The 72,089-nt window shown below is 35.3% G+C and overlaps 2 protein-coding genes across 4 annotated transcripts; one reads left to right on the top strand and one right to left on the bottom strand.

Annotated features, from left to right (window-relative positions):
- Positions 1–9,400: 9,400 nt before the first annotated feature.
- On the bottom strand, positions 9,401–17,049 carry LOC149848909 (ABC transporter F family member 3-like). The gene is made up of 5 exons (XM_090005736.1): positions 16,558–17,049; positions 14,794–15,009; positions 14,123–14,315; positions 9,925–10,133; positions 9,401–9,782 (listed from the first exon to the last, which is right to left on the bottom strand). Exons 1-5 carry the CDS (start codon positions 17,047–17,049, stop codon positions 9,519–9,521), a joined length of 1,374 nt encoding a protein of 457 aa, XP_089861862.1. The 3' UTR covers positions 9,401–9,518.
- Positions 17,050–33,450: 16,401 nt separating this feature from the next.
- LOC149848908 (phytochrome-associated serine/threonine-protein phosphatase-like) lies at positions 33,451–64,295 on the top strand. Of its 3 annotated transcripts, none has more exons than XM_089998056.1 (10): positions 33,451–33,616; positions 35,837–35,983; positions 36,109–36,176; positions 56,277–56,334; positions 61,579–61,689; positions 61,791–61,841; positions 62,212–62,355; positions 62,446–62,535; positions 62,601–62,672; positions 63,821–64,295. In XM_089998056.1, the coding sequence occupies exons 1-10, from the start codon at positions 33,533–33,535 to the stop codon at positions 63,902–63,904; spliced, it is 909 nt and encodes a 302-aa protein (XP_089854182.1). In that variant the 5' UTR covers positions 33,451–33,532; the 3' UTR covers positions 63,905–64,295. The 3 variants fall into 3 exon arrangements, with proteins under 3 accessions (XP_089854182.1, XP_089854175.1, XP_089854190.1); XM_089998049.1 differs by having other exon boundaries at positions 33,452–33,616; positions 62,446–62,541; XM_089998064.1 differs by lacking the exons at positions 61,579–61,689; positions 61,791–61,841 and having other exon boundaries at positions 33,453–33,616; positions 62,446–62,541.
- The last annotated feature ends 7,794 nt before the right edge of the window (positions 64,296–72,089 follow it).

Raw genomic sequence — 72,089 nt, 5'->3', positions numbered from 1 at the left:
CTTTTCAAAATAAAAATCCTATCCACCATTATTTTCTTGCTAAAACCAAATTCATTTGATGATTCAAATAGTTTGCTAAGTCTTTACATTAGGGTATTATCGATTTTCGTGGATGATCCATGTCATGGATCATTAGATGCATATAAGCTTGGGCTAGAACATTTAATACTCATGTGTTTTGCATTAAAAGACTGTGAATCAGTGGCCTATTGATCCATGACACTATGAAAATTTGATTAGTCATGTAGTTTTGGTTTTTAATAAATATTAATATGTCTCCAGTAGGTGGGCTGCACGTGCCTGCAACATCTAACATAGTCATGTCACTTGAAGGGTGAAGATCGTTTGTGCTTGCAGTTTATATATGTGGCATGCTTAAATCAAATTTAAATAAAGGGTATCTATGCACTTAAGAGAAAAGAAAAAAAGAAAGAGCGCTCCTTATGGTGTTGGGCCCCAGTCGACTGGGTCGGTTGGGTCATGTGTTCTCAAAAATATATATATGTGGTGTTCTCTAAATACTCAGATTTCATTAACTGTGTGCACTTCAATGCATGGTAAGAATGGGGTTTTCATGTGCTTTAATTAGGAATCATGTGTCGGCTGGTACTGATTGGGGTTTCGGTGGTCCTTGTGCATTGAAGAGCATAAAGTCCTAAGTTCACGTTTATTGGCTACACGAATCCACTGTGTATATATACTAATGTTTATCTCCTACACATCAAAGAATTTTTATCGATGCCTGGGTACTATGCTGAAACACTTCAAAAAAAATAATATAACATACACATGTAAATCGTTGAGGGTTCGCAGTCTGGCCACATGCTGGCAGCCATGGCAAGCCCAGCTGAACCGAGTTCAGCTGGCCTGGGCTGCCAGGTCTACCAAATGGGCCAGACGTACCTGAGTGGGTTCAGCTGGCAGTTTCTGTTGGACAAAAAAAGAAATTTTCTGTATCACTTGGGCCCCAGCTGACTCACTGTCAGCTAGGCAATTGGCTCAGATTGGGCTCAACCAGCTGGTTGGCTAGGCAGAGTTTGAGCCCAGTTGACTAGGCCTGGCTGGGCTGGGGTTGAACCCTAGCCGACTAGGTCGGCTGGGCTCAGTTTAGACAGATTTAAAAAAAAAATGAGTATTAAGATGTGAATGCTCTGATTACTTGGGCTTGTACATGCGATTCAATTTGTGTATGAGTAAAAGGGTCATTTAAGCATATTTTATTTTCAGCTATGCTTGTAAAATTTCATATTTTTGCCATTCATATTATAATTAGCCCTGGGCATGCAAAATAATGATTTTCCTGCACATGTTTAGATTGGTTGTGCCATGCAGGTTCAAAGTAATATTGTGTAGTGCTTTCATGTGCATATGCATACGTGGGATAGACACGTTTTGCACTTACATAATGGCATGCATGTTCATATGTTTTAAGTGAGGTGATTCATGATCGAAAGCATACATTTGACCTAAGTATATGTATTAAATGAAATCATGCATTGGACATAAATATGTGTATTGAGTGGAATCATGCATTTAACTTGGATACGGGTGCACTCATACATATGCTTATAAATTTATTGTTTCATGTACATCTCAAGAGTTTGCATATATGAATGTGTATTGAAAAGCATGTGAAAGTAATGCATAGTGGCAGGCGATTGATGATTTTTGCATATGAATGCATTGATGATCAAAAGAATCATCATGGGTTGTGTAAGCCTCGGGCATGTGTTGTTCTCTATTTAGTTGTTCGTGCATTGCAAAAATCAAATATGATGTTATTGTCTTATTGCACTGTTCCATGATGCCAAGGGTTGTGGTCCCGTGAAGAGCTTGGCATGTTGATTTGCAAGCTTATGTTATTAATTTTGCATGTTGATTTGCAAATGTGAAAGAGAAGAATTAATAACAAGATAAAAGAAAGTAAAGAACAATGTAACTTATGTTTTCTTAGTGTTCCTTTTTTAGTGTGGGAATTTTGGATATTTCGATTTTGAGAAAACCGTGAGGATATTAAAACTTTGTGTGCATTATTGTTGCCCATGAACCCCATATTGAGATTCTTCTTTTGGTCACGGTTTTAGGGAGAATCTGTCACTTTGCCTAGGGGCGGTATGTAGACACAGCTGTTGTTTTGGTATACCAAGAAAAGTGGCACTTGTGAATGCTGATATCCCTGGTGTTCCGACATTAGATGATGATTTCTAATATTCTGATAGATGGTGATGTTTCATGATATCGGTTGAGGGATAAGTTTGAAACCTAGTAATAAAATACTTGTGTGTTAAATTACCCTGTAGACCCTACTTGACCTTGAGAATTCTTACCTATTTTGAGTATCCACGGACAATGATAATTAAAAAGAGGAACCTAAATTATGTGTATTTAATAGGGACATGCATATGAAAAGAAAACTTCAGTAAAAAATAATGATTTATTCATGCATTGCATTTAAATCATGCATATTTTTTCGATGCATTAGATCATGCATATTTACTTGTTCCCTTAACTATGATATATTGGTGAATGCATAATGTTGTTTCCTTAAATCATGTTAAATGTCTTTAATGCTTAAATTGTGATCTTTGTTGTTATTAAATGTTCTCTCGTGCTTAATAAATATTTCCTATTGCATGAATGATTAGTCAAATTATGAATATATTATATTTATGTCCCTCTAAAATATTACATGAATCTTATTTATATTTTTTTTACTTGTTTGATTCATTAGAGAAATTCGTACGCTAGATTCTTTGGATTCTGACACCCTACTTTTTATGTTTTTTGCAGCCTAAGATGCCTAGTGGGGTGACTTGCTTCTGAAAAGAGTCATGAGGAGACTACACGACTGCATGGCAGATTCTTGAGACTGTGTGACTCTTTCTTTTTAGCTTTCTTTTTGCTTTCTTTACTTTTAATTAATTATGTCTTAGACTCTTTACATTTGAATAAATAAAGTTTGGTTTGATTTTAGTTTGGTATGAAAGATGAATATAAGATCCCTTGTGGTTGGTTGGTTATCCAATGGTGAGTAGAACTATAAAGGCCCCCGGTCTCTGGGATTCTTTCCGCATTTGTTTTTAAAAAAAAAATGCATTTTCACGGGGTATGAGTTGGGGTTGTTACAGGAGGGTTGATGAAAATTTTGCACAAGGATAAAGTGGTAAAGGGAGTGCTCAAATCCACGTAGTTGAGGAACTCCACTGTTGGGGTTTTTAGGGTCAGGGAGGGCACTTGCCCACCCTAGCCCCTACTTGGCTCCACCCTGATCCCAACTTTTAAAATTGTTTGGAACCTAGGAAATATGAGAAAGTAAGAACTCACTTCAGACCATCTAGACTCTAGAAGGTATAACCTATAATTTCCTATGGGAAATTTCATCAGGTAAACACCACAATCATCTAATGAGCAAAGATAAAATTTATAAACTTCAAGAAGGGGAAAAGCTGGGAATGAGCAACATAAAGAAAATGAATGTAGCCTATTTATCTAAGTTGGTTTGGAAGTTGGTGAATCAACAAGAAGTTCCTTGGGCTCACCTCGTTAGAAGCAATCATCTAAGGCGGGAATCGATTTGGGTTCCTTACCACAACAAGAGCGCTTCTTACAGCTGAAAAGGAGTCAAACATGGTGCTGCAACTATTTTGGACCAGGTAAGATGGGAGATCGGAGGGGGTACCCAGACCGAATTTTGGTATGATCTATGGTGCCCCCAGGGCCCTTTGATAATTCTCCCCTTCCCCCAAACGCTAAATCAGTTATGTACCACAACTCAAGGCATACCAAGGTCTGTGATCAACTCGACAACAGCCAAGTGCCGAATTGCCAATACTTGGAATCCACATTCAGAATTTTGAACCTGTTAAGATGATAGTAAATGATCAAGTATGGAATCCCGACACTCTTGATCGAATTATATGGCTGCTTAATTAGGACTTCTCAGTGAAATCCGGAGAGTCAGGAACTCACTGTTCAAATGTGTGTGGGTGAAAAAAGGCATACTCGAGGGCAACACTAACTCTCAGGTGGGTTTTAGAAGATCACCTACTCACCCAAGAACATCTCTAAAGCAAAGATTTAATTCTCGAGTCAATGCCAATTGTGCGAGATGAAATCTTAAGATTCATGTCATTTGTTTTTCCTCTGTCTGATAGTTGTAGGTCTATGGAAGATGTCTTGTTGTAATGACCCCAACTCAAACCCCTTAAAAAGTGTAGAAATATATATATATATATATATATATATATTAAAACCTTTGCAGAAATATTCTCAAAGACCTGGGGCCTTTACAGTTTCACTCACAGTTGGATAACCAAACAAATTATAAGGGATCTTACATTTATCATTCACACCATAGCGAGCCAAAATTTTATTAATTAAGAAATAATGGGCATGAGACAATTGCATGAGAAAAATTAGAGTACATAGACAATTAAATGTAAAGAAAAAGTAAAGAAAAACAGAGTCACGTTGTCCATCTGTGAAGCAGTTTAGAAAATGTGTAACACTCGTAGCTCTCCCAGAAGTGAGTCACTTCACTGATCTCCTATAACTGCAAAAACCATAAAAGTAGGGTATCAGAAATCCGAAGAATTCTATGTATGAATCCTTCTAATGAATCAAGTAAGCATAAAGAATACAAATATGATTCATGTAATATTTTAGAATAATGTAATTATAACAAATTCATAATTCAATTAAGCATTCATGCAATAAAGAACAATTATTAAGGATGATAAAATATTTAATAAATAATAAGGATCACAAATGTAGCAATACAACCATTTAACATATATTAGGGAATAACATCATGCATTCACCAACATGTAACAATTAAGGAAACAAGTAAATATGCATCATCTAATGTATAGCAGGAATATGCATGACTTCAGTGCAATGCATCAGTAAATTATTATCTTTTATTAGTCTTTTTTTTCATATACATGTCCCTATTAAATACACACAATTTAAGTTTCTCTTTTTATTTACCGTTGTCCACGGATACACCAAATGGGTAAAATTTTCCAAGGTCAAGTATAGTTCCCAGGGTAACTTAGCACACAAGTTGTATTTTATTACTGGTTTTCAAACTTAGCCCCCAATCAAATCACCTTCGAAATATTAGACATTCACATCTAATGTTGGGCTACTAAGGACCTCTACATCCAATAGTATCACTTTCTTGGTATACCAAAACAACAGTTGTGTCTACACACCACCCTCAAGTAAAGTGTCAGACCTTCCCTAAAACCGTGGTCAGGAGAAAGAACCTCAATATCGGGTTCAGGGGTAATCAATAATGCACACCGAGTTTTTGTATCATTGTGGTCCCCCAAAACTGAAACTCTAAGATTCTTATTCTAACAATGAGATATCTCATAACGTATATTACATTATTTTTTATCTTTATTTATTTATTAATAATCAATTCTTTAATTTATAATTCATCATGCAAACAAAGGCACAAACTCGCATATTCACCTGCGAGAACCATCACGGGACCATCATCTGCGGAAAAGCATAGAACATTGCAATATAGTGCAACAATATTAATATGATTTTTGTGATGTATGTAAAATAAATAAAGAAGAGCAAACCAATATTGAGGCTCTCCAGGCCTGTGATGATGCATTCGATCATCAATGCATCATATGTAGAAATTATAACAATGTGCAATATATGCAATAGTGTCAACAAGCCTCTAAATGCCCATTCATGTATACCAATTTAACCAATTAACAATGTGCATGAAATATAACATTCACATGCATGTGTTCACCATGTAAGTACATGTGCTTTTATGAAACCATTCTATAAACATGTTTTCATTCACGAACTACCTCAATTTGGATAAGACACTCATGCATTTGGATATAATGCACAATACATCAATTTTATGTATGCATATGCACTTGAAAAAAACTTTATAAAGCATAATAATTAAGCTTGTCACATCAGTTTAAGCATATGAAACTTTTTATTCATAACATGCATTAACATCAACATATGTGTACATAACCCAAATCTGGAAATTTGATTACATGGCTACACACATTCATATCATGTAAATTTTCACTATGCGCATACAACAAGGATATTCACAAGCATGTTTTTATTCAATTCATATGCTAATGACAAGTACATGCTTTCATTTAATGCACATATTCAAGTCAATTGCATGCTTTTCTTGGAGCATTCATATTCATGTTAAAGCTCGTTATCTTATTAATCACATATGAGAACACCCACGCAGCTCCATACATGTGTGCTCCTGTAAATCTCATGTATACTCATGCACTATGCACGAACTTTGTACTTAGCATAATACATAGGCATGTCACATCCCACCAGGGCACATGAGAGATTATGCTCATCATGTAGATAAAAATCAAAGTGCATGCTTTCATAACCAGATCAAGGAAAAATTTGTTTACATGTTTGATTCAACTTTCGGGATTAAAACACACCCATTGTGTTTGATTCTTATATACATATGTGTATATATATATATATATATATATATATATATATATATATATATATATATATAAAGTCTCCATTTTTTTCATGTCACATGCATTCTTTCATTCATGAATCATTATCATTAAACATGTGAGTCTGCATGTCATTATGTATAGGCAAAACATATCTATCACTGTGAACACCCCAAATTTTTCAAAAAAAATCAAAAATTCCCTTTTTACCCCTAACATCCATCTTCTGAATAATTGGGTCAACTTTTGATCCACTTCTAATCATTTCTCGGATTCATTTTGAGATTCGAAATCCAATTTTATCTTCGATGCTTGATTCAATCTAAGATCCAAATCAAATATCCAGTTCTGAGGCCGATTATCCAATTTTCAATACAAATTCTAAAAATACAAAAATAATTTTCTGAATGGCTCAAACATTTCATTTGATATCCATTTGGATCCACTCCTCTTTGTTCCTTAATTCGATATCCAAACTCGAGTTTTTTCTAAAGACCTCGGATTCAGATCCATTTTTAAAGCTCATTCTTTAAAATTAAATTCTGTTGTTCCAAAAACCCTCTTTTTTGTAAAATCCTCAAAGATTTCAAAATTATTGTTTTTGTGAGCCTTATATGGGTCCCACCCGTAAAACCCCTCTTAAATTCCTCGTATTTTAGGTTTTCTCTCAAAAATATATATAAAAAAAAGATTTCAGAAAAAGTATTTGTTACACTATTTTGAAAAGTCTTGTAAAAAGGGCCCTCTTTCTGAAATTTCTTGAAAGTAGAGGGATCTCTTTTGTAAAAACCCCTAACGGCCTTCTGTTATAAAAAGAGCCGAAGGGGGTCGGTCATGGCATCGCTTCTTCACCTCTCCACCCTCTGATCGCTCTTCACCCTCCCATTGCCTTCTTCTTCCTCTCGATCCCTCACATCTCTCTTCTCCCTCTTCTTCCTTCTTCCCCTTTTTCCCTTTCTCTCTTCTTCTTCTTTCTTCCTTTGTTCTCTTCTCAATCAGCTGAAGGAAGTCAACCCTCCCTTCTCGACTAACATACTTTGAGTACCATTCTCTTCCCCCCTTTGTCTTTTTCACTTTATTTCATGTTTCTTCTTTCTTTCTAATTCTTTTTATATATATAGCCTCGACTTCATGTCCTTGCTCCATTAATGCATAATATGCAAATGTCGATTTGCCTAATGGCAGTATCGACCTGCATTTTACAACAAAGTGTCAACCCCTTTTCTCTGGTTATTGTTTTATTCCTTTTCTTTTTCTTCTGTGATTCATTATTTCATTGTCGATTGTTTATTTTTTTTTACAATTACTAAAGTTGATTCATTAACTTGTTATTTTGTTTCTCTAGTGGAATGTTTTTTACTAAATTTATGTTTTCATTGGTTCCTCATCCTCTGATTCATCTTATTTCACTAGCACAACATTACACCCATATCTAGTTTCATTTTGATTTCCTCTTTGTATCTTTGATTTTTTGTTTGCATCCAATCTCCTATTTTATGGCATTTGATCATCCTCCCGATTACGTTTTGACCATATGGCTCATGGCACTTTGTTTATTTCGATTGCATTTTGTTTCATTGAATTCATACCATTTGATATACCCACTCCATGTGATCGACTGACAAATTGATGAGAGTTCCATTGCTGCCTTCTGTTCATGTTTTTCATTATAATTTCTATTTCCATCTTTTGTTTTACATAACCTTATAGTTTGATTTTGTTATAACAGCATCATGTTTTGTTTGCATACCATATCACGTTGGATTGCATCGACTTCACCGTGAATCAATTCAGATTCACAGTGAAGTCTGCTGTAAAGACTTGTTACAAAGAAATCTCTGGAACATTGTGTGTCAACGTCTCTTGAGCATAGACCTGATAGATTCACTGTGAACAGAGTTTTGTTCACAGTGAGTTTCAATTGAGGAATCACATTAAAGATATGGTGAACAATCCAGAAGCTAATGGCAATCAGGTTCCAAAAATCCCCTATTCCAGCCAAATTTTCAAATAACATTGAAAGACTTCAGTATGTCGATGTCATTAGAAATCCCATAGCTAGTGCATAGATCGAGCATGTTATAGACTTCTTCTTTTTTTAGACAAGGCAAGCTCTCACGTCAGAATAAATATGTCAGGCTTACTATGTTGATATCAATGCAAACAGGACTATCTTTGACAGTTTAAGGAAGAATATCAAAGGGGAGGTGCTTTTCTTACATGGCAAAACATGACATAAAAAACAAACAAGAACTTTTGGTTCTTACAAAGTGAAATCCAGAGGGAATTACGGTCATTGATCTCAAGGATGCATACCCATCTATCATAGAAGATTTGTAGGTTCTTAAAACAGATAACAAGGTTTGGATGCTCCCAAACTTGGACTCTCAAGAGGATGTTGCGTATCCAAATGATCCTCGGGTCAGTATTCAAGGTAAATGATGATCTCAAGCAACTTTCTCAAGGGAATTGAATTGCCTAAGGACATGATTGATATGGAGGAGAACCTGCAGAAGAGTGGGATGAAACCAGTAACCAACATTGTCAAAAGAAAAGAAGTGGCACAGGCGCTAGGAAGACATGGATGGAGATGATAGGAAAGGATATGAATGCTTTGAACCTCACCGAGGACATGGCATTGGTTAGAAATGATTGGAGGAGAAGGATTCATGTGGAAGACCCAGAATGATTTTCTTTTTTGGTTCATATCGCCGACCCCAATTGTTTTGGGATGAAGGCATAGTTGTTGTTGTTGTTGTTGTTGTTGCATTCACTTATAATGGTGTTTGTTGGCACGATGAGACCTTTTTGCCAATATTTGGATTGCAAATTAAGGATTCAAGCAGGAACATTGCTTCAATATTTATTTTAGATTATAGTTTGAATATCCGTTGTACAGCTACAATAACAGGACCAAACCAATTTGATGGCACAATGTTTCTTCCTTAATCTAAAGCCTATATGGATAGGCCTGATTTGACCTGACACTTGGTCTCCACAGACTTACATGACCAAGCTACTGCATCAAGATGAATCACAAACGAACAGAACTTCTATATCTGTTCTGAATCTCCAAGGATCCCTTTTATCTATAGCTCCAGATATTATGATGGCCCCTGAAATACTAACCGCAAGAATGGATGCAGCCCGTGCATCAGCAGAATACGCATCAATAAAGTCTAGCCTTTTGTAGATTTCTGCAAGCCTCACAGATGCAGCATCCCCATGATTTCCCCCATTAAGCTTTACATTGCCTTTTCCAGCTGCAATATCTGCTTCAGGATCTCTCTTTGAAAAAATAAAAGAGCAATTCAATAGTATAAAAGATGGACACAAAAAATTGTAATAACTACCAAAAAAGTGCCATTTTTCTCTGAATAAATATGGAAAAAGTAATTTACAATCAAGCTAATTTACATAATGACCAAACCTGTTGTGATAGTAGGCGAGCTTCTTCCTCCAAAAGCTGTGTTCTTTCAATGTCAGCATTAAGAACACACTGCAAGGCTGTAGTATCATCCCCCACAACTTCTTGCTCCACATGCAAAATTTGACAGTTCTTTGGAATACCATCAATTGCATGCATAGCCATGTGCCTGAGAAATGTCGTTTTTCCTGTACCATTTCTCCCAACCAGGCCTACACATACAACACAATCATTATAATGGAATGAAAACTATTGCAAAATTAGTCATTGAGATGAAAAAATACAAAAATGCAACAAGAACACACTGCTCCACTCATACCAATCATGGAGGCAGTAGAAGATCATGAAGAAGGACAAAACCCTTTTACATGTACACACCAGACATAGCATCTCTCATCATTATTATTGTGCAAATTAAGGATGTTTTAAATTCAAAAAAACAAAATATATAGCAAAGATAAATGTACCCCAGGGTTGAATAGGTCTGGACCCAACCAAGTACAATTTGGTTTTTCAGCATGACCTAGCAGCTCATGTTCTGGATCCTTCCAGAGTGCGGTCAAGTCCAGGTCTCATAGGTCTGACATAAACAGACCTATTTCTGATCTGGATGTATTACCTCATTTCACATTCCACTTACCAGTCCTAAGGTAATGTTCAAATTAAATTAAAACCAACATGCTAATGGACATGCATGTTCAGCAGCATATCACATGACATAAGAGAGTAATAGATTGTACCAAGAATCCTGCTTCTGTTATTTCACAGCCAAAATGTTCCTGGTATGAGCTGAATCCCAAGGACCTAACTTATTTAGTCTTAACTATCCTTTCCTTTACTGGGAGGATATATACTTTTAGCATTGATAGAATCAGGTTGGAAGGCCTTCTCACAAGAGAAGGGTTCAAGCAGTCGATGGCTCTAGAAAAACTACTCATAGGAGAGAACATACATGCAGATGTTATGAATATATAAGAAAATATACACCTTGTTCAGCATCAAGAATGAATGCTACAACCATAGCTTGTATCATGTTCTTTATGTAGGAGTTGAGAGAAAACTACACACTGCCCATCCCCTAGGGTTCACTTCCGTGGATATTCAAGAGTTTTATATCATGTCCTTGCTTGCATAATCCAGGCAACCAAAATTAGGTCATTGTCAATTGGGCATAGCAGAATTGGAAGAGAGCCAGAAGAACTTTGCAGATTGAAAGGTATCTTTCTGTTTGTGTACAATACAGTGCAAGAAAAGATGAAGGTTGTATTGACCATTCAACTGTCAGACCTCAACCTGGAAACATTTTACAGATTCAAAGAGATCCCATATAGATGTTTGGAAACTGCCGCTATGACTTTGATACTGTACAAGATTAACACCTGAATGACTTGCACCCATTCTTCCTTTTCTCTTTATGCTACCTCATGTTGAATTTTGATTTGGTAGTTTCTCTAGAATCTGTACTTCTGCCAGTCATTCAGTAAAACCTTTTCATATTTAGCTTAAACAATGTAATTGCATATTCAACTAATGTCAAATGTGCATTTTAACAAAGTAGCTGTTGCTGGTCATATAATATAATCAACAGTTACACCACCAAATGCAGCAAACTACCCTGATGTATTAGCATCATAACCAACTACAATATCTTCATCTAACACTTCCTCATCAGATTATCGGATATCTATAGCCAATTCCTCGAGGTTCCAAGACAAACCGATACCACCACTTCATATAGTTCTTCTCTTCCTGACTATGCACTAAAAAAGAGGAAGATCAATGAAAACTTGGACGGAGACTGCAAGGAGGGATATGAAAGATTGTGGGACAACATAGGCTTCAGCTCTTGGTAGGAATAAGTGCAGAAACATGATTAGTAAAGTCAACAGCCATGTAGCTGTGACAAGGTTTGATGATGATTATGACCATGAAAATGATTATACATGACAGACTAAGGCATCTTCCTTGACGATTTTGATTCTTGAAATATGCTAGTCTCATGTCATCTAGTAAGAAAGAAATAAGAAATCTTAAGAATGTGAATGTAATAAAACATTTTCCATAAGATATTGAATATTCCTAGCATTTCCATAAAGCCAAAAATCTTCATACTTCACACTGCCAACTCACTGCAACAAATAAAGCTCCTGAAGCCATAAATCCTTTACACAATTAATAATCAATACAACCAGTATTACAGAAACAAGACAAACACAATAGTAAAACCAATGTTGTCTGTATTGTAGCGTATTGTATGATACGTATCGTTACTTTTTAGAAAAATGATAGATACACACTTGTATTGCGATATGAGTGTGTATCATATCTGTATCGTACGTACCTACAGTGTGGACGCACTTTAAATAAGGCAGAAAATAATTTTGCATTTTTGGGTTTTAAACACCTTTTGAGGGCCGACTCCCTCATTGGTGTAAAGGTCATTAGAGAAGTATTCACGCACCCAGGAAGCCGTGAGAGCGATTTGGGGGCCAATCCATGCACAATGGAGAGGGCTTTTACGATTGTATCAAGTAAGAGTGCATTTCTACCATTGTTTCATTCAAGGAAGTGGGTTAAGGTAAAAAAACTTATTATTTGCTTCTTATTGAGTTTGTTTGGGGGAAGATGGCATCAAATGATCACACATGGCAATGGATCACTCGAGTAATGAGTGAAAACCGATTAAAAATCGAATGCAACTATCGTCATACTATTTTTTCGGGTGGTATCTCTCGATTGAAGCATCATTTAGTCGAGACATATCATAATGTTGCCCCCTGCATGTCAAGGAATTTGCCATATGCGGTGAAATGGCAATGCCAACAATTACTAGCTGAAACACACATATTTGAGATGATTTGAATGTCGAAGGAGGAGAAGAAGAACAAGAAGAAGAAGATAATGATGATGATGATTGATGTTATACTTATAAAAAACTTGGTTATATAATTGTTAAGTATTCATAAACTTGGTTATTTTGTTTTTTGTTTATTTAATATGAAAGCATGAATCTTGTGGCATGTTCTTAATTGCAAGATATTAATATCTTGCATTGTTCTTGTGAGATAGTTGATGATTGATGAAATCTTATGTAGTTCATAGAAACATAAATGCTTCATGTGTGATTTTTTGGTTGCATTTTGTGCATTTCATCATTGTTTGGTGTTATGATTTTTAGAATTTTTGCCAGTTTTTTATTTTTTTAAAATTGTTTTAATTTTTTTTTCAAAATTTTGATTTCTTACAATACGATGCGTATCTTATTTTGGGCCCGATCGATATGAATTACGATACGATACTTACAACCTTGAGTAAAACAATCTTCATAAAAGGCACAAAGATGTTAGACTATATAACATGGACTCTTCTAACAGGGCACTGCACCCTCGTCACACCCAGGCGGGTGCGACACTTGGACACAACTTCCTTTGTGTTAGGTGAAGTTAACCACATTGAGGTCCATTTCTATCCAAAAGTAGATTCAGTTAACCCTAATGAAGTCCATTTTTATCTAATATCACATATATAAATACACAAATGCACACACATACAAGTAGTGTTAACTTAAAACTATTAAAATTTATACATATATATACCCTCCCCACACCCAAGTGTTTTTAAAGTGCCGCATCGCCGCATCCCCACCCGTACCCGCACCCGCAACGGCACCCGCAACTATGTGACATAGATGTTAGATGAAAGGCTTCCCAAAAGAACAAGCAATGATCAATATTAAATGCCTTAAGAAGGCCAAGCCTGGACAAAATGAACAGATTGCAAATGAACCAAAGGCAAAAGCAGTATGAAGCACCAATAAATTTCACAGTGCCAATAAACCATCCATAATATTTAAAATCATGAACTATTCAATGCAGCAATTCGAAGTATCAACAAGTTATCAGGTAAGACAACTGAAAGTAAAATTGAAGGAACCAACACAAGTAGCCCTAAATGAAGAAACAAAAACCAGTCAATCGATTGAGGTACTGCACAAAAATTGAACTCCAAAAGAAGGATGGATATTCAAAATAATGACAAGCCTAAAGTAAGGCTTAGCTATTATTACTTCAAAGTATATGCCAACGGTGATAGATGTATAATAAATAGAACATAAATAAATGATTGTTATTAAAAAAAATTTGTTTGCATCATTTGCTCAAGAGGGAGAACCATAGTGTATAATCTAATTAAAACAACTGACCATAGTGCCGTCCAAAAGCTAGAGTAACTGATCCTTCCTTTATGAGATCACGTCCACCAATAGAAACACTGAAGTTCTCCATGTGAATATCTTTAGCACCTGCACCATCTTCACCATTTACATGGTTTACGCAAACGGTAGGCATGCCTGCTTTAGCTGCTTCCATCTCAGCCAAGTGCATCTGGTACTGCGCCTGAAAGGTGATTTTCAGCATTGAGTACATATACCAGAGCATATTGCGTATTAATTCATACTACAGATACAAGAGTTCTAGTCTTTCTTATAAAGCAACATGTTCTACTATTCTCTTATTTCACAGTTGAGTCTGGGTACATAAAGCTATATTAAATGTAACTGCATGTTCTAGACAACCATGTCATGTGAATACCTTTTTTTTAATTCCCCTGTCATACTACAATAAATACACTATGCTTAAAAGAAAACTCGATGGAAGTAATTGGATCCTGTGACCCTACAGGGCATTCATTTGAAGCATAACCAGCCAAAATCATGACCTAACAAATCATGAATTTCCCACTTGGAGTTCTTTTTTGCTTTCTTGAGGAATTCTCAACTTTGTTGAACAGAAAAAACAAAAGAACTAACAGACAGAGCAACGAACCCAAATTGAATCACATAAACAAAAAAAGGATTTATCACAATATACTCACTTCTCGTTGGCGCTCCTCTTTCCTCTTCCTTCTATCAAGCTTTAATCGGTCCCTTTCGGATAGCAAAGGGCCATCCTGCAGCTCAACTTTCTTTTTTGGAACTACATCTGCATCCATTCCATCATACATTCGCAGTGGCGTAGCAAGACTCCTTACTACTTCTTTTGTTTTAACCAACCCATGATTTCCAAATTTCTCTGAGAGTTTGCCGCACACCTAAATGTCAATAATTACTTTACTACCAACTTACCAATACTTATTAATGCAGGAAAAGAAAGGGGTTGGTAAGCTATGATCTTTAACATAATCCCAAATAAAAAGGAAAAAGAAAAAATGGAAGCATCGCAAGATGGAAAATAAGTTTTCCACCAGAACATAAAGAAACCATCAAAAGTACACAGCTATGAAGGTCCAATAATTGGTTCTTGGAAACTAGATAAATGCATGGTATAATGGACTCATGGGACTACTGACCGCGATGAGCCAGACTGTATCAGAACATATTTACTCCACTTCAACCTTTACTGAATATCTGGCAAAACTTTGTATAACATAATTCCTCTTCCATTAATATATACTTACAACATATTAGTATTTAAAAATTTCCAATAAACCGTTAGAAGAGCTATGCCGCACTACCCCAACTTGAAGTAGTATACTGAAATTCAACCATTGCATCTAACAGGTTTTCTAAGCCAGCAAGGCTTAAACTAGTGTCAGTGCCACAAGAATCACTCACCAATTCTAAATCTGAGATTTTACACCCTGCTTAAATCTCATCAAACTTCCAATGCTCTAAAGCTAAGCTTGTCATGGATTGTTCATTGACAGCATAGTCATGAAGACACAACAAGACCATCAGCAAATATAGACACAGCATGATACTTCGAGGAAACAGTCAAGCATGTTCCGGACATGACCAGTGCCATTCCATGCCTTCATCCATTTGTTCTATGATCTTAGTCTTTGTGTTAAACTGAACAGCTGTCTTTCTTCTAATTATGTAATTGATTCATGTCTTCCTTTCACAAAATTTTGCACCCACATCCTCTATCTTCTTCACATGACAAATATGCGCCCCATGTTAGGGTTTTCCCCGCATCACCTACGCCATATATTTGAAAGCCGGTCACTGTAAAGTGGCCCCTAGAGGATTCCAGCATCCATCAGCACCAGAAACGTGCTGGATTTCACGAGATGAATTTTGACATGATACTCGAAATGTGGAGTATCATAACACAGACTTTTACTAAATAAATTCACTCGTACATCCAAAAACCTAGGTTTTCCCGACTCCAAAAAACCATGGAACTTGAAAACCCAATGAAAAATCAAGAATAAAATTAGAAAGATAATCATTCCCATATACTGAATTCGCTGCAATGCGTCATTATACAGTTCATTCATAAAAGGTGTTAGTCTCCCAAAACCTTAGTTGGCTATGTTAGTCCAAGGAAGACATTCAATCGGGGGAGAAGCAAAAATACATGTATACACACAAATGATAACTAGTTACTTTAACCTGGTCTTAAAAAAACTTAGTTCATTCGGACTCCATTAATCCAAGGAACTAAATTAAAAAAGAAAAGAGAGAAAAAGGATTCCCACTCAAAATATGGACGAAAATAAAAAGTTGGGAAGTTTAATCCAGATCGTAGCAATACAACAGTAGATTCAATTGCTAAGTGCCAACACGGGAAGAAACGAAGGCAAGATAAAACATGATAGTCGAGGGAGAGATGAAAATTATTTAGGGCAAAGTACCGATCGTCCTTCGGACTCGTCGGCGACGCAGCCGGAGTCGACGAGGAGTTCACCGACGGCCTCGAAGGCGCCCTCGCCATCGTCGCCGAAGTCGAAGTCGTCGTCGGCGAGGACGCTGATGATGTAGTCGATGATGGGCTCGTCGACGTCGAGCGCCCTCCGTCCCAGCACGTCGTGAACCACGGAGCCCACGACCGTCTCGCCCATCCTTCTTCCCACACCAGAATTCAACCACAAACAATCACGATCTTCGTCTCTCCCTATCTCGCTTTCTCCCTCTTTTTCTCTCTGCCTGCGCGCGGCGTGTGCCTTCAGTCGAGAAAAGGCGGTTCGGAGAGGGAGAGAGGGACCGCGGGGGCGAAGGGGACGCAATTTACCGTCACTTTCCTCAGGGCTGCGGCGAGTGCGTGGAGAGATATCTGAGTCGTTCGACGAAAATGATACGAGACAGGTAGATGTATCGCTTTGCTCGTCGGGTAACGCAAACTCCATTAAAAGTAATTTAGCGCGTTTTTTTCGGACATCACAAAGGCATAAAATTATACGTTAATCTCCAACTTCTAGAGATCGCACATATCATGTCACAAAGTTCACACATAATTTGATGTAAACCTTATGTTATTCTTAAACCTCGAAACATCGCACATACTCGATAAAGTTCACATATATGTCACAAAGTTTACATAAAATTATTTACAAAACCGAAACACCTCACCCCATGACTCTTTTAGCATAAATTTTTAGGGTTCCATGTGACCCCCAACCTATTTCCCGTCGACGACTTTTTCAGTAGTACTTTTAACAATTAATTCAGCAAGACTTCATCCTTGAGTATTTTAGAATCATCAACAGCTATTTTTTTTGTAAACACATATTTAATAGTTGAACCAGTTGTTTTTTTTAAACATAATTTTTTTATTTGCATATTTAACAGTTGAACCAGTTATTTTTTTTAAACATAATTTTTTTATTTGTTTTGACGATTTGTATGCTTCTATTTTATCCAATAATTTTGTTGTTTATATGTTTATATCTTGTGTAATAAGGCACAATGTTTGGGTTTTTTTTATTGTTTTCTTAATGATTTGGGTTTTTGTCTTGTGTCTCTATTACCCGCTTGTGTTTGCCAATATTTTTTGTCTTGGTATTGTAGAAAATTTTTAATTTGTTTAATACAATATGCAAACTGATAAAGATTATGTTGGATGGTCCCACACCTGAATCACCTTCTACTGTTAATGCACAATAAAAAAAACACAAAAAAAATTACGAACTAGGTCATCCATTATATTATGAAACAAGGAGCTTGCTTGACACGTGGATAGAGAGAGAGCCACATCCAATGCCAATAGTCTCGGTGTCTGACATTTTCCATAAAAAAAGGCACCCTTCATAAATTCAAAAAAAAATTGCTTAAACACTCAACAAGAAATGCAAAGAACATTGGCGAAACAGCAGCTAGCAATTTCACAATGATCCATATATAAGAACGAATGTACAGAAAAATTGAAGGAATGTAGTTGCAATCTTGTATGCCATCTCGAAAGCATCTAAAGAGGGAGAGGGTGACTCAGTGGTAACTAAATGGCCTGCTATATAAGGTTGGAGATGTGTTTAGTTGCAGCGACAATGGCGAGGTGAGGATAAAGGTACCACACCAAGGGGAGGAAGAGAAACCTAAGACTAAGGTTAATGTGGACCATCCTCATGAAGTAGATGTATTTCAGGGTCCTATGGCGAGATTGGATGCTGAGGGCAATTTTTAGGCTGAGCTGGAGAGTGCATTGAACGATCGTAAGGGAGGTCATCCGCATGAGTCCAAGCATTCGATCCTGGAAGAGAAAGTGCAAGCTCTTAAGAAGATGTTTAAATGGAGAACAAGGCTTGGTACTCATGGACATGTATCAATTATATATTTATCTTCTATACAATCATTAATAGTTAAAAAATACTATATATGTGTGTAAAGCATAAACTATTGTTTTCTCCTTGATTCATATATGTGTGAAACATGTTGTTAGGATAGGTAGTTCAATTCTTGAAGTACAATGTATAAAATGCTATATATATATGTGTGTGTGTGAAGCATGAATTATTATTTTCTCATTAATTCATGTATGTGTCAAATATGTAAACACATATTTAACAATTGAACTTGTTATTTTTTTTAAACATAATTTTTTCTATTTGTTTTGACGATTTGTATGCTTCTATTTCATCCTGTAATTTTGTTGCTTATATGTTTATATCTCGTGTAATAAACATTATATGTTAGGCACAATGTTTGATTTTTTTTTCTTAATGATTTGGGTTTTTGTCTTGTGTATCTATTACCTGCCTGTGTTTGCCTATATTTTATGTCTTGATATTGTAGAAAATTCTTAATTTTTTTAATACAATATGCAAGTTGATAAGATTATGTCGGAGGGTTCCACACCTAAATCACATTCTACTGTTAGTGTACAATAAAAAAAGCCACAAAAAAAGTATGAACTAGGTCATCCATTGTACTATGAAACAAGGAACTTGCTTGACACGTGGATAGAGAGAGAGCCACATCCAATGCCAAGAGTCTGGGTGTCCGACATTTTCCATAAAAAAGGCACCTTTCATAAACTCAAAATTTGTTGCATAAACACCCATCAAGAAATGCAAAGAACATTGGCGAAACAACAACTAGCAATTTCATAATGACACATATATAAGAAAGAATGTATAGAAAAAAATGAAGGGATGTGGTTGCAATCTTGTATCCTATCTCGAAACCATCTAAAGAGGGAGAGGGTGACTCAGTGGTAACTAAATGCCCTGATATAAAAGGCTGGAGATGTAGTTAGCTGCAGCGGCAGTGGCGAGATGAGGATAAAGGCAGCACACCAAGGGGAGGAAGAGAAACCTAAGACTAAGGTTAATGTGGACCATCCTCATAAAGTAGATGTATTCCAGGGTCCTATGGCTAGATTGGATGTTGAGGGCAATTTTTAGGCTAAGTTGGAGAGTGCACTGAACGATCGTAAGGGAGGTCATCCTCATGAGTCCAAGCATCCGATCCTAGAAGAGAAAGTACAAGCTCTTAAGAAGATGTTTAAATGGAGAACAAGGCTTGGTACTCATGGGCAGGTATCAATTATATATTTATCTTCTAGGCAATCGTCAATAGTTATAAAATACTATATATAAATGTATATATATATATATATGTGTGTGTGTGTGTGTGAAGCATGAACTATTATTTTCTCGTTGATTCATATATGTGTGAAACATGTTGTTAGGATAGGTAGTTTAATTATTGTAGTATAATTTATAAAATGCTATATATATGTGTGTGTGTGTGTGTGTGAAGCATGAATTATTATTTTCTCGTTGATTCATGTATGTGTCAAATATGTAAACACATATTTAACACTTAAACTATTTTTTTAACACATTTTTTTTATTTGTTTTGACGATTTGTATGCTTCTATATCATCATGTTATTTTGTTATTTATATGTTTATAATCAAGCCTATATCAAAAGCAGAAGAAGCGTGAGTTTAACAAGAGAACCAAACTGACTTGGGCCCATCTTACAAAACTCTTTAATTTTAATGTTCCCAGTTCATGAGAATCATAGGCATAAAATTCATCTCAATTATTGGGCGATTCTCAAAATTTTCTTTTACTGAGGTTGATGTACTGCAACACGATAGTTGATCCATTTAAGTTGCATTGTCTTCACTTCCACTATTGTATCTTGTAGCACCGCCTACACTTCACAGAATTTCTTTAGTGGTTGTAGCTTTATTAGATGCATCCCCCACTTTCATCTTCATCTCCTGCAGTGCATACCCACTGCACACAACATCCCTGATTTTCCGCCATATTGGGTTCATCCATTACACTAATATCCCCCAGCAACACGTCATTAGCTTGACATGCATAGGCTGGGCGAAAGCCTCTCAATGTTTGCATGTCAAACCTGCAAGCTATTATGGAAAAAGCAAATCATGATTTGTTGTAACCCACCCCTTTCCTTTTATTGCCTAGCTGCCTATTTACCACTTAGCATTCCTGCTATTTTTCTGTGTATTGCCCATATATTACAACAGTTCATTATGTATTAGCACTTCACATTATCACAATATCTCCACCTCCTCACAGCATTTGCATTCCCATCACATGTGCATATTCCCTATACCTATACCCATTGTATGTGCCTCTACACTTTCACTTAACCACCTGTTGCACCTGCATATCCCCACTACACATTTCACCTGCACACTGCTCATCACCCTCTTCACCTGTTACCTCCATCTATACCATCCCAACACATCATACGTTGTGTATCTTGTAATTCTTGCACACGGCATATTGCCATCTACATTATTACCAGCATATTACCATTGGTTGCATTTACAAAGTCGCTTGCACTCGCACACCTGTGATATTTGTGCATAACACTTGCAGTATCACTGGCAGCATCCCCTGCATATTAACTGTACCATACTTTTGTGACACACATGCTCATTGCTGCCCATGCATACAGGTATATCATCTTTGTATCTATATGTGCACTTCATCCTTTGCCTCCTGTTATCCCTTGCACACTAAAAATCATATACACTTAGTCACTGTCACTTACCTACACCCTATGCACAACACTCATACCTACTCATTGATGTATATTCACATCCCCTGCACATTGCTACCTCAACACTCTGTTATGAAGGTTCACAACAGCCTATAAGTTGTTGTGCATTCATATCTTCCACCTTCTCACCCCCCCCTGTGCACGACACTTCATCTCACTGCTGCACTCACATATCCTTCCCTGCACGCCATCCATATTAGATATGGCACTAGCATCAACATATTTTTTTAATACCATCAGGTCACCCAGCCTTCGCATGTTGATTTTAGCATACATCATATCATCAACACATGTTGCAGTCGTTTCTATAGGATTTCATTGTTGTATTCCCTGTGGATGTACATTGCCCTTCCATCAATTCCAATTTTTTTGTTCATATTGTATTGAAATCAAGTATTACCTACAGATTGTGATTATGGGTTATCCTATATGCTTTTGGAATTACTATTCATGCTCTTGATGCTGAATCTATTTTGGGTGTTCATACTGTACCAGATTATGATTGCGATGGATTTGGGTTGACACTGTGGCTCATATATTAATTGTGTTATCAATTGCAAGAAGCAGAACTTGATAATAATAATTGTTTTGTTGCTCGTGTTAGTGCAAGAGTTAAAGTTTTGTAGTTGAGAATTCGGCTTGTCTTTATGTTTTAAATATTGATCATTAGCATTGCATAAGTCCCTTTACATATATCTCCTCGTTAAGCATGTGCATTGCCCTGAAGGCATCCTCCTGTGCATTTCTTCATTGCATGTATATTCACATAGGCATTTTTTTTCGTGAAACAAGCTTCTTCTACATGCATTTTTATTAGTATATGCATGTGCACTCTTCATTTGGCACAAGCATTATACCTAGGAAAATACATCTCATGCATACATTAAGCATCATATCCTCATTAATATGAGCATTTCTATTATAGTTTAGGTATAGCTATATGCATATGGGTTCTGACATGACATCTTTTGTTTGCTTCTATATTTTGCATTTTGCTTTGTGTTAACTCAGTTTTTGCAGAAAAAACATGGAAGATGTTGTTTTCTCTTCTTAGATTAAGAATTCTATATCTTCAATTTCAATTTAAGGTTGTAATAAGTTGATATTAATGAGAATTTTTATCTTTTCAGCTTAAAATAGAATGTATGAGCATATATTTCTTATAATTGCCTGTGGTATCTCATTTTATCTTTATTTTTATTTCAAAAACTCAAGAATGACACATGCACCTTTCTAATAAGAGGTAAATAATTTTAAGTAAATGATTCATATTTATAGCATAGTCAAAATGTGAACAATACTTAGGATTTTTATCTTTTATGGAATAACATTTGACCTCCACTTAGGTCTCTTTTGAAAATCATCATATTTTTCTGAAATTCTTTTTCTCTTCTATCAGAATTTAAGATATAAGTTATCTTGAGATATATTTATGGCCATAGTCATGGATTTATTAAAAGTTAATTTCATTTTAAATCCTATAAAGGCATACAAATTTATTTTATTCTTTATTAGAATTTAAATATAGATTAGATTATAATATGTTTGTGACCATAATCATGAATGTATTATGACTTAATCTTATTTCAATTCTATTAAAGAATACAATGTACTTTTAAATTCCAATCTCTAAATAAATTTCAAAGCATTCATGATGTAGGATAGAATTGCATCCTTTTTCAAATTGTTTCAAATCATTTTCCAAATTCTAAGTGATTTTTTGAGATAAACTTTCAAAAATACAGTTTTCATTTCTAAATTCAAAATCAATTTTCAACTTTTATTTACAAAATTCAAATTCATCTTTTATTCTCAATTCCATTTTATTTCAAATTTTCAATTCTTATTTCTGAACTTCACATTTCTAAATTTCATATTTTAATTCTGAAATTCATTTCAAATTCAAGTGCTAAATTCTTTATTTCCCTTCGAAAATTCCAAAATTTCGATTTCTCCTTTTCAAATTCAATTCTAAAGTTTACTTCAATTCTCAATTCAATTATAAATCAAATATTTGAAATCTCTCATCTTAGAACTCAATTTCAAAAATCAATTTCCAATTCAATTTCAATCTCAAAACCTATTCTTAATTTCAAAATTCAATTTCAATTTTAAATTCAAAGTCTAAATTCAATTTCAATTTTCAAATTCATTTCCAAGTTCAAAGTTAAAATTCAGTTTCAAAATCAATTCAAAGTTCTAGTTTGAATTTCTATTCAATTTCCATTTTTTTAATTTTATTTTGGATTCCAATTTCAAATCAATTCCAAATTCAACTCTTATTTTCAATTCCCATTTTTCAAGATTTCACTTTATTTTCCAATTTCATTCTTTTCCAAAATCCAGTTTCAATTTCAAATCTTCCTTCTTCAATTCAAATTTTAATTCATTTCAAATCTTTGATCTCAGTTGTGATTTCAAAACTTCAAGTTTTCTTTTCAAAATCTCAAATTAATTTTAAATTCGAAGTTTAGATTCAAAATAAGTTCATTTTCTGAACCCCTTCTTCAAAGATATTTTCAAAACTCATTTCAAAATCACTTGGAAAAACCCAAAAATTTCTGAGGCATTTTTCAAAAGCATACATCTTTGTATTTTCGTACCACAAGCATGATTCAATGTGCATTTTAGGACTTTAGAATAATCATTTAGACAAATTTAGGCAAAGCAAAAGGCATTGATTCGATCTTTGGTTCAATTACCCCTAGTAAAGGCGCTAGGAACGGTTGAACCTCGTACCGATGAGCAAATTCCATCTTTCCATTTTTCTCACAAATTTTCAAAAATGGAGGCGAGTTAATTTTTCAAAATATCTTTTTCAAATAAAGGTCAAGTGAGACCTTGCAAAAAGAGTTTCCTTCTTTTCTTTCTCTTCTCTCTTCTTTTTTCCCTTTCAAAAAGGGAAGAAGGCAAAAAGGAAAATGAATAAGGAAAGAAAAGAAAAGGGAAATTTTTTTTGCAACGATCACAATCACCTGTACACTCATACAATAAAAAACAAATCATGTAATTACACCTTGAAATATGAATGGCATACTCAGATTGAACAAGTAGAAACTTCGAGCTTAGTACGCATAAGACCAATGTTATAACCATAAACAAGTCTTATGCAAAAATGACAAATCTGGAAATCATATCATAGTACTGAACACATTCATTTTATGTGGACACTTGCACTTGAAACAACCTGAGATAACACATTCCTGAAGCTTATCATGTCAAGTCAAAACATGTGAAAGACAAAAACTAATTCTCATCATGTATTAGAATCAAAACACATACAATAACAACAATCTTGAAGTTTATAAGATGGTCCAACACACATATGTAAAAACCCATTTTTTGTGAAAGAAGTCTTAATACCCAGTCGACCTTGTCACCTAGGGTCTTAATCAGGCTCCTCTATTGTCAGGTATAAGCCAGTCCAACCAAGAGGCTAGACTGAGCCTGGTAAGGTTCTGCCAGCCCAAGGCTGGCCCAGCCATTCCAACCGAGACACTTGGCTGGGTCTGGCAGACAATGCACAGACCCAGCTTGGGCTTGTGTATGCTCTACCAAGGCTTGACAATTAGCCGAGCCTCCCTCTGTTGGCTGCCAACCGGCCCAACCACCTTGCTGAAAAAAGTTTTATTAAAAGCTCTTTTTTTTTAAGATACAACAGGCTGCCCAATGGAGGCCACTCGATTGATCCCTGCAAAACCAAGTCAGGCCTGTCGTGAACAAGCCTGATGAGGCTGCACCCCAACGGTCCAGGTCTGGTCGGATCTGGCCAGCCAAGCAGGGCTCGACTGGTCTGTCGATCAAACCATGACACCCAATGCAACTACAACATAATGTTGCATGCACATAAAATTTTTTTTTGAAACACCCAGTCCAACCAACCCAACTGACAACGCCATGTCAGAGTCGATTGCTCAGCCAGCAGTAGGGGGGCTGGGCTTTTAGAAAACCCTATACACTTATAAATATAGATTCAAATCAGGCATTAATGTGCACACAAGCAAAACTGCATTATACATGTAATAGATATAATTTTTTTTTTAACGTCAAACCTATGTTGATTCACAATTTCACATAACTCTATAAAGAAGGTAAACAGTCATACACATGCCTCAATACATGCTATAGTAAATAAAAAACAAAATAGATTTTTTTTCTCTGTTTCACACGACCATCAATGTAAACAATTTTTTTTTTTGACGAAATAGATTGCATTGCTTTTCGTTTCTTTTCAAAACTACACACCCAAGATCTGGACCAGATTTGCTTACGGTAAACATATGTCAGATCGGTCCAACTCCATGTATCAATAGCACATTAAGGTATTTAAACATGTATATTTATACATATATGTAGAAACACATATATGAATACATGCATATGTACATTTATTTTTAAAATTGATTTTGAAAAAGGGAAAAACTTTAGCATCAACAATTGATCTTAGAGTAAATATCAACATTTACTCTTTTTTCACTAGATTTCACTAAAATATTCCATGAAAAAAGAATCCGTACTCTTTTTCTCATTCAAAATCAAAAGAGGAACCTGTATCTTCGTGTGAAATAAAAAAACTCAATGAAAACTACCAGTGAAAGATATCATATGGCTGGAGAAGAACGTTATCCTTCTCCTTCTTCCTCTTCTTCCCTTTCTCTCTTTTTCTTTTCTTTTTCTTTTAAATAGAGAGAGAAGGAGGTGACCCCCCCCCCCCTCTCCAACTCTCTCTAAATGGGTTGGCTGGAGAAGGAGAGTTTTCGAATATTGGGACTCTCTTCTCAAGTTTCTAAATTTTTCAAAATTCCTCTTGTTGACTTTTTCTCAACACTTTCAAATTTCTAAAAATCCTTTCTTAATCTTTCTTGAGTCTTCTTAGGTAAGTATGAGGGCTCCTTTAAGAAGTCTTAATCTGTGTTAAATCAAAATTTTGGAATTAATATAATTTAATTAAATAATCAAATAAGTATTAATTATTTAATAAATAATTAAATAATTTTGAATTTACAAAGTTGGTTTAATTACCTTAGGAGTCTTTCTAACTCCAGATAGCTATAATTTAAAGCTTTAAACTGAATTTACAACTACGTTTTTATTGGACATGGATTTGGGTTCAGATTCGAATCCAAAATCCAAACGCATACCCAAAATAAAATTAGATCAAGATCTAGATTAAAATGGGTCTTAAATAAGATCCAAATCCATAATAATTCAAACCATATACATTGGATCCAATCCGATCCACTTTGGTAACTGCTCAATTTTTTAAAAAATGTGATTTATGGGCCAACCGAAACTCAAATTCAGAAAAGTAAAATATCATTGCGCTCAGAATTTTAAGACACATCCAATAATATATTATACGAATATCAAATTCTAAATTTTGCTCAAAAATAACCTAAATTTTGTTTGAATTTAAAAGTAAAAAATAAAACTCTTTCTTACGCTTTGATTGGCTCATCTCGACCTTGTCGATGAGACCTGGGCCAAGCCCAGACTCAAAAGCATCGATAAAAAATTGAGGCTCAAATGATTTTTCTCTCAGACTTAGCTAAATTTTCAAAAAAATTAAATTTAACTAAGTGTGAAAATACACGATATTACATCCCTACCCCATTAAAAGAATTTTGTCCGCGAAATTAGAATGTGCCAAATAGGTGTGGGTATATATTTAAAATATAAAAATTTTGCAAAGTTATACCCTCATCGATCTTACCCCCTAAGGATTGATCCCAAACAAATACATTCATATAGTCACACTATGACTTTTAAATTCACACAAAAAAGAGAATTGAACCATAAATGCAATCAATTATAAAGAATTCACATGCTACAAATAAAAGTGTTAAATAGTCTTACCAGTGAAGGAGACTGCTCTGGAGCACGAGGCACGACTTGCAGACGCTTCAGGACATGACTCATTTACCAAAATAAAAAACTTAATGCTAAAAGATGATAAAAGTGTAAGATTTTGTGGTGGCTCTGATACCAAATCGGTAACGACCCTAACTCATACCCCTTAAAAAGTGCATATATATATATATATAACCATTACAGAAATATTCTCAGAGACTCGAGGCCTTTACAGTTTCACTCATAGTTGGATAACCAAACAAACCACCAGGGATCTTACATTTATCATCCAAACCATAGCGAGCTAATTTTTTATTAATTAAGAAATAATGGTTTTGAGACAATTGCATAAAAAAATTAGAGTGCATAGACAGTTAAATGTAAAGAAAAAGTAAAGAAAAGTAGAGTCACATTGTCCATCTATGAAGTTGTCTAGCAAACGTGTAGCACTCGTAACTCTCTCAAAGGTGAGTTGCTTCACTGATCCCCTATGACTCCGAAAACCACAAAAGTAGGGGTGTCAGAAATCCGAAGAATTTTGTGTACGAATCCCTCTAATGAATCAAGTAAGCATAAAGAATACATATAAGATTCATGCCATATTTTAGAAGAATACAATAGGGAACAATTATTAAAGATGAAAAAACATTTAATAAATAACAGAGATTACAAATTTAGCAATACGATCATTTAACATACATTAAGAAACAACATTCTATATTCACCAACATTTAACAATTAAGGAAATAAGTAAATATCATAATCTAATGCATAACAGAAATATGCATGACTTTAGTGCAATGCATGAGTAAATTATTATCTTTTATTAGAGTCTTCTTTTCATATGCATGTTTCTATTAAATGCACACAATTTAAGTTTCTCTTTTTAATTACCGTTGCCCTTGGATACACCAAACAGGTAAATTTTTTTTATGTCAAGTAGGGTTTCTCGGGTAACTTAGCACACGAGTTGAATTTTATTACGTGGTTCCAAACTTAGCTCTCGACCATATCACATTCAAAATATTAGACCTCCACATCTAATGTCGGGACACTGAGGACCTCCATATCCAATAGTGTTACTTTTTTGCTATACCAAAATAACAATTATGTCTACACACCACCCTCAGGTAAAGTGGCAGATTTTTTCTAAAACTGTGGTCAGAAGAAAGAACTTCAATATCGGGTTCAGGGGTAATCAATAATACACACGAAGTTTTTGTATCCTCGTGGTCCCCCAAAACCGAAACTCTAAGATTTTCATTTTAATGACGAGATATCTTAGAATGTACATTACACTATTTTTTTATCTTTGTTTGTTTATTAATAGTCAATTTTTTAATTTGTAATTCAGCATGCAAACAAAGACACAAGCTCATATATTCTCCTTCAAGAATCATCACGGGACCAGCGCCCGCGAAAAAGCATAGAACAATGCAATAATATTAATGTGATTTTTGAAATGCATGTAAAAATAAATAAAAAGAGCAAACTAAGCTTGAGGCTCTCCAGGCCTGCGATGATTCATTCGATCATTGATGCATCATATGCAAAAAAATATAACAACGCGCAATATATGCAATGATGTCAACATGCCTCCAAATGCATATTCATGTATACCAATTTAACCAATTAACAATATGCATGAAATATAACATTCACATGCATGTGTTCACCATGTAAGTACATGTGCTTTATGAAACCATTCTATAAACATGCTTTCATTCACAAATCACCTCAATTTGGACAAGTGAACACTCATGCATTTGGGTACAATGCGCAACAAACATCAATTTCATGTATGCACATGCACTTGAAACAAACTTCATAAAGCATAATAATTAAGCATGTCACATCAGTTTAAGCATATAAAACTTTTCAATCATAACATGCATTAACATCACCATACATGTACATAACCCAAATCTAGAAATTTAATTACATGGCTGCACACATTCATATCATGTAAATTTTCACTATGCGCATACAACAAGGATATTCACGAGCATGTTTTTATTCAATTCATATGCGAATGACAAGTGCATACTTTCATTTAATGCACATATTCAAGTCAATTGCATGCTTTTCTTGGAGCGTTCATATTCATGTTAAAGTCTGTTTTCTTATTAATCACACATGTGAACACCCACACAACTCCATACATGTGTGCTCTTGTAAATCTCATGTATACTCATGCACTATGCACAAACTTTGTACTTAGCATAATACATAGGCATGTCACATCCCATCAGGGCACATGAAAGATTGTGCTCATCATGTAGATAAAAATCAAAGTGCATGCTTTCATAACCAGATCAAGGAAAAATTTGTTTACATGTTTGATTCAACTCCCGAGATTAAAACACACCCACTGTGTTTGATTCTTATATACATATGTATATAAAAAAATTTCCCTTTTTTTATGTCACAGGCATTCTTTCATTCATGAACCATTCCCATTAAACATGTGAGCCTGCATGTCATTATGTATAGGCAAAACATATCTATCACCTCTATGTTCATACAGTCTAAAAAAATCATGTAATTACACCTTGAAATATACCTGGCATACTCAAATCGAACAAGTAGAAACTTCGAGCTTAATACACATAAGACAAATGTTATAACCATAAACAAGTCTTATACAAAAATGATAAATCTGCAAATCAGATCACAGTACTGAACACATTCATTTTATGTGGACACTTGCACTTGAAACAACCTGAGATAACACATTGCTGAAGTTGATCATGTCAAGTCTAAATATATGAAAGACAAAAACTAATTCTCAGCATGTATTAGAATCAAAACACATACAATAACAAAAATCTTGAATTTATAAGATGGTCCAGCACACATATGTAAAAACCTCTTTTTTTGTGAAAGAAGTCTTAACACCTAGCCGACCTTGTCGGGTGGGGTCTTGATCAGACCTCACTGCTGCCAGGTCTGTGCCAGTCCAACCAAGAGGCTGGACTGAGCCTGGCAAGGCGCTGCCAGCCCTAGGCTAGCCCAACCAGCCCAGTTGAGACACTCGACTGGGTCTGGCAGACCATGCACAGGTCCGACTGAGGCCTGTGTATGCTCTACCAGGGCTTGGCAGCCAGCCGAGCCTCCCTAGGCTGGCTGCCAGCCAGCCCAACCACCTTGCTGAAAAAAGTTTTATTAAAAGTTCTTTTTTTTTAAGATACAATAGACTGCCCAGCCAAGCCCACACGACTGGGCCCTGCACAACCAAGTCAGGCCTGTCGTGAACAGGCCTGACGAGGCTGCACCCCAACGGTCCAGGTCTGGTCGGACCTAGCTAGCCGAGTAGGGCAAGACTGGTCTGCCGGTCAGACCATGATGCCCAATGCTACTACAACATACTACTGCATGCACATAAATTTTTCTTCTTCAAAACACCCAGCTGGCAGGGCCATGTCAGGGCCGATTGCCTAGCCAGCAGTAGGGGGACTAGGCTTTTAGAAAACCATTTTTTTTAGAAAATCGTGTACACTTATAAATATATATTCAAATCAGGCATTAATGTGCACGCAAGCAAAACTACATTATACATGTAATAGACAGATTTTTTTTTAACGTCAAACCTATGCTGATTGACAATTTCACATAACTCTATAAAGAAGGTAAAGAGTCATACACATGCCTCAATACATTGTATAGTAAATAAAAAACAAAATAGATTTTTTTTCTCTGTTTCACAAGACCATCAACGTAAACAAAAAATTTCTTTTAACGAAATAGATTGCATTGCTTTTCGTTTCTTTTCAAAACTACACACCCAAGATCTGGACCAGATCTGCTCACGTTAAACACATGGCAGATCGATCTAGCTCCATGTATCAATAGCACATTAAGGTATTTATACAAATATATTTGTACATATATGTAAAAATGCATATATGAATACACGCATATGCAGTTTTATTTCTGAAATAGATTTTTAAAAAGGAAAAAACTTTGGCATCGACTATGGATCTTAGAGTGAATATCAACATTTACTCTTTTATCATTGGATTTCACTAAAATATTCCATGAAAAATGAATCCGTACTCTTTTTCTCATTCAAAATCAAAAGAGGAACCCATACCTTTGCGTAAAATAAAAAAAAATCAATGAAAACTACCGGTGAAAGATATCGGATGGCAGGAGAAGAAGGTTCTCTTTCTTCTTCTTCTTCCTTCTTCCCTTTCTTCCTTTCTCTCTTTCTCTTTTTTTCTTTCCTTTTTCTTTTTTTTCTCTTAAATAGAGAGAAGGAGGTGACACCCCCCTTCTCCAGCCCTCTCTAAATGGGCTGGAGAAAGAGAGTTTCTAAATATTGGGACTCACTTCTCAGGTTTCTAAATTTTTCAAAATTCCTCTTGTTGACTTTTTGTCAACACTTTCTAAATTTCTAAAAATCCTTTCTTAATCCGTCTTGAGTCTTCTTAGGTAAGTATGAGGGCTCCTTTAAGAAGTCCTAATATGCCCTAAATTAAAATTTTGGAATTAATATAATTTAATCAAATAATTATTAATTATTTAATAATTAATTAAATAATTTTGAATTTTCAAAGTTGGTTTAATTACCTTAGGAGTCTTTCTAACTCCAGTTAGCTATAATTTAAAGCTTTAAAATGGATTTACAACTACATTTTTATAGGACATAGATTCAGATCCAAATCCAAAATCCAAAATCCAAACTCATACCCAAAACAAAATTGGATCAAGATATGGATTAAATCCAGATAAAAATGGGTTTTAAATAAGATCCAAATCTATAATAATTTGGATCATATACTTTAGATCCAATCCGATCCACTTCGATTCTAATGCGATAAACTGCTTAATTTTTGAAAAAATACGATTTACAGGCCAACCAAAACTAGAATTCAAAAAAGTAAAATATCGTTGCACTCAGAATTTTGAGACACATCCAATGACATATTACACGAATATCGAATTCTGAATTTTGCCCAAAAATAACTTGAATTTTGCTTAAATTTAAAAGTAAAAAATAAAACTCTTTCTTATGCTTCGATTGGCTCGTCTCTACCTTGTCGACGAGACCTGGGTCAAGCCATGACTCAAAAGCATCGGTGAAAAATCGAGACTCAAATGATTTTTCTTATACTTAAACAAATTTTCGAAAATCTCAAATTTAACTAAGTGTAAAAATACACGATATTTACACATTTACTCTATACGGTGTTAAGTGGAGGCCAGCTGGGAATTTGGTCTGGGATATTCGGTCTTGGTTCTCAGTGAAATTCAGAGAGAAGAAATCTAGTCTAAGCTGGTAAGTCACCTTTCAGGTGATCGTATGGGTGCTGTGTCAAATACGCAACCAACAAATTTTTGGGAATGTCATAAAAACTCATGCTCAAATGCAAAAAGATGGTATACACAGTTGAAGAGAACAAATTATGCGGATCAATCGCAATGCAGAGGACTCGGTGGTGATTCGATGGCGACGCTTGGAGTGTTGGTTCCCGCTAAAACCTGGTTGGATTCAAGTTAACATGAGTGGGATCTTTCATAACAAGTGGAGTTTTGGATTCACAGTTCGAACTCACACAGTGAGTTTTAATCTAGCAGGCTGTTTTCCAAAGCCGGGCGTCTTAGAGGACCAGGAGTGGTGGGGATGTATAGAAATTCTCAATCATATTGATCCCGGTTCAAAGGTAACTATAGAGACTGGAAGGACGGATCTAAAAGTCAAAATGTAAAAATTTTAGGAAGGAAGGAGCCAAGGACAAGACATTCCTCCCGTGTTGAGGAACATTTTATACAACAAAATTGATGTTACATAAACCCAATTTTAACTTCAACTTCATAGCATGTTTTTTTTTTTTTGGCTAAATTGGCGAATGGGGGATCCAAAAATCCTGAAAAGATCACCCCTGACTGGTTTCCCAGAAGGGATAATATATTGAGATTGTACTGAATTTGATTATTGAATGATACATGGTAGGGGTCTGACTAACCCCAGCTTGCCTTAAAAAAAAAAAACAACATGACCTTGGAAGTGAGGAATCAAAATACAGCAGAATGGAAAAGCTGGGTAAAAAAAAAGAAGGATGACCAGGAAATCGCAATGTGAGTTGATTATTAGAAAAGAACCAGAACTCCGATGCAAAGAAAAATTGGGATAAGAAAACCAAATGCTTAATCAGCCTAAAAAAAAAAAATGAAATCTCAAATATGAAAAGATATGTTGGAATTTACCATTCCAAATCCCTAAACGAGCTCTCCCGAACGTTTTGAGAGACGGGGGTATTTCCGTCATAACGTATTTTGAAGCTTGGAATCTGGGAGCCCTCCTCAAACACACTAGTTACCCCGTGAAGACGCGCACCGGCGCACTCACGCACGCACCCGAGCAAAAGCGTTTTACCCAAAATACCATAAAACCTTCATCTCCGCATAAAACAAAACATCCCAAGAGAAAGAAAAAGAAGCGGAAGAGGGAAGAGGAGGAAACAAGGAGGAAGTGGAAATCTAGGGCTGGCGATGGATCTGGATCTCTGGATTCAGAAGGTGAAGGAGGGTCAGCAGCACCTCATGGAGGACGAGCTCCAGCTCCTCTGCGAATACGTACGTCTCTTTTTTCTAGGCCTTTTTTCGTTTCTCCTCCTGCGTCTGAATCGCCTCTTTTTTTACCTAATCCGAGTCTGGATTCCTTTATTTTGATGAACAAGCCCATGGTAGGATTCGAATCTGGTATCATTCTGTTAAGTCACTGCAGGTCTATCGATTAAATGGAAATTGCTTCTCCTTGGATGGCTGCTGCTGATGCAATTTGGTTTTTTTTTTTCTTTAGCTTTTTGTTGTCCTCAGATATGCTCAGCATGATAATACGCTGATTACTATTTTGTGCTGCTTAGTTTTTGTACTTAAGTTCGCTGCGCTGTTTTTGGTGGATAAAAATGGGTTCTGCTTTATAGTCTTTTCGGACGATCGCCTTTTTTCCTTTTGCCCCCCTTCTTTTGAAGAGAGGTTATGGGAAGTTTGGGTTTCGTATTTCATGGAGGGCTGCTGGCTTTGTGCGTTAGTTGTCAAGAATTCCATATTTCAGTTAACTGTTTTATCTTTCTAGGGGACCTGGGGTGGTAAATTTATTTTGGATTGCGCCTCAGATGACGGGGCAATGGTTTTTTGATATTTTTTTTATGTATTATCTGTTTTACGGTCAAGGCCTTCTAAGTGGCATGGTTGTTGTTGCTTTTTGTGCTCTTGGTAGTGTTGTTTCCTTATTTTATCCTTAGTTGCAGAGCACCGTCTTCTCCAAATTCCATATAAATGGGGGACGGGTTCTTCTTCTTTGGTCTTTGGATCGTAGAAGTGATTCTTTGGCTGTTTTCTTCAAGTACCATGCACGAGTGGGTTGTTTGATATCAATTGGTTTGAGCAGTTATGTCTGCAGAATGGAAGATTGTAGTTTTCAGTGCTAGCTCTGTAGATTATTATCGGAATATGCCGTTTCTGTTTTCTGCTGTAAGCAGTTGATTGGTTAGTGCTGAATTTGAAGGTGTCTTGCAGTAGAGCATTTCATACTTGTGAAAATTAATGTAACCTCCTTCTCGAGGGATTCTTTCCAACAAGGTCTTTGAGAAGCTGAATTGGGACAGTGGATGACCTGCGTGGATAGTTCCATCAACTTAGTAGTAGTATCTAATTCATGGAAATGAGAATAACAAAGAACTTGCTGGACTTTTCTATGAACAAAAATATGGTTCGCCCTAAAAAAAAGTCAAAACAAGACATGAATACTCGATGTGATGAATATGAGTTTTTTCTGCAGCAAACTTCCTTGTTTGCTACATTGCTGCATATGAATCAGCCACATTGTTTTCAATGTCGATTTAACTATCTGTACGTTAGTACTGTTAACAGTTGATCATGCGATATATTTTGTGTGGGTATGTGTCCGTTCATGTGCACTTGTGATGATTATGTGATGCATTGCATGCATGCATGGATGGGAGCAAAACAGCATTCATGACAGATGTAATAACAAATAAAACATGAAAAAGCCCATGCTATTTTTAAAGATAGTTACTAGTTATTGCAGTTGCTCACATATGTGGTATAGGTTCTTGTACTGCTCATTATTTTATTACTAGGGGTTGGATATACTTAGAGATTAAATAACTGAGATTTTATTTTATTTTATTTTGCTTATTTTTGGTTTGCGCTTCATCGACTTGGGCAAGTAATAATTATTGGAGGAGGGGTGAGGAGAGTTTGTCATGTGGTGGATATTGACGAGGGATGGTAAATATTCAAGGGCTTGGGCATACATGGGTGTGATTAGTAGGGTCTTTCTGAATTAATTTGCATCATACCAATGTTATGCAACACCAAATTTTGTAGGGCTTGTGGCCACGGGCTATGATGTCCTGGGCTTGGTGATAAATTCTAATAAATATGGTTTGGATGAAGAAGGGAACTTCCATGGATTCCTTTGCACCATTGACTGGGAATGGATATGCCAATCGCCTAAGAAAGATTGATTGAATCATCAATTCAATAATTCGGAGTGTGAAATTTACAAATGGATCAATTCATTTGGAGGATAAATAATATCTTATCAATTAGAATAATCTATGGTTCATTCCCATGCTTATATAATGTTTAAAGTTTGATGACTTCAGATGGGTTGCATATGTTTTCTTCCGCTAGAATTTTGGACGCTTATTGCAATTTTTACTAATTTATTGGAAATGAATTTTTCTTGTTGCATACATGAATCAGTTATTTTCTTTATAAGACACCTGTGTTATCTTTTCATTTTTTTTGTACTTTATTGTCCAGGTGAAGGAGATCCTGATTGAGGAATCAAATGTGCAGCCTGTTAATAGTCCAGTAACTGTCTGTGGTGACATCCATGGGCAGTTTCACGATCTTATGAAGCTTTTTCAAACAGGAGGTCATGTACCAGAGACCAATTATATCTTTATGGTAAAAGTCATATGTTTGTCCAACAATCTAAGAGGCAAAATCTTATTTTTCTAGCACTGTAATCTCCCTCTCTCCTATGCATCTTCCATTCAAATAATAACGTCGGGGCTTTACAAAATGAACAGGGGGATTTTGTTGATCGTGGGTACAATAGTCTTGAGGTCTTCACTATTCTTTTGCTTCTTAAAGCAAGGTATGCTCCATACTTTGGATTTGGTAGTTGTGTGAATTTCTTGACTGCTTTTCTTTTGATTACTTCATTGTTTTATTATGTGAAGCTTAAGAGATTTGAAAGGCATATTAGATTTGAGCAAGCCTTTACTTCCAGTTTTTTGTCTTATTTTTATCAGTTAAAGTGCACTTTAAAATTTTGCTCATGTCAGGATGATGTTATGAATGCTGTCATGCATCTCTTCAAAGTATTTTATCATTTACACATTATCTATCAGTTTGATATTTTTTTTCTTTGGCTATAGGAGTCATGGTATTATCATGCGTTTTTTAATATGTTTAGTTTAGTTGGTAGACTTATCTTGGTAGGAAAAGAATATCATCAATCTCTTTGCACTGCTATATTTAATAATCTTTTGGGCTACCCATTCCATTTGAGGATATGTTTACCAGCTTGAGCTGCTTGCATTGTTTCCAGGTCACTCACATTTGCCGTAGTTCTTTATTGGATGTGTACACGTTTTTCATTCTGATTCTGTTGGTTGTTGACTGATTCTACAAAATTTGCCACTTTTCAATCTCAATTTCGTTACTTTCAACCAATTTTGTATAAGCACATTTTAGCTGCTTAAGAAAAATATTTGGTCATTCGTCATTAAATAATAATTTCATACATAAACTTGTTTAATAGAGTATCAATTTTTTAATTTCATCAGATTGATCAGTTTTTAATTGCATCGGTGTTGATCTGCAGTTTGATCTGATCAAATATGGTTTCGTGAAATTTACTACTTTATCTGGTAAATAGATGAAAAAAAGGTACCAGTTTTCTAGTTTTAAATATCCTACGACACTTCAGATTTAATGGCAGAGATTTGATTTATAAACATGTTTTGTGAGGTTTTCCACCTCTCTCACCTGAAAGAGAGAGCCAAAATCTTCTTCTCCTTCAACATTTACATCTTCTTCATTGTACGTGGGCTCTTCATCATCTACCTCTTGTGCTCCTACATTTATCCACTGAATGTTCTTTTCATTCAAAACATTTGCTTCTTCTTGAACCCATGCATCCAGTACATCAAAATTTTACAAACTAATGGGATCAAATTGTTTTTTGTGCCTCGATAATAACTTTTCTATTTGCCTAAAAAGTTAAAAGATGATATAAAAAAATGAAAATTAGTAGGGTTTTGTATGATATAAAAAAACTTCAAATAAACACATGCAAATGACAAATAAACTTTATAAATTTATATACCTTTGCCTTAGTTCTAAATTGTAGCTAACGTAGACGAGGTCATTGAGCCTTTTATGCCCTAGTCTGTTTCTTCGTTTTATATGTATTTGCTCAAAGACACTCTAGTTTTTCTCGCATCCACTTGCGTTTGGCTAAGAATGTGAATGACAAAAATTCTCAAATTTGGAACATCATTTCTAAACCTGGCCCACCACATGTTTGAAAAAGAACAAGAAAATGAGAAATCACTAAGACAATAACAGGTACAATCATACAAAATGTCATAACTAAATAAAAATATGAAATTAAAATTGAAATAGACAAAATAAATTACCTAGATGCATCGTGACATGGTTTCACACTGTTGCAGGTTTCTCCATATCATACAATCCATCATCATAATTTTTTATTTCTTTATGAATTTGATCTTGAATGCCATAATTAGGGTTCAACATTTCGATGCAATCCAAAAGTCCCTTGACTTCTCTATCTATTTTAAACATAAGAGAGTATTTAAATGCAAGATTTAAATAATATGCTCTGATGCAATTTTTTGTGAAAGTATTTTTAAAAGGGTTTTTAATGAAATCGCCCGTGTAAACCGTGCATCAAATTATAAACACTGGCTTACACAAGTGATGAAGTCCGGGTCAAACTCAGGGAACAAGTTTAAATACTTTTGTACCCCACACAAGTACAATCTTTATTGCCTTCAAATAAAAAATAATTAAGTAATTAAAAGGAGTTACCTTCTGCTGAGGGCTAAAAAATAAACATGCCTTATTACAATTTAACTTAAAAGAAATGACCCTAAAACTAAAAGAAAAGAAAAAGAGTCTTCTTTGCTTGTGGTCTGGTCCCTTTGCAATGCATTGCTTCAGTTGAACCAACAAGCTATTAATATTTTATTTCTATTGCTCTTTTGGGGGCTCTTCTCACACACAAAGGCTTCCTTGCAAAACACAAAAAGAAAAGAAAAACTCAAAAACAATTGCAAGAAAAAATTTCTAAAAGCAAATGTTAGTTATATATAAAAACAAGAATTAAAATTTACTCTAACAAACTAACTACTTGTAACAAATTAACAAAAGTGTAACAATCTAAAACAACTACTACTTGCAATCTATGTCACATGGGTGCGGGGATTCGGCACTTCCAAAAACCCGGGTGTGGGGGTGCGACAGGGGCAAAAATGTAATATATATATATATATATATATATATATATATATATATACGCGGGTCGAGGTCCAGTTATTGACCCAACCTGCTGCGTTCTGCTGACTGTCATGATTCAATCATGTCTGAAATTCCCTGGTCTTCACGAAAAAAATATTAGCAAAGGTTTGATGTGGTTTGTTGGAGAGAGTCTTTACGAGGCCTACGACTCCACTGCCACGCCACTGCCTAGGGTTCTTCAAATTTCATTTTATATACAGTCGCACACAGATAACAACTAAAAGAAATTTATTGGATTTGACATGTGGAAAAGAGAGGTCTACACAAGGTTACGCCATCTCATCAGGAGAAAAGTGAATACTAATAGCCACCAAGGCTACCACCATCATTATCATTTATTATGGAGAGAGAAAATCCTTGACGAAGAAGGATCTGGATCGTTGAAGCCTTGAAGGATAAAGACTTCAAAAGGCTCTTGAATTTTGGTTTTAATTTTTGAGGAAGATGGATCATCATTTCCAAGTTAACTGTGTGTTTTCCAACGCTGCTAATTAATTGTTTGAAGGCAGGAATAACATGGGAATCTGGGATGCCAACAAAGCTCGTGAGATGTTGTGGACACAAGTGCCCCTTTATAAAACAAGAGCAGCATCAAGCAGCTGTCAGCAGATTTTTTTTTTAAATTCCGCAGCCCATTTCGTAGGGCAATTTTTTAAAAAAATAAAAATCCAAAAAAATGGACCGAAATGACCCTGAGCGCGGTCAACGCACCCAGGATCGGGTTGACCGCACCCGAACCCGCGTCGAGTCGACACGGGTGCGGCCCCCTGCTAGCCGAATCCCTGTGACATAGCTTGCAATTCAAGAAAACGTTAACTCTAACTAATTCTAATAAGGATAAAAATCAACAAAATATCTAATCTAACTAAATATAAAACTACTCTAATTATTCTAATAAGCTAACAAAACAAATCTTAACTAATAAATTATTCAATATTAATTTAACCACCTAACTACAAAACGTTACCTATGACTAACTAATTACATAAAGCAACACAAAGTTTAATATCTAAACTAACTAGCTGAAAATAACTAGCAGCAAAACAAATCTGATAAAATATGGACACATTAAATTCCTTAACTAAGTATCTATGGAAAAATAAAGATCTAGAATAACTATAAGAAGGGTTAACAAAGCTAAGGAAATACTAAACTTATTAATGCAACAATTTAATATGTGCTAACTATTAATGCAGGGAATACATTCTTGCAGGTCTGAAGAGGGGAAACGACGTCAAGGCGTCAATCACGCTGATGGCTGGAAAACACGCACAATGAATTAGAGCGTGATCTGTGGAAGAATATTGGGAATCACGGGCTCAGCATAATCAGACCCGATGGTTGACTTGATCTGCAGTTCGCGCACAAAGAAATGCTGAAAACAAATGGAACACTGCATGCCCTGAAACAGTCCGAACTGCCTTGCTATAAACAGCCAAGAAAATACGACAAACAATTCGAGACGCCCTGGCCACTTAGCACCAATACTATGCAGATCACATGTCATACAGATCTACGTGATCTGAACGACATGGTCTGCTCAAATCAAGGCCACGATCCACAGTTCACGTTGGAAAGACGTGATTCTGGAGATCAGTGGTCTGTCGATTTTGCAAAGAAGACAGCACAAAGCTGACAATAACGGAAAACTGCAGTCTGGACTGATAAACACGAGCTTTCGAGCAACCATTGCATGCCAAATCTGTACAACAACAACAACAACAACTACACCTTCATCCCAAAACAATTGGGGTCGGCGTATGAACCAATAAAGAAAATCATTATGGGTCTTCCACATGAATCCTTCTCCTCCAATCATTTCTATCCAATGCCATGTCCTCGGTGAGGTTCAAAGCCTTCGTATCCTTTCCTATCATCTCCATCCAAGTCTTCCTAGGCCTACCCCGACCTCTTTTAACTAATATATTTTCCCATTTCTCCATCCTTCTAACTGGAGCATCATTAGGCCTTCGCCGAATATGTCCAAACCACCGTAAACGATTCTCTCTCATCTTATTTTCAATGGGTGCAACGCCTACATTCTTACGTATCTCCTCGTTCTGAATCTTATCTTTTATTGTATTTCCACACATCCATCTAAGCATATGTGTCTCAGCTACACTCATTTTTTGAATATGATGTCTCTTGGCAGCCCAACATTCCGTACCATATAGTAAAGCGGGTCTAATAGTCGTCCTATAAAACTTTCCCTTCAACCGCAATGACATTCTATGATCGCACAACACTCAAATTGCACTTTTCCATTTCATCCACCCAACCTTTATCCTATGATTTACATCTCCATCAATTTCTCCATACTTTTGAATGATAGATCCCAAATATTTGAAACAATCATCCACCGATATTTCTTGCTCACCAAGCTTCACTACACTCCCATCACTACTTTGTTGCTTACTAAACCGACATTCCATATATTCTGTCTTACTCTTACTCAACTTAAAACCTCTTGCTTCCAATGTCTGTCTCCATAATTCTAACTTAATATTAACCCCAACTCTAGACTCATCAATCAAAACAATATCATCAGCAAACAACATACACCACAATACATTTTCTTGAATTGATCTTGTAAGCTCATCCATCACTATAGCAAATAGGAAAGGGCTTAAAATTGATCCTTGATGTAACCCAACCGTTATAGGAAAATTGGTTGTCAGCCCTCCACAAGTGCGGACATTGGTTACTACTCCTTCATACATATCCTTAATTATACTAATGTACTTGAGAGAAACACCTTTCTTCATCATTGTTCACCAGAGAACGTTCCTAGGTACTCTATCGTATGCCTTCTCCAAATCAATAAAAACCATATGCAAATCTTTGTTCCTCTCTCTATTTCTCTCAATAAGTTGTCTAAGAAGATGTATAACTTCCATAGTTGATCTTCCAGGCATAAAACCAAATTGATTCTCCGATATCATGACAACCTTCCTCAACCTAGACTCAATCACCCTCTCCCAAAGTTTCATAGTATGACTCATGAGTTTTATACCACGATAGTTTGTGCAATCTTGTATATCACCCTTATTCTTATATAGAGGCACCAAAGTACTCTTCCTCCACTCATTAGGCATCTTATTTGTCCGCCAAATCCTGTTAAAAAGATTTGTCAACCATTCTAAACCTTTCTCTCCCAAGCATTTTCAAGCCTCGATAGGTATACCATCTGGGCCAACTGCCCTTCTTGATTTCATTTTCTTCAAAGCCTCTGCAATTTTTCTTTTGAATCTTGCGCATGAAGTCACGATTCATCTCATGAAAAGGAATAGACAAGTCTCCAAGATCCTGAGCATGACTTCCATTAAATAGCTTATCAAAATAATCTTTCCATCTCTCCTTAATCTCCTCATTTTTGACTAAAACCCTTTCTGTTTCATCTTTGATACATCTAATCATACTCAGATCCCTCGATTTCCTATCTCTCATCTTTGCAAGCCTATAAATATCCTTCTCGCTCATTCATTAGGCATCTTTGCATGCCAAATCTGTGTTTCGCAAAAACAGATGACGCACAGGTTGCAGATCTGAAAGATTAGAAAATTGAGATTTTAGAAATCCCAGTGAACCCAGTAAGATGTGAATAGCTCTTCACACGGAACTAAATGCACACATCAACCGTGTGATCTAGTTCAACGCAAAACTTGACTCCACAAGAAAACAATGCAAGTAAAGAAAAAAAAACAAGATAGTACTAAAATGAAAATAACATAAACAAAACTACTCTATGACACAACATATTCCTAACCTAATATGTAGAAAACGCAAATAAAAAATCAACTATACTAAATGCTATGGAACTACAGAAAATAAAGTATGTTGTATGCAACGCTAAAAAAAGTATTTAAGGTGCAGAAAAGTAACGAGAAGGTGCAGAAAAGACTTACCTTGCGGTTCGCCTCTGACAGAAGGGTTGAGAAGAGATCCGTCTCCAATGAAATCTCACTCAAACCACTACTTATCCGACGATGGGGAGAAGAAAAATCGGCGACAGACTAGGAAATAAATAAAGAAGAAAAAGAAGGGAAGAAAAGAGGCAAAGACCGGTTGGAGGAGAGGGAGAAGAGAGAGAGAAGAGAGAGGGGAGAGAGAAGAAAGAAGAAAGAAGAAAGAAGAAAGAGTGTGTGTGTGTGAATCCCTATGTGGAAGATGCCCGCCTTTCTAAAAAAACATTATTTATAGCATGAAACTAGGTAAAACAAAAAATTTCTAAAAACTCCTATTTAGTTTTCAAAAATTCTAAAATCTACACTTTTGAAAATATATTTTCAATAAACCTTCCTAAACTAATTAAAAATCCTAATTAGAAACTCCTAAACTATTTAAAACACTTCAAAACGTTCAAACAGGGTCTAGGCTATGCATTTTTCTTGCATTTTGAATTTAAAACCATATCTTTGAAAAACGCTGGTAAGTATTCATTTTTAAATCATTTTTCCAATGGATCATGCATAAAAATGTGAATATAAAATGCCTAATTTATGCATGATCATGCTGCAACATGAAGAGGTTGATGAAGTTGTCCAGTCTACTTATGATCAATGATGTTCTATATAGGCATATACAATTTTTTCTTTCCATTCAAATTATCTCTAATGACCTCTTTGTCTTATTCATGGCCTCATAGAGATAATCCATAGTTGGCCTATCTTTCTTTTGTGCTTTAACTCATCTATGTTGCTGATGTCCTCAGACATGAAGTCTATGCAATGGGAAGCAGACGAGGTTTAAAAGAATGACCCGTAATTTTCTGCCAATTCTTTACCTGCTGCCATATAATTTGCTAGTAATGAATTGAACAATGTTTTGAGGTTGAACCTCTTCCACAACTTGATCAAATACTTCGAGCAATACATCTACTGTCTTGGCATATCTGACATATCAATTGACTACAAAAACATAGTTCTCTTGGGGTAATGAACAAAAAAATTTATCAAGGTCCTTGACTTTCTATCTTTTCACTCATCTGTTATGATGTTACATACAATTTCTATTCATGACTATCTCATCTCATCACAATATGCCTTCACTTAATTCACATTAATATCTAATTTTTTCTCTCAAAGCATGATATGAAGGCATTTTATATCTAGACCCGATATTGATTATGGCATCTGCCATGACCTAAAAATAAAAAAATTTGCCGCATTAAAAGGAATGCATGCATCATAGAACCATCTACTAGCCATGACATTCACCTGTTCTAGTAGTATGAATGTCGGGTTGTGTCCCAAGGGCAGTCTTAGGAGGAAAAAAACTCTTAATACAACCTGTAGCTCTACCTCTTCTCGAAGAACTCCCTGCTCCTCTTTCTCCTTCTCTTATTCTTTTTGTGTCCGCAATACTACTACTACTAGTACCGGTTACACCTTTCCCTTTCGCTGCAGGACTTCCTACTTTCAATATTATGTTAGAGACTGCAGGATAAGAGATGTGTGCATACCCTATTTTTGCCTCACACCTCTTTTTTTTGTTTTTTTTTCTCTCAGACCAATGAGTAATTATTGGCATTGTCATTTCACGTTGTCAAATTTCTTAATGTGCAGTCCGCAACATTGAGATGTGTTCCTGCTAAATGATGCTTCAACTAAGCGATACCGTTCGAAAAATAGTATGACAATAGTTGCACTCAATTTTCAATCAATTTTCACTCATTACTTCGTGCCCCATTGCCACGCCAAATCATTTGATGCAATCTTTCCCCAAAAAAACTCAATAAGAAGCAAAAAATAGAGATTTTTTTACCTTAACCCACTTCTTTGAGTGAAAAAATGGTGTAAATGCACTCTTACTAGAGCAAACCGCAAAATCCCTCTCTCTTGCGCACAAATCGTTCACCAAATCGCTCTCACGACTTCTAAGGTGCATGGATACCCCCCTAATGGCCAGGGCACAAATAAGGGAGTTAGCCTTTAGGAGGTCTTTAAAACCCCAAAAAACAACAAATTATGATGCAACCAATTTTAAAGTGCGTTGAGGTGTATCATACAATACATCCCGTATCGTACAGAGCAGTACAATATATGGTTGTATCGTATGACACATGCGATACACTCGTGTCACGATACAAGCATATATCGTATCATTATTTCTCATAGTAACAATACGAATTGTACCATATCATATGATATGGTACAATACAACGTTGCTCAAAAGAGAAGCTAGATCCAAATTCTAAGATGTGTATCTTGGTTAATCTAACAACCAGAAAAGCTATAGATGTTATTCTATGTAATGGAGAAAAACTCTTTCTTGGGGAAATCTTGGAAGCTTTAAAAATTGGAAAAAGATATAGTGAACAATAAAAAAGACAAGAAATAATAGGGTTTGTAGTAATTTTCTTACAAAAACATAAAGAAACAATTAGAAAAACTTTTAAAATATAAAAGAAACAAAAAAGATACTTAAAATATATAAAAAAAGATGCCTTTTGAAATTTTCTTAAAAATGTCACAATATTTTCGGTTCCGGTGATATTTTGAAAATCTCCAACACATGAACATGTTTTCATAGAGCTTAAAAAATCAATGATTCAATTTCAAAGCTCAAAAAATGTTTTTTCATAAAAAAAAACATGATCCAAGAGTGCATCCCTAGCAATTCGACCATGCCATGCAAGGTCATGTTTTCGAAAAAAGTGTTGGAAATGCACAATGTAATGAAATGGTAGCCTTCCACACAAGCACTTGAATCCACCACAAGAATGTCTAAAATGACACTTCAAGTAAAACCCATAAAAGGGTATAAAAGGAAAACACAATGAAATAAATTATCTTTATTAATAACAAGAATGCTTAAGAAGCATTTTGGATGATTTACATGGAAGGGGTTCACCCCTATTTATACAAAGAAGAACAAGTGGGGAGCAAGAAAGAGACGTTGGCAACGACTCTTATTATAGTTGTTGGACTAGAATCCAACAACTATATCTCAGTCAAGTTCCAACTGAAACTTGACTGAAAAAGAGTATCTAGTTCCTATTGAACTAGATACAAAAAATATAAATAAAAGAAAAAGTAAAAAATAGAAAAACCAATATATATAATAATAAATATAATATTATTATTATTTTATATATTTATATGTTACATTTTAACACTCCCCCTTAGACTTTCGGTACAATGAGCGAAAGTTTGTCTAAAAGAAAGTGAAATCTGGGAGCAACAAAAGGCTTGGTAAAGAAATATGCTAATTGGTATTCTGATGTAACATATGACAGATCAATGGTTTCATGTAAATCTTCCTCTCTAACGTAGTGACAATCTGTTTCAGTATGTTTGGTGCGTTCATGAAATGTTCGGTTGCTTGCAATATAGATTGCACTCTTGTTGTCACAACACATACACGAAGCTTGTGTTGCTTTAACTCTCATGTCGGCGAGCATACGTCTGAGCCAAACTACTTCCATGGTCGTGGTTACCATGACTCGGTATTCAGTTTCTGTGGATGAGAGAAAGACCTTCTGTTGTTTTTTGCATCTCTACGAAATTAATGATTCACCTAGAAAAACACAAAAACCAGTAGTTGAGTGTCTGTTATTAGGATCACCTCATCAATCAGCATCAGTATATGCAATTAGATCTAATGAGGAGGTAGAAGGCAAGAAAAGTCCTCGTGAAGGAGAGAACTTAATATATCTAACAATACGCAGAACGACTCTCACATGGACTGTGGTAGGAGCATGTTGAAACTGACATGCTGTGTATACAACATGTGCTATGTCTGATATAGTAATAGAAAGATAGGAAAGTGCTTCGATAAACTGTCTCTAAGGAGTAGGATTTTCAAGAGTTTCTCCATCATCAATTTTCATCTTAACATTGACAACTTTTGAAGTGTTCACTTTCTTATCATCTGTAATTCCAGACCCGAAAACAATATCAAAAGCAAACTTAGATTGAGACATTAAATACACTCGAGGGGAATATCAATTTCAATTCCTAAGAAATATTTTAATAAACCTAAATCAGTCATTTCAAAATGAGTTTTAAGAAGTTTTTTGATATTTTCAACTCCTTGTTTATAGTCTCTGGTGATGATCTTGTCATCCACGTAGAGAAGAAGTACTATAAGTCATCCACGTAGAGAAGAAGTACTATAATCCCTGCATCAGAACTTTTAATAAACAAAGTAGTGTCAGTCAAACAGGATTGAAAACCAATATTAAGTATAACCTGACTAAACCTGTCATACCAAGCTTTTGGTGCTTGTTTAAGACCATAAAGAACCTTTTCTAAACGAAGAACTTTACCTTTGGGAATACTAACACCAGGTGGAGCTTTCATGTACACTTCTTCAACTAATTTATCATTTAAAAAAACATTTTTGACATCCATCTGAAATATGGGTCATTTTCTAATAGAAGCTAAGGCAATTAATGTTCTAACAGTGGTCATACGAGCAATTAGGGCAAAGGGTTGTTTATAATCAATGTCGTATTCTTGGGCATAGCCTTTGGTCACTAATCAGGCTTTATATCTTTCAAGAGTTCCATCACTCTTGGTTTTAACTTTATAAACCCATCGACACCCTATAAGTTTCTTACCTATAGGAAGATCTTGAATAGTCCAAGTAGAGGCCTTTCAAGTGCATCTAACTTAGTTCTTATGGCTTCTATCCATTCTACATGATTTTTGGCTTGAGAGTATGATGATGGTTCCTCATATGAGTGTATTAATGCAATAACTGCCCTATAGGTGGGTAAGAAAAATTCGTATGACACAAAATTTTCATGAGGTCTTGAGACTCGGGACGACCTTCTGGTTGGTGCTTCAGAATATTTTTCGAGTGCACGTGGAAGCTTTGACTCACTTTGTCTTGAATATTGTAATCTAACATCCCTATGGATTTGCTCTTCATTGTCAACATTGTGTTCAACATCAATAGTATTTTGATCACTGTCAAAGTCATATTCAAGATTAGGTTTTGATGTTAGATTTATCAGAAAAGAGTATTTAGTGACTTCCTTACGTTTTTAAATATCAAAGAAACTTTCCTTTTCTATAAAAGAGACATTTCTTGATACATATAATTTGTCATTTTGAAAGTCAAAACACCTGTAGCCTTTTTTATTATCAACATATCCTAAAAAGGCACAGGGAATCGCATGGGAAGAGAGTTTATCATTTTTGTCAGTGAAAACAAAGCACTTGCATCCAAATACTCTCAATCTAGAGTAGTCTGGGGAAATATTCACAAGTTTTTCAATAGGAGTTATATTTTTCAAAGAGAAAGATGACATTTGATTAATTAGATAGGTAGCACTTAGGGCAACTTCTGCCCAAAAAATCTTTGGAACTTGATTAGCTATTAATAATATCCTAGTTGTTTCCATAATGTGTCGATGTTTACAGTCAGCTAGTTCATTTTGTTGTGGTGTACATGGACACGACCTTTGGTGTGTAATGCCATTTATATTGAGAGAATCCTTGAATTCTTTGGACATAAATTCTCTCCTTGAATCTGTGCGAAAAATGAAAATATCATTTTGAAACTTGTTTTTAACCATATTATGAAATGTTTGAAAGTATGAAAAGACTTCAGATTTATGTTTAACAAAATAAATCCAAGTATGTCTAGAAAAATCGTCGACAAAGATGACATAGTATGTAAATCCTCCTTTTGAAATAATTGGTGCAGGACCCCAAACATTCGAATGTACAAGTTCAAGTGGTCTACTATGTCACAGGGATTCGGCAGGGTGCTGCACCCGCGTCGACGCGACTCGACGCAGGTGCGTGTGCGGGTGCGGCACCGGGTGCTGTCAACCCTATCCTGGGTGCGTTGACCGCACCCAGGATCATTTAGGTCCATTTTTGTTTTGGATTTTTTTTTTAAATTTTTTTTTGCTCAAATGGGCTGCGAATTTTTTTAAAAAAAAGTAATGCTGACAGTAGCTGTCTGTCAGAACAGCTGCAGCAGTCTGCTGACAGCAGCTGTCTGTCAGCTGCAGCAGCTGACAGACAACAGCTGACCCCCTTTATATATATATATATTTACATTTTTGCCCCTGCCGCACCCCCGCACCCGGGTTTTTTGGAAGTGCCGAATCCCCACACCCGCACCCGCACCCGCGCTAGCACCCGCACCCATGTGACATAGGTGGTCTAGAAGAAATAAAGGTTCTATCATGAAATGGTAATTTTTTCATTTTGCCAAGAATACAATCTTTACAAATAAAATTCTCAGAATTACAAAAATTTTCTAGACTTGAAAAATATTGGATCTTGACTATATGAGAATGACCAAGTCTTTTGTGCCATAAATCCAACTCAATTTTCTGAATATTATAACAAAAAACATTCTTAGGCAATTCCAAAAAATCCATGTAATAAAGTCTTCATTCTCTGTGGCTTTCCCCAATCAGCTTGCTTGAGTGACAATCCTACATCCAACAACCATGAGAAGAAAATAAGACATTACATTCATAATCAGATATTTGAAAAACAAATAAAAGATTTAAATTTAACTTAGGAATAAATCTGACTTTTAGAATAAAAAATTTCTTAGTTTTATGTTCCTTTTATTTCAAGAAAGGTTCCATCAGTTGTAAAAACTTTTGACGCACTTGATTTATTTTTAAAATATTCGGATAGACTGTTGCCATTTGGAGTCATATGAAAAGAAACACCAAAGTCAAGAAGCCAAGGAAAGTTACCTCGATCAGAGAAGGATGAAACCGCTGCTCCAGTTGAGGCTTCTGATGAGGAGGAAGCTCCTTTGATAAAGGGTTGGATAATCTCCATTAATTGAGCCATAGAAACCGGTGCATCTTGATCTTTGAGTTTCGATCTAGCAGTCACAACTCTCTTTTCTCTGAGCTCTTTTAGCTTAGGACACTGAAGCCTATAGTGCCCTGGTTCATGACAATGGTGGCAAATGACTTTTTTCCTGTCATAATCACCATTCTATTTGTTGAAATGAGGAGGTCTGTAAGAGCGTACATGATTACCCGGTCTAGACACAGCTAGAACAGAATCATCTTCGGATTTTGAAGTATTCTTTCTAATTCTGTTTTCGTCCATAGTTAGTTCCTCTATAGTATCAATAATAGAAGAAACTTTTCCTTGATGAAGAAGAGCCGATTTAGTCGACTCGAATTCCGGTCTCAAACCGTTTATAAATTGATAAAAATGCTCCGTATCAAGTTGTTTTTTACGGAGCTCAATGTCTTCAGGACAATGTGATTTTAGATCTAAAAGAGCCAATTCTTCCCAAAGTTCGAACAACTCATTGTAATATTCTTGAATGATTTTATCTTTTTGAGTCATTGTCCAAACTTTATCTTGTAAATTGCATACATGTGCAATATCTTTAAGGGAATACATATTTTTGAGGTATTCCCAAGCCTTATCGGCATGCTCGAACTTAGCAAGACTAGAGCATTTTTTAATGTCCACGCTATTAATTAGCCATGACATAATTTTTGCATGCTCTATCCTCTACTCTTTTCATAAATTTCTAAAGCCTTGCTCTTCTTCCCTTTCGTTAAAGGAACTTCGTTATCGCCCTCTTTTTTAGTGAGAGATAGTTTAGGTTCTGAATCGGAACCATCCACAATACCCCATAACCCTTTTCTCTAAATGTAGTACTTCATAATCGAAGCCCACATTCCATAATTTGTGTCATTTAGCTTCATGGGTATGATGGTGATTTTATCATTATAATCGACCTTTTACAAGAGTGAAATAATAGAAAAAGAGATAAGAGGCAAAGAGAGTGATGAATACAAACTTTTGTAGCAAGTGTTACTTCAATGCCTCTTTCTTCAAACGAACCTTCTTGAGTCAAGAACAAGGTGATGAAACACCTTTTGCAATTGAGGCACAGAAAACAAGGCAGAAGCTTTTTACGATCTAAGATCGCTACGGCTCTGATACCATGTAATGAAATGGTGACCTTCCACACAAACACTTGAATCCACCACAAGAATGTCTAAAAAGATACTTCAAGTAAAACCCATAAAAGGGTATAAAAGCAAAACACAACAATGAAATAAAAATATCTTTATTAATAACAAGAATGATTAAGAAGCATTTTGGATGATTTACATGGAAGGAGTTCACCCCTATTTATACAAAGAACAAGTGGGGAGAGCTCATTTGGAGCTCTCCCAAGAAAGAGACATTGGACTCTAGTCCAACGGCTCTTATTATAGTTGTTGGACTAGAGTTCAACCACTATATCTCAGTCAAGTTCCAACTGAAACTTGACTGAAAAGGGTATCTAGTTCCTATTGAACTAGATACAAACATATAAATAAAAGAAAAAGTAAAACAAACAAACAAATATATATAATAATAAATATAATATTATTATTATTTTATATATTTATATGTTACATTTTAACACACAGTTCATACACATTTTCCTATTCCTCTCTCTCTCCCTACTATTTTAGGTTTTTGGTATTAGTTTTACGTTGAAATCTTAGCTATTTTATAAATATCACAATATCACACCTATATTCTCTTTATGATAGTTAATTGTTAGCATGCAAGGGCTTGTGAAGGTCATGAGTTCAAAGCCACAAGGTTGAAGCCAGGTGTACTCCTAGGTGCATAGGGGAACCTAGGATGTATATGTCTTCTCTTGATATAGTATATGATCATGTGGGAAGAATTCTTAGTATCATGTAGATAAACTTCCTTTTTTTGTTAAGCAGTAAATTTTCTTGTAGTTTCAGTGTAATCTTCCTTTTCATTCCTATATGTAGACTTTGGACATTATGTAAAGTCCTAAATGTTGATCTCTTGCCCGTGGAAGTACACTAGTGTCCCTTTTGTGCAGTATCCATCCAAATTTCCATTAGATACACTAGATCTTAATCCAGGATCCAAATGAGATACGATGGAGTAGGGATCTGAAATGTAAGTGGTAACACTGGATATGTCAATGAAGGTTGAAGTCAATCTTTTCGTTTTCTGATAGGCAAGCTGGGGTTGGGCAGTCTTCTACCAGTTCATTAATAATAACAAAGTGTGCTTATAACATCATGAATACAAGTTGCAGTAATTTATATACCAATTCAGGGAGTTTGTCTATCCAAGTACAGTCCTGAGCTAATACAATTAATCTGACTAAATCTCTCATTAAAGAGCTACAATCTTGGGGACCTGCTCAATGTAAACCTAATTACATTGAAATGTTATATCAATTATCATTTCTTATCCGTTGGTATAACATATTTCTCTCATCCCTTGACTCTATCATGAACATGCAATTCTCTTCTAGAGCCTAGGAACTCGCTGCTATGTTAGAAAGAAGAATCAATGTTGTAAGTATCGTACCATATCATACGATACGGTACAATATGTATTGTATTTACTCTAACAATATGATACACACTTGTATCACAATACGGGTGTGTATCATATCCGTATCGGGTGTATCATATGATACACCTCTATATTGTATTGTATTGTATTGTATCACACAATACATGGTAAATCTTGCCATACACTTTATGCGCACTTTAAAAGAGCAAAAACTTTTTTTTTTTACTTTGGGTTTTAAAGAACTTTCTAGGGCCGATTTCTCCATTTGTGTAGAGGCCATTACCCACACACCCATAGGAGACTTGAGAGGGTTTTGGGATCCGATTCTTGCTCAAGGAAGATGCCTTTGTGGTTTTCTCGCGTAAGAGTGCATTTTTTTCCAATTTTCACTCAAGTGAGATAAGGTAAAAAATGCTCGTTCTTTGCTTCATTTGTGTATGATTGAAGTTGAAAGAGGGTAAGCTCTTTTTTTTAATGTTTTTAAAAGATATAACTTTTAGTTTTTTACTCATAATCTCATTTTTTGTGCCCTTAGAACTCAAAATTTGTCCTTAAGTGTGTTATTGAGCTTTGTTTTACATCTTTGTAGTAATTAGATTTAGTAATCCATTCTTTAGGAGGTCAATGGAGGGTGGAGGTCTTGGAGGATGCCTCTCAAAGGATTCTACATTGAAATATTGTACAGTTGATTTGGAGGATTGCATAGATTTAAATGTTATGTTGTGGGGCATAACAACTCTACTATAAAATTATGTACACATCACATTCCTTTTGATATTAGTGTTGAGCTTCTTACTAGTCTTATAGAAGATAAAAGACACAAATACACTTAACATTTGTGGGAGAAACTGATTCAGAAAATGAAGATGATCCATCATCTCAAGCCACTGAATGATGCAATAAATGAAGGAAATCATTGAGTTGAAGTTTGATATTGAAGATGACTTTTATATATAGACATATGTTTTTGAATGTTTAGTTAAATATATTGTGCTATTAAACATTAATTTTTTTGTATTGTTAAATGTATTGTGCAATGCGTGTTGTTAAATGTTTAATGACATATCTATGTTTAGTTAATTTTATTACATAAATATATTGTGTTCTTATATTCTATGATTTTTTTGTTTTTTTCCAGATTTTTTTAGATTTTTAAAGAATTTTGTAGGGAAATTTATGATTTTTTATGATAAAATACATATCCTACTTTGGGCTTGACCGATACAGGTTACGATCCACTACTTACAACCTTGAGAAGAATGACCAACTTTTCCATGATTTTTTATGTGGACAAGATTGATTGAGGTTATTTTCTTTTATCATAGAGTGGTGCAGACCCAGTTTGATGTGAACGTCAAGGTGTTTAGGTCCGACAATGAGGGAGTATTTTATGGGGATCTTTACTTATATTAGTAGGAAGAAAGGAATCGAGTGACCAACGTTTTGTGCCTAGATCCCCCAATATAATGTATTTGCTGAGGAAGATTTGTCATCTCTTGGAAGTCACCAGGGCTTCATGCATTAACCAACCCCTACTTACCTCAACGTTCAAGCTGATCATTCGAAATATGAATGAAATCCCTTCTGGATGATTCAACAATGATATTATTAGATTTATCTAGTAGCTGCAACACGTCTGGCAACCAATCTCATTCTCTATGATGTGACACCTCCTTTGCACCATATCACCACTGACAAATTCCCAGACCGATCTCTTTAGTAAAACCCACCTGCCAGCATGGGGTCAGCATGCCCATTATTTGATCAATTATATTTCCAACTTTTGTGTAGAAACTCTGCATCTCATATGAATGTCACATGTTTGAAAATCTGCTTACTGGTAATAAGGCAGTTGAAGGAAAGATGAGATGGATGTCTTCAAGGCTTTATGATAAAAAGTACACTTGCTAACAATAGCCACGCCATGCTAAGCCAATCTATCATGTGTGGGAAGACAATCCTCCAGCACAAACTTGAGAATCAAAACTGCGCTAAGAATATAGTTTTTGCCATCAGATGAACTTGCTCTAGTGAAGTACATCTCCTTTTTCGTGCACAAATTGTTTTGTCCATCACATCTCATCCATCTTAGGAACATTCCAAGATTGATTTGCTAGAAGCTCTGAGTTCACCCATTACCTGCATGGTATCATCAACTAGTTAGCTTAAGGGAGAATTAATACAATCAAGCATGTTTGCTATTGCAAGATGATGGAGTTGTTGGTATAGCTGAACATTTAACTTGCAGTTAAAAAGGCAAATCAGTGAGTAGTGACAACCATGGGTCAAGCAATATCTCCACTGCTAAGCCATCACTGTCTGTTCACTTGGCTCTTTAAGGATTTTCATTTTCATCTCAGCTTTTATGCTTTTCAAGCCCAAGATCCCAAGGAATTCCTGATAAGAAACCATTAAATACTATTCAAAGTAACTTTGTTGAAAGACACTCGCCCATGCTAGCTTCGAAAGGCAACTCGTATCCAAACTATGTGGATCGCATAGGGCCAGACCATCCGCTTCTCTAGGCTTGCAAGCTGAGACCCAAGCTAGAAGGTGAATATACCTATTGTGTGCATTCACATCTAAAAGTTTCAAAAGGATCAGATTTTCTCTGAATCCAAACATCGATCCAACATAAGATATTGATCAGAATCTAAATATAATCTGATTAAGAAAATCCAAATTCATTTCAAATATATATATTCAAACCTTGGATTCATATCCAGGAATATGATTCCAATCCCAACATATATTTGAGCCTTAATAGATCCATACCCAGAAATAACGTGTCACATTTGGATCAGACATCTAGCCAAACTCTAATCCATTTGCACTTGTAGGTAGAGGGCCAAGAGGAAAATATTTATCTTCTTGGAGGGTGCCATGGCATAGTGAAGCCATGAAGAAACAGCGCTTGTTTGAAAGACTCAACTTTGCATATCTTTTGGGTTTTCTCTTTCTTTAGGGAGGTGTTCAACTTGACCTGGAGTGGGTAACATTGACCTGATAGGTATGTACCAGCAGGTTGTGTTTTATCGCTCCTTGGATAGAAATAAAGGGCATAAATATGAGTACTTTTCGAAATGGTGGCGACCACTTGCTTAGAAAAAAAATAAGAGGGATTTTGAGGACTTGGAAAGAGATACAGTAAGATTCATTAGGGCATAGCAATAGTGAAAAGAGTGAAATGGGGGAATTTGGACTTGGAATGGATTGGGGATGAGGAGACTTTGGACAACTACGACACCCTTGCACTGGAATTCTTTTTACTGTTTGTCATAGTGTGGTATTTTACGTTCTTCCCTTTCTTTTCTTTGCTCCATAGTATGGTGACTTCTTGTTGCCTTGCTTTTCTCTATTAAAACTTACTTTCCTTTCAGAAAAGGAAAATGCTCGTGCCGTTGAAGTTATAAATGAAGCAGAAATGTAAGTGTTTTTGAAGTAAAACATCAAAATTATCAATATATGAGAAATTTCCATTTTGGTCGTGGGCATTGTGGAGTGCTCCCCCCCCTCTCTCTCTCTCCCTTTTTCTCCCTCTCTCAAACCTACATTCATGGTTGGGTAGCTTAGACTATAATTTGAAGTGATGGTCAAACAATATCTTTTTGAAGTTTAACCTAATTGATTCAGCGTTGGTTATGTGAAATAGTTTTAAGATCATGTGACTTTAGGGTACTTGTTTTACTGATAGTAAAAAATAACATTTTGTTGGTACTGTTATACATTCTCACAGCATTCATGTTGCTCCCAATAAAATTAGTTGTAAGTGCTTTAAAACTATTGTAATGGAATCAAGAAATAGGAACATGATGGGATTATTTAACTTTGACCATTTTGCCAATATTGATCTTTTTGAAATGCAAATTATAACTTGATTTCTTATTGTATAATAGGGTCAATATTTGGTACTAATGAAGGTACGGAACCATTGAGTACAGCTCATGTTTTTTCCGTATATCCAACCTTACAGGTGTGATCTACATGGTTTGTTTAGTAAGAAATGAGCTTTTAATCATGTGAATTGTGACATATAAGCAAGTTTTTAAGGGTTTCAAAAATCAACCGACCCAAAATGTACCAAAACTTTACAACTCAAAAATCATGTTCATATGTCAGAAAAACATGATCCAAGGTTTTATCCTTGACAAACAAACCATGTTGAACTCATGTATGTGGTCACATCAAGTTGATGCAGCTGGTGCCTACGACTTCCAGCTCAACAGTTCGATGCCTTTGTTAGTACCAAATATTAACCCTGTATAATATGCTCAATTGCATGCTTCTAGTACTGTTGCTTCTTTTAAAATACCATATACTTTGCCTTGTTGATTGGCTGAAATTGTCATCAGATATCCTGCAAACATTACCCTTTTACGTGGGAATCATGAAAGCAGGCAACTGACTCAGGTATTATCAATATCACCACTGTACCTCCTACTAGTTTTGACCTTATTAGATTTCAGCTTATAATCTTTATAGCTTAAAGAACATATCTTTATGGTAATGCTGTTTGCTATGAGGTTACTGCCCCTCATTTTCTATTCTCTTTCTTAGGCATGCATGTTTCTCATATTGTTTCCTGTCTTTTGCATCTTAAATCGTCTTTGTTCATGCAAATTTCATGTTTGGTGAAACTAATATGTTACAATGTTACGGCAAAAGTATAAGTGTTTAAGGCAGGGAATCCTGCTTGTATGCATAATTGATGAAGATTCCTTGAAATGCCTCTTTTCCTTCTAGACCAATTTAGAACCCTTGTGTATGAAAATTCTTGCTTTGAATGATAATGCACTAAGTTCTCCTTCTCAGTTGCAAATGCCGCATATTTGCGTCGAGTTTCAAGGAAAAGCTTGATTTCAATTTCCAACAAGTTTGTCAAAGATTTTCTCTCTTTTTATAATAGAAGCAAGATGCATGGAAATCAACTGAATGCAACTAGAATAAAGCATTGTAGTAACTTTTTGACTTCATTTCAACTGAGCATGGCTGTCATACATTATAACGAATAAAAGATTAAGGTACTAGCGGCATCACAGACTAAGGGCAGGAAGGAATTTGCATCTTCTTGGAGAAACACAAATGAGCATCATATGAAGTTCTCTCTGATGATTCTTACTCTTTTTGTGATTAGGCCTCTTAGTTCTATGGTACTATAACAAGTAGTCTAGACATTGGAGTAGATAAAAAAGCAAGGGGTGAAACGCCCCAAAATTTTAATCCTAAAATTTCAGAGAAAACCTTTTTTTAAACAACAGAAACAACTTTTTTCTTTGGGTTAAACATTCTGGGCATTAAAGTATAATCAATTATCACCAGTTTCAATAATTTAAAATACATATCAGAGTATTTTGATAACAATACTTATTTTTTCAAAACTATTTTCGGGAAAGGAAAAGACTGGCTCTCGACGCCGCCCAAGCATTCCGCATTCGCTTTGTAGTTGCACATCATAATCTACCTGGAACCTTATAAAATGGGCCAGACTCATGAAAATCTAGTAGAAAATAATATCCTTGCAATAAATGCACGATATCAAAATGCGTTTAAACACGATATCATATCTTAATCGTGAAATACATTTTTTAGCAGATAATAACATAAAATCATGCTAACAACAAAATAGCAGGTCAATTTAATGCACATCTATTTATGCTAAGATTCACATAAATACAATAATTTATTCATATGCATGAACATTTACAAAATGCATGAACATTTACAAAATGCCTAAACTTACCATTCCACTGTTGTGAGTCCTTCATGCATGAATAACTTCTTATCTTCACTTATTGTTTTCTTGCTTAAGTAAACATGTCATGTTCTATCTATATGCAATTCACATTCTTGTTTCACTTGTCAATATCGGTCTATGGGTACGACAGAGACTCTCCTAGATGGAGATACGACCTAGGTTTGTATTTTTAAACATTTGTGTCTTATTAGCCTGCATGACGCCCCAACTGTGCATACTCTGGAGAAGAAATATAATTTTATAAAGAGAGTTCTTAACTTCTGCAATCCCGATATATCAGATTTTCCTCATAAGTCTTACCTACCACACCGCACACAAATCATGGTATTTCTCCCGGTTATTGGTCTTGTGGATGGGGGATACAAGAAACCTTTCATGCTAAGCCAAATATCCCACAGAACCGTCAGTACCTTGCTTACTCTCTCAATAAGCCACAAAAGAATTTATTTTATTTTTTATTTCTTAATTAACTCTCTTGTTAATAGTGTCAATGCAAACATGCAACCACATTGAGGGTTCATATGCAACAATATTCATGGCACTCAATGCATGCTTTCGATTAGTCTCTACCATAAAATTAATATAATAATGCATTCAATATGCATGTACACAATCAAATTAGGCTAATTATTGATATTTAGGCATGCCCAATACAACAAATAATGAAATGCATTTAACATGCATATCAGTCTAATATCCTATTTAAGTATCAACAAACATGCTGTAAAAAGTAAAATATAACCTGACATTAACATATGTCATACTGTGCAGTTCGGATCCTTGTTAACCTGATTTTGGAAAACCCAAAAAAAAATCACAGGTACCAGATTTAACTGTTAAAACTGTACTGGGATTGCTCCATCATCTTAGGAACAAAGTCCAAGAAATAAAATTGCAAAATTCGTTGTAATAAAATCAGAAAAATTTTGGGACTTTACCCTGTTCAGAAAAAATATCAGATAGCTTGTTAACTGCAAAAATTTAATCCGGTTTGAGAAATTTCTCAAGATTTACAGCAAAATCTTTTGACAAAATCCTTTTTACATAATCTTTTTATACATGTTGCCTTACACCTAGATTTTTCACAATTTATTTTGATCAGTTTTGATTAAGGTTTTAGAGCTTTCAAAATCTTTGGTCGGATAAGTCCTACTGATAGAGCAGAAAATGTGTGCTTTGTTGCAATGGATGTTTCGACCTTCAAATTGAACTAAACGGGACAAAATAAGATTCTAAATTCAAACCCTTGATGTATAGAACACTCCAGTATTTTTATTTTTATTTATTGACCTCATTTTTATAGAGATATTGTTTTTTTTAGACTAGTTGAAACAAAAAAATGAGAACATATTAACCAAGATCCAAACTTATGCAAGATCTATTAAGCAAAAATAAGAAACATGGTGAAACTCATACAATCACGATTTTTAAATGTTCTAAACACATTTACAACATCTTAGAATATTTCTTTTATCATATTTAGGCTAATCTTGCTAAAACATTAACATAATCCAAAAATCACAAAACCTTTATAGAATATCTCAAATACGATTTCATCTATGCAAGAATCATAAGAGACATAAAAATAATATGGAATCATGGATTATTTATGCCATAACATGTTTAATCACGTTATACATGTCCTAATCTACCACATCTGGTCAGATAAACTTTTTTTATCATAAAACATCATAACCCTAAAACGTTTTTGGCAAAACCTTCTTCAAAATGATGTTCGCATATTTTTAACTAAGATCTATGCAAGAGACATATTTATAGCATCAAGATCCATGGAAAAACACTAAAAAACATGCTTCTACATTCATTATTCATGTTGAACAATCAAATAAAATACTGATCTATTTATTCACATGATTTTTGCTTTTTAGGGTTGCGAAACTAGTCTTGTCCAAATCGTTTTTTCAAAATCGATCTTACAAAATACCTTTTTGAATTTTTTTTCATGGAGATCTAATTACCATAGATGTTCTAAGCATAGATTACACGAAGATCCAAGCCATGGATCAAAAAGAGGGTATGCTAATGCATCTCGAAATCAAACATCATAAAACTAGAGATTCTCTACCGAAAACATGCTTTTCACAATGACACTGTCGCTTTTTCCTCCACTCGTACCTTTTTTCAGGCTGGATTAGACCTTCACCAAGGTGGTTGCAAGTCTTTAATTGAGGACTGGACTTTTCTAATGGTTTGGAGGAAGAAGGAGATGCGAGGAAGAAGAATGGTTATATGAAGGGTCTTTATTTATAGATGGGCTTAAGCAAGAGTCTCATATCTAATATAAGAGATTAATATATATTAATTTCTTTTATTAATAAAATAAGTAAATAAATTATGGGTCATAACTTATTAAATTTCGAAATTGATTAAGCTATAGAAGAAAAGTGGGGTCTTCTTACCTGATTTGGGCTCTAGTGACATTGTAACCTTTCGAGAGGCCTACAAACCCAAAGACTCAACAAAATTGTATGTTAAATAGTTGATTTGATAGCCCTCGAAATGTAAATCGTCGTGGTAGTCTTTTAGATTTAATCGTGTCTTTTAGATTTAATCGTGCACACGGATCAACAAGAAAATTTAGTCAATGCCGAAAAATGTTGATTTTTGAAGTACAATTAGGTATGAACTTCGGTCGATGATAAAATACACAAATCAATACCAATTTGGTCGTGTAGATAGTTGATTTTGATGGCCTCGAAATGAGGAACGTCGAAGTTGACTCCGATTTAATAGGTAAGGTACCGATCGGTCAAAATTTTTGCCGAAACCATAGTAACGTTGTTGTGAACGTCCCACCCTATGGGTTCAATCCAATGAGATTTTATCAAAATATCCTGAGTTATATATCCAACCCAATTCATCCCTAATTAGGTCCAAATATCATGAATTATATTTAACCTGATTGAGTTGGATCCAAATATCATTAGTTAAATCCACTACCTAATTTAAGGTCCAAATTCATATTTAATCCAAATCTGAATTGGATTCAAATTCTAAAGTTTGGATCTGAATATGATCTATCCAAGATCCATAATCTAAAAATATACAAATAATTGACTTTCTTGTTTAGTCCACATTTTAAAATTTACAATTATTCTTGCAATGTTCTTTATAACTTGAGACTTAATTTCATAATATTTTGAAATCAAGAAATTCAAGAAAACCAAGAAATTGCATTCATGTCATAGATGCAGATAAAGTTCATCATTTATACATTTTAATTGCCAAAGAAAAAACTTGGATTTTACAAGGGGAGGCTCTTATGAAATATTTTTTATGAGAAAAAGGTGTCTTGGAGGGAATTCTTTACCACATTACAACATTAGGCCCCATTTTCACATTTACTTTGGCACTATAGAATTGAATAATGCATGGAGATATTGAGATAAATGAAAGTCTTTCATTGTTTGTGTCATACTTGTTGGTGGCTTTATATGTGATTCTACGGCGGATGACCACTTGTATGGTCTGACAAATGCTCATCTGGATAAGCTTGTGAACTAAGTTGAGGTTGATTCCTCAACTATTTGTAATTATAAAAACTCGAATAAAATGTTTATGATGGAACTCTCTCCTTTGATAAAGACAGTTGTATTGCATGCTCCAAATAAGGACCAAAATAATAGTACACTACTTAAAAGTTTTTCATAAATGGTTGATAAACCCAAAGAGAAAGTTTTTGGTGCACTGATGTTTGGAAAATTGCATGTGTTTGTTTCTTAAGCTTTGATTGAATTGGTTCTAGCATTCTGCAGTGGTATAGAAGTTGTACCTGGAGGTCCTTTATTGGATAAAAAGTACCAATGCTTGTCCACATGCTCTTAATATGCTGCAAATTTACATTTTTCCTAATATGTTTTCTCGTCGCATGTCATTAGGTCTATGGTTTTTATGACGAGTGCCAGAGGAAATATGGCAATGCAAATGCGTGGCGGTATTGCACAGATGTCTTTGATTACCTGACCCTATCAGCAATTATTGATGGAAGTGTAATTTCTTTCCCCATGCATATCTTAGCAGTTCAGGAAGTTAGCAGCTTTGTTTGAGCTCGCTCGTTATTCATTTTGAATATTTTTTCTTACCATTTTAGGTTCTTTGTGTGCATGGCGGTCTCTCTCCAGACATTCGAACAATAGATCAGGTTTTTCTTTGTTCCATCTTTCATAGTCCAAGTAAATTGATGACTCGTTTTAGTGGTGTAGTGCCATCACACTGGGATGATTAATGTGATTGTGTTATAACTAATCGACTTCTTGAAATTCCTTGCTTTTTAGCATCTAAAGTCTAAAGACTCTAAACAGCTTTTACATATGTGCTAGTGTAAAATCAATGTTGAAAAAATCAGCACATGTTTGTATTAAACAATTTTAAACCTTGGAATTACTTCTCATTTCACATTTGTTTCATTCACCGTCCTTATGGACATCTTTTTGTTGTATGGGCATTTTTTTTTATTTGTTGGGATTTCCTTGGATATAATGATTTGAAAAATCTTAAAATGGTTTTTTCAGATTAGGGTCATTGAAAGAAATTGTGAAATCCCACATGAAGGACCCTTCTGTGATCTGATGTGGAGTGACCCAGAAGAGATTGAAACTTGGGCTGTTAGTCCACGGGGTGCAGGGTGGCTTTTTGGGTCAAGGGTTACATCAGAGGTATCTATGAGTGTTTGTTTGCTCAATGAGATTAATGTTGATGTTTATTCTAAGAGCTAAAGCTGTATGAACATTGCTTTGTTTTTGTAGTTTAATCATATAAACAATCTGGAGCTGGTATGTCGGGCGCACCAACTGGTCCAGGAGGGTCTCAAGTACATGTTTCAAGACAAGGGCCTGGTAACGGTGAGTAATCCTCGGAATTCATTACCCTGTCATATTCTGAGCTCACCTTGGTTTTGCAGGTGTGGTCCGCTCCAAATTACTGTTACCGCTGTGGAAATGTAGCATCTATCTTGAGCTTTAACGAAAACATGGTATTCTTTACCTTCAAAACCCTAGTTTAACTTTGCTCATAGTTTCTACTCCAGGACCGTTGACTTTTGGTGGCTTAAATGTGGCACTGAATTTTGTAACATGTGTGTGTGGAGAGAGAGAGAGAGAGAGAGAGAGAGAGAGAGAGAGAGAGAGAGAGAGAGAGAGAGAGAGAGAGAGAGAGAGAGAGAGACTGCCTACACCCTTAAGGTGCAAACAGCCATTGAATGGGTGTTTTCAGCTTTTTTTTTTCTTTTTCTTTTTGGAAATCTGATCGTGGGCATATATCTACGTGTTTGATTTTATGGGAATTGTTCTTGGATAATCCGATTCTGACATTTAGGCAGGTTTTTAGTCTTTAAAAATGATTTCCCCAAATTTTTTCATAAATATTTGAGACTTGAAAAAACATAATTTTTTGTTCAAAAAACATGTTCCAATTGTGGATTCCTAGCAAATGAACTATCTGAACATATCTACGGGGTCAGATTTGTGAAAACGCCCAGAAAGCCCTGTTTGATTCTTTTTCTTGTCTTTCATAATCTTTTCTCATCCACACCAATGTTAAAATCGGTCTGAATCGGTGAATTCAGATCGAATCGGTCCAATGACGATTCTAAAGGGGGCCGATTCAATTCAATTTTTAAAATGTTTTTTAAGGGGGTTAAAAATTGTTTAATATTTTTTATTGCTTAATGACATGAGACATCTGATGATAAAAAGTCAATTTACAAATTATTCGATTTGATTCTTAGGTGTTTTTTCAAGAAATTGATTCACTTAGTGAACTGATTTTAACATTGATCCACACTTAATTTCTTTACTTCTCTCTCTCTTTCTCATATATATATATATATTATGGGAAGTCGGATCATCACTATCACTATATTAGTGAAGCCCTTTTGGATCCGACCAGACTTCACTTGGCTGAATACGATATGGACACGTGGTTACAATAATATGGAAGCTGTGTCAGACAGGGACATGGCTGCATTCACGCACATTTAATTGTTTATGTTCAAATTTAGAGTATAATTTTATAAAAGCGTCATAATCATCTTCAAAATTTGGCATTTGTTTTTATCAATTTCTAAAATTTCTATCATTGTACTTTTCTCTTTTCATTTGTGCTTTATTTTGGAATATCCAGGAGAGAGAGGTAAAGTTCTTCACAGAGACAGAAGAAAACAATGCAATGAAAGGGCCAAGGACAGGAGTACCCTATTTCTTGTGAGAAAGATCGATTCTTTGCCTCTGAGTTTCCATCTCCTGTAAATTAGGCTGACCTGCGGGGATTCATTGTGCTACGGAAGGCAGATGTTAAAAGAGCCTCAGAGACATCATCAATTGCCCAGTACATTTCTTATTTGTTAGCCGAAATCCTGTTATGTGCTTCTTGCTGCCTCTTCCAGCGGTTTTGGAAATCTCTCTTTTGTATATCTGTTCTATTTATCAACTATCCTGCTGTTTCTTGTACGTTTAGTAGTTTGTATGTTAATTTCAATTTTAGAAGTTCAAACGTGTTTGTTAATGTCCAGTTTAGAAGTCCAAACAAGCAAATGCACTCTTAACATATTGTTGTGATTGGCATGGCTATCAGTTGGAATTCAGATTTTTGCCACCAATTCGGTTTGCTGATTTCAGTTCTGTCTGGCTTTTTCTCTGTATAATTTTCAGGATCTGTTATTCATATTTCTCAACCTTTTTATTGTTTTTAGAGTTTTAGATACCTAAATTAGTGCTAGTTTAACAGTCCATCTATTCGGCTTGATGGTTTGGAGGTTGGAGCCTATTCATGGTTCGCACTGTTGAAGACCTATATATATGTAATTGTTATTGCTGCGATGAAGAAAACACTACTACCAAAAACCCCTGTGGGTTTTGAACTCATGTCATTCACAAGTTTCCCCTACCAGATGATCCGAGTCCTTGGGGGCAAAAGACCAGTAAAATTGTGATAGTTACAACTCCTTTATTTTGTGTTCAACTTTTAATACTGGTGTGTCGTCTTTTTACTGCTTTCGTTTCCTTCGTTGCACTACCTGCACCATTGACAGGCTGCACATTTGACTCGAGCAGAATCTCTGTAGCCAAGAAATAAAAGGAAATGAAAAGATGGCACAAGTGTCTTATAAAGAAAAGATCTATTATATGTAAGCAACAAAAAAAAGGGAAATGGCCGTACTGAATGGGTAGCTTGACATGTTTTTCAAAATGCCTTACAATTTTCTATATTATTTTCATGTTTAAAAGCATAAATATATAGATTAAAAAAGATTTATACCTTTTGCACGTGAAATTTCTCCTGTATATGTGATCTTTCTCTCAAATATGTGATTGTTTTTTGTGTAACAGTATTGTTTTTAGATTTGTATCTTTTTTATTTAATGTTGAAAACTTGTTTGTTTATTGTTGAAAAGTTGAGACATAATTTTCATGTTTTGAGTACTCTTTTAAGGTTTCTGATTCTGAGTTCTAAAATCAAAATAGAAATATGCTTTGCAAGTTAGAACAAATAATCTTTCTTTTTAGGATGTTTTGACTTTGAAAATAAAGGATTTTTGAAACAATAGAAAATAACAAAACAAATTAAACAAAAATATCTTGTCACTACTGCCATCAAGATCATATTGATCTAATGAGCGGTTGGGGAGAAATGTCATATGAAGGATACACTGTTCCTAAGCTTTACGAAATAGATTTTTAAAAAATAGTTTTGATAAAAATGGTTTATTTAAATCAGACATCAAATAATAAAAACTGGCTCGCACGAGTGGGAAAGTCTGGGTCGATCTCAAGGAACGGGAGAAAACTTTGTATTCTACAGAAAACTAGTATACTCTTAATTGTTTTGAAAAATAAAAAAATTAATTAATTAATTAACTAAGAGTATGGTCCTTTGCGAAGTGCTTAAACAAATAAAAATAATAAAGTGATCTTATTATAAACTCAATGAATTAAATAAAATAAACTTTAAGCTAAAAATACAAGAAAATGGGTCTTCAATGCTTGAGCTTCTAGTTTCTTTGTATCTTCACTGTTTCTCTCTTTTGCTTGTTCTCAAACTTTATTGATTGATTAAGGCCTTTTCTGAGGGCTCGAAGGGCCTTTTGAGGAGACTTTTTGGGGACCTCGGATGACTTTTAAGGGGTACTTTTAAGAGCTTACTGCATGTTCAATCGCTTTTCTACAAAACAAAAATTACAAAAAAAAAACAGAACAAAAAAAAATAGACAAAGATTTAATGTTAATTTACTCAAAAATCACAAAAATAAGAATCTAACTAACCTATAATAAACTAACTACATGTAACAAACTATAGCACTAAATGACAAAATAGCAAAACTAACAAACAAAATAATCAATATAACAAACTAATAACAAATTTATGAGACTAACAAACTAACTAAATAACAACTATAAATCAATTTAACTAGATTGAAAACAAGATAAACAAACTATTAAACTAATTAATTATGAAACAAGAAGCCATGGATAGCACTAATTTAATTATGCATAAAATAAGCTAAAACTAATCAATGATTCTAGTTTAAGAAAAATGTGAGTTCAAAACTAGCTAATTAAAACATGAAATATAACTAAACCTACCTAACCTAACTATTCAATTAAACAATTTTTAACCAATAAACTACTTAAATAAGAACACGTGAACTTAACTAAAATGAAAGAATTAATTAAACAAGCAAAACATGAACTACATTAACTAACTAACTTGAAGCAAACAAACGGCTTGTAACGAATACAACTAAGGAAAACACATTTCAACAAACTAATGAAATTTAATCAACGATAGACAAACTAAACTAAACTAAATAAACAAGGCTGTTACTAAACTAACAAGAAATTATACTTTAACTACTTGAAATAAAAATAAACTAGTGGAATCTAACTACACTAACCGACTGTGGACTCAAGATAAACTAATCAACCTACGCTCACATCAACAAAGAGCTGATGCTCCATAAAATAACAACTCTAAACGAATCAAAACACGCTGGCTGGATTTGAATTCAACGTTAACTACTTTCAGCAGCACGCTGGCTGGATTTGAATTCAACATTAACTACTTTCAGCAGCTCGTGTTTATGCCCTTCGTGAACTGCACAACCTTGTATATCTCCACATATATATTTTTGGTATATATATATATATATTGATTCCGGCAACTTGATATTTACATAAAAAATCGACACAAAGAAACATGCTGTAACTTAATATAGATCTTGTAGACCCGCAGGTTCACCCATGTCCCCCCCCCCACACACACAACAAGCAAGTGTTGAGTGCCCCAACTGGTCTTTATGTTCAGCAGATCATTCAGATCGTTGGATGGCTGCTGACGTGATCACACTATGTGTGTTCCAATCCAACTCAAAAGACTAAAAAAAATATTACTCACACGACCAGACAAATAACAATCTACTAATCAGCTATTGCTAAAAATTAATTCTTATTTGATGCTAAATAAACCGACCAAATTGAAAACGATTTACTCTAGATGCTATACACGTGAAGAAGGAAAAATATGTTGTATGCAATGTAGAAAAAAGAAAATCATGATATATGCATTATATGAATGAAAACAAAAAAAAAATCTAATTTATACACCTAATGTAAAGAGAAGAGGGACAATAAGCAAACCGTGTGATTTACCTTCGATAGAGGGGTTGAGAAAAATAAGTGATATTTCCTTTGAGTTGTACGTACTTTCGATGATAGGAACAAGAAGAAGCCGACGATAGCAAGGATTAGAAGCAAGATAAAACAAGAGAAAAAGAAAGAACCGAAGGAGGAATCAACCAAATGTGAAACAGGGGAAGAAGAAAAGATGGGGAGGGAGGCAGAGACCTGCATTTTTCCAGTGAGAAGACACCTTCTATGTTTGAAAAAATAGTATTTATAATAAAAAATTAGGTCACGATTTTTCAGAAGAGGTCTGATTAATTTTCAAAAGACCTCCTCTAAAAAATGTGTTTTCAAAGAGAGGATACTTCTGAACTAAATAAAATAATTATTAAAACTCCTAATCTAATTAAACTATAAATTAACAAGTCTTAAACTAATCAAAATACTAAAAAACACATGGAAGAGTTTAAATATGTGATTTTTTATTTTCAATTTAAAAGTAATTTCTCGAAAATGTTGATAAGAATAATTTTCAATGCAATTTTCACTGGATCATGCATAAAATAGTATGAATAAAATACAAAAAATATGCATGATCAAATTTTCCCATGTTTATCATTTGCTAGTCCTCGAGCAAACTGACCTTATAACGAAAAACAAAAGAAAACTAAAAAAGCAAAAACTTAACTCACTTTCGTAGGAATCATGGTTGCATTTAGCACATGCAACAAGCCCTTTAAACCCTTGGGTTACCCCAATGGACGAGTAAGGTCTCGTGAGGGTTTATACTCACAAACATCTCTGTCATGTATGCATAAGATTTAAATTCAAGAAGCATTAGGCAACTAAGGAGTTTGTTTTCATAAATATTTCATGTCATTACACTTTCAAAACATAATTAGACCCTTTTACATGCCACTACAGAGTAAAACTGTTTCTTTTACTTTTCTAAGAAAAATCATAATTATTTATGCTTTATTCGTAGAAAATCAAATATATACATGTCATTGTTTGTTTCTCCTCACTTATATGTTTTCTGCACTGTTTTTTCAAAAATTATTCCTAAGCAGTGAACTTTTTCTTTCTTGCTCTTGATTTTTCTTTCTTTTTCTTTTTCTAAATTTTTAATTTTTCTACATTTTTTTTCTTTTTGTTGAGCACTATATCAAATTTTCAGTTTTCGTGACCCGTATAACGAGCTTTGAGTCAGTGACTCCCAGGCCAGATGACCTTAGGGCAGCAAATACAAAGTATTCCTCAGACTTAATTGCTCGAGTCACTAGACCTTTTATTTTCATAGTTTTACGTATAGCCTGCTTCTTGTCATGTGCAATATCAACATCTATTAGACTTTCTATATAGTCTATATAATGAGCTTTTGGGCCGGTGGCTCCCAAACCAGATGGCTTTAGGGCACCAGGTGTAAACACCCCTCAGGTTCTACTTGCTTGAACCAAATATGCCACATATATCAACTTCGACAAAGAGGTGATTTTCTTCGTTATCCTTTTCGACATGGAACTCAAACACTTTAACTTGTATCTAAGCCCAGCTACTGAGAAATACGAAGCCATCAACAACTAAACATATGTTTTGTTTTTTTACTTTTTGAGCTCTTATTTTCAATGTTGTTCATTTACTTAGTTTTTTCAACAATAAACTGTGCATATTCATACTTGTGGTTCAAAATAAATTATAACATGCATTTATCATAATTTTTTTGAAATTTACATAAATAATCATGTTTTTCTATATTAGTGTTGAATTTTTTTTTCGTGGGGCTTAAAAATTCTCTAAAAACATTAGATTTTGTAAAGCATTCATATAAGGTCAAACTTCTTCCATAAAAGCTTAATTTTTATAAGTTTTCATCAATGTGCAGATAGATAAACATAAAAAGATTTGGGTGTGTACGTAAACTATACCCTCCCCATGCTTGAATGACACTGTCCTCAGTGGCACTCTCCCATACTTGCATGAACCTATATGAATGCACATGAGAAACAAAAGAAATATGAGGAAAGTAGTAGAAGTTACCTGATCTGCACTGTAGAATCTTACCTAATTCTGCTCTGGAATGGCTCTACAGATATTCCACTTGTCTTAATGTTTACAACTCATAAAAATACACAAACTACATAAAATACAATGCATATATGATCTAACATTCATGCTCATTAACAAAGAAAACGACAACAAAACTACTAATATCATAACACTAATATGGGTTGCCTTCTACAGAGCGCTAAATTTTATGTCTTTAGCCCAACGAATCTCTGATGACCCTTCATCATCCACGAGATCAATGGACGTGAAATCATGCTCAATCGAGAGGTCTGGGAAAAATAGTTTCATCTATGACCCTGCCCACAACATTTTTTTCAACTCTATCCCTCTGGACCATGCAATGGCTCTCTAACATGCTAAGAACGAGCTTAGTCTTCACATGAAGACTATTCTCATAAGATGACGAGCCATAAATCGAATATCTACCTATACAATCATCCAACTGCAGATCAGATTGCTTTCATTGAACGTCCGTCACATGGAAGCATTCATCATTTTCTGTCGCTCTCATGGCAACATAAAAAATATTTATGCGCAAACACTTGTTGCTAAAAAAAACATCTATCTCCTCAATACGAGAATCAATACGAGCGTTGGTAGTGGCCAGAAATGGTCTGTCAAGAATGATGGGGGTCTGGTGAGCGACATCAGTGCCCTCCATGTCCAGAACGAGAAAATCAATAGGGAAATAAAAGTCGTCGACCTTGATTAATATGTCTTCCAAGATTCCTTGAGGGAGTTTGGTAGACCTGTCGGCCAACTGTAAGATGGTCGTTGTGGGCTTTAAATCCCCAATCAAAAAATGTCATAAAGGAAACCCTGCAGTATATTCACACATGCCCCAAGATTGAGCAATACACACTCGATGATCATGTTCTCTATGACACAAGAGATAATCGGTGCCCCAGGATCTTTCAGTTTAGGTGGGGCTTGGTGTCGAAACACAGAGCTCACCTGCTTAGTTAGAAAGATCTTTTTGGGCAGCGATCTTGACTTTCTTTTCTACATGCAAAGTTCCTTAAGAAACTTTACATAGGCGGGTACTTGTTGAATGACATCCAACAGGAGGAGGTTTATGTGAACATGCTTGAATATGTGAAGCATTTCGTGTATTCTAGCTCTCAGCTTGCCAAAATCATTATTAATAGGTTTGTCATTGGGCTCTCCAGTCTTCTTCTGAGTAGGGTGGAGTTCTTTCCCACTCCAAATAGTTATAGCAGAGTTGGCCTGCTCTTAGTGAGACTCTCTGAGATGCAAGCTGTAGTGCATAGGTTCTTTACCCCTCAGGTTGACAACAGATTGACTTGGGAGGCTTTCCTCACTTCGCTTGCTCAAGGCCTTAGCCAACTGTCCCATCTAGGTTTCTAGCTTCGCTATCGACTGCGTATGAGAACTGAGGTTGGCCTTAATGTTAGAGAAAGCCTCGAGAAGCTTCTCTTAAAAATTTTGACTCGATGTGGGCTCTTGGGGAGGGGCCTGTGGGAATGTGGACTGCGGGTAACCTTGTGGGGGGTTACCCGGTCTATGATGTGTCTGGGAAGGCAGATGAAATGTGGCTTATGGATTGTCCACATAAAGTTGGGGTGATTTCACCATCCCAGGTTATAGGTGGGTATATATGGATCGTGCACCGGTCTGGCAACACCTTGGGGCAACACTTACTTGCTTCTGAACGAATTCAGGATAGAGTGGCGCTGCTGGACAGTCCAAAACATAGTGTGCAGGGTTAGTGTATAACTCACATACTTTTCCTACGTGATTTAATGAAGCTGGGTTGGCCAATAATTAATCAACTTTCCTGGTCAACTGGTCCAGTTTGATTAGAAATTTATGTTTAGACCCAACTTCATAAATCCCTCCCTTTTTATGACCACTAGGAGCATATATGATCCTATTAAGTCTCTATGACATGGCATGATGCATAGCATTTTCACTCAATGTTTTGAATAGGGTCCATGCCTCGCTTTTGCTCTTGAGCATGAACGTTCCCTCACAGGAAGAATCAACCATCTGCCTGTCCTTATCGGTCAGGATATCGCAAAAGTACTGCACCTATTGCCAACGAGGCACTTGGTGGTGGGGGCACTTCCGGAGAAGATCTTTCATCCTCTCCCAAGTCTCATAAAATTGTTCTCCCTCAATCTAAGAAAAGCTGGTGATGACTTTTTGAAATTGGTTCGTCTTACCAATTGAGAAATATTCCTTGAGAAATTCTCGCTGCATGTGTTCTCAAGTGATAATTTGAATCGTATCTAAGGCCTTCAACCAGTGCTTGACTTTGTCTTTGAGAGAAAACGAAAACAACGTGAGCCTTAACATATTATCTCCAAAATTATTGATCTGCACCATAGAACGGATCTCGAGAAACTCATCGAGGTGATGATATGAGTTCTCATTGCTAAGGTCGTAAAATGATGGTAACATTTGGATTATACTGGCCTTGATCTCAAACTATGGTGCTCCTACAACGGGTCTAGCGATGCAAGAGGCAGGAGTATATTCATTGGGAATAAAATACTCTCTCAGAGGATGGGTAAGTTGTTGATCTTCAGCCATGGGGCTGGATCGACGAGCTCTCCTAATAATAGACTCGAGATTCTCAACAGGCTCAATAAGCTCGGGGTCAACCGAGTGTCGTCCTTGCATACACCTCAAGGTAGACCGGTGTAGCAACTGTCCTAAAGCAGGGCTTTCTACTTACCTAA

This window comes from Nuphar pumila, chromosome 1 (assembly GCF_984573655.1).
Source record: "Nuphar pumila chromosome 1, dmNupPumi1.hap1.1, whole genome shotgun sequence".
NCBI classification, from domain to species: domain Eukaryota; kingdom Viridiplantae; phylum Streptophyta; class Magnoliopsida; order Nymphaeales; family Nymphaeaceae; genus Nuphar; species Nuphar pumila.
This window is presented reverse-complemented; position numbering and strand designations above follow the sequence as displayed.

Coding starts and splice junctions, on each gene's coding strand:
- LOC149848909 (XM_090005736.1), bottom strand. CDS start 17,049: ATGGAGTTTGCGTTACCCGACGAGCAAAGCGATACATCTACCTGTCTC. Junction 14,316..14,793: donor AAGAGGAGCGCCAACGAGAA/GTGAGTATATTG, acceptor ATCACCTTTCAG/GCGCAGTACCAGATGCACTT. Junction 10,134..14,122: donor AGCTTTTGGACGGCACTATG/GTCAGTTGTTTT, acceptor TTGTATGTGTAG/GCCTGGTTGGGAGAAATGGT.
- LOC149848908 (XM_089998049.1), top strand. CDS start 33,533: ATGGATCTGGATCTCTGGATTCAGAAGGTGAAGGAGGGTCAGCAGCAC. Junction 33,617..35,836: donor TCCAGCTCCTCTGCGAATAC/GTACGTCTCTTT, acceptor TTTATTGTCCAG/GTGAAGGAGATCCTGATTGA. Junction 56,335..61,578: donor AAAGCAGGCAACTGACTCAG/GTATTATCAATA, acceptor GCATGTCATTAG/GTCTATGGTTTTTATGACGA.